Here is a 72,089-nt window from a genome sequence, read left to right as displayed (position 1 = left end):
GTTTATTTACCCCACAGAACAAAACAATGTGCTAATTCCCAATCCAGCCACAAGTTTAACTGCCATTTAAACAGGGCATTAATATTTAAATGAAATTAATATTTAAAATATTAATTTCATTATTTTCTAGCATCTTATAATTGGGACTCCAACATATTACTCAGCATATATTTGCATGTGTAAAGAATCCATCACTGTTATTTTTCATGGCACAAATGGCTGTTGGTTTGACTTCTGAACTGAGCTGTCTTCTAGCTACTGGGAAAGATATGACATGGTTTCTGCACTGGAGCCTCCCAATGCAGGAAAAAAAATGGAAGGGTAGCCAGGCAGGAGGAGTGCTACATTCCTCACCTGGGAGGCATGCTCTGCCTCAGAGTGGTTCAGTGATGCTTGCCCTTTCTGCTGCCAAGCCAACCAAAAGACTGAAAGTCACTTCAGAACTCCTCAAAGTCCCCCATCATGGGGGCGGGGTCTGGAGGTCACTATCCAGCTGCAAAGTGCTCAGACTTCAATGTCTATATTAGTTCTCCAGAGGTCTTGATATACACTTTTATCAATAAGTACTCACACACACATCCATAAAATATTTACTTCAGTAGCTGTCAGTCCTACCTGCCGAACACTCTAGGTTACACCCTCACCAAAAATACCATAGGATTGTAACTCTAGAGCCCCTAAGCTTAATAAATCACATAATTGACCCTGAGCAGAAGTGGCCGGTGCTATAAGAAAGGGAGGCCCATGGTGGGCAGGCATACTCAGAATGACCAGTGTCACCTGCAGACCTTCCAGCATGGTCCAAGCCACTGAGGCTGCATGGCTGACCAGGAGCCCCTGCCTGGTGTTTGTGGCCTCCTCAGTCATGACTGCACCCTCTTCGTCAGCTTGTTATGTCCCCTCAGGGCGTTTTCCATTCCTCTTCTCTCTCTCTCTCTCTAGAACCTTTCCTTTCCCCTCTCTAGAACCTTTCTTTCCTCACTTACCCCATGGACTACATGCTCACTCCTTCTGGATCTTGCTTGGACATTAGCTTCTTGATATTCTGGAGGTTTCCCCCCCCCAACCCTGTCTCCACAAGGCATTCTCTGTACTCCCACATTTTGCCAATTTCCCTTTACTCCTCCTGACCCACACTGTATTTACTTTTGTCTCTCTCCCCCTTCAAAATTATAAGCTCCATTTACATTCTATCCCCAATGCCTGGAACAGAGATGTTCAATAAATGTTTGTTCAGACAAATCCTGAATCAACATCTACCACAGGAACTCAACACACACCACCCAAAGACACAGACCTTTCCTCCACCCAAACCTGTTTTTGGAGAGCTGGGATGTGAGACCATGTTTCCAACAGAAACCATGGTGCTTAAGTGGAAATCCCATCATGCCACCGAAAAAATCCTTTGTATACTCTCCTTCAACAGATGAAACAGGTCACATGTCCAAGTCTGAGGGCAACACAATAGAGGCTGGACTCTGCCCAATGGGAATGACCTGCTGTGCTCAATGAGGCAAATATCTTTCTCACAGATAAACCAATCAGCCTGAGCCAGATAAATGCACATTATGGGTAAAATACAAATATGAGATTGTGAAGAGCAGAGCAGTAACAAATTTAGTGTCAGGCAGTAAACTTCACTCTGTTGTTCACTCCAGTTTGAAGAAAAATGTAACATAATTTACAAGGTTGCATATTTTCTAAGAATGTTCTTAACCTGATATTCTGAAATAATGACTGTTATCTCTATTTCAAAACTTGCTGGGTAATTCATGTGAATTTCCATTTTTTCATGGTGAAAGAAATCCATCAGTTTTTTTTAATGCTAACAAGAGCCATCTATTTTACTTATTTGTAGTTTTTTGATCTGGTCTTTTTGGTGTCTCACATTTTCTCATGGTATAAGTTATTGCCCACAGGTAACTGGCTTGGAGGAGATGCCCAGTAGTGAGTCAAGGGGTTGTCAAGAGAAGGAATAATGGCACATCAGATGTCTTTGGAACAAACACAAAATTAGAATCACTGTAAAAAACGGAGGTGTTCCTCAAAGGTGCTGCCTGGATCCCCCAAATGGGTCATGGTTTGGGGAGAGATCACTTTGACTTTCAAGTTGCTATCCTTCATTTCTCCTTGGCCTCTGGAGGAAAGAGGCCCCTGCCAAGTTAGCATAGTTAGCATGATGTGCATCCTCTCCCTGGATGTAAGGAAGTTGGCTTTGCCCCCCAAATCTGCAGAAAGAGACATCATGTGAAAAGCTTTGTGAGACTGTCAAAAGTCACTCCACCATTTGATACATTCTACAATAAGTAGGCTTTCCTAAAACCAATGTGGGATAATGGTGGCAGAATGACATGGTGCAAGAAGAGTGGGCTGTATGACGTTCATGGGCTCAAATCCCAGCTGACTTGGTACATGGTCTCTGCTTTTTGTTTTAGTGTCCATGCCTCAATCTCCTCAAACTCAAAATGAGAAGAGGATCCAACTGCCAGGATGATGTGGTTGACAGTGACAGGGAAGATTTTCCATGACAATTTATTTTGTGTGTTTACATGTTCAAAGCTGAAAATGCCTACCTAGGGGTGGCAGTGAGACATGCCTCCTCCTGTGAAGTTGAGGGCAGTTTCGCCACATGGAGTTGGTCCAACACTCTGCAGCATCAGGGCCCTGGGTCTCAAGCATGTGGTCAGCCAGAATGGCAATGATGGTGGGTGGATTTAACCTTACTGCTTAACGACCTAAGCACTTGATGGCAAAGCACTAGCTCACCACCCGACTGCCTGGACCCACATTGTTCTGCTCTTAGCAGCAGCTGTGAAGTCTGATTTGCTCTCTCCAGAAACAGGTCAGCCCCTCCTCCCACATGCAGCACCATTTAAGGACCAAATCCAGAATGACAGTCAAGCTTTTTATCTATCTTATCTTCTTATCCAGAATCTATGGATCCTCAAAGACACCTCCCTCACCTTTTCCAGGAGGATTCAGGCAAGAGTGCCAGGCTTGTGACCTTCCTTACAGGTCTTTGCCCACAGAGTTCTCAAACATAGCCTTCTTCCAATACAGGTGAACTGTGTCCAAGGCTGCATTCTCATGAAAAACCAACAGCTTTGTTTCCTCTGACTCTGGGCAGACAGTGGCAACCTCACAAGTACGCAAGATCCCATGCCAAGAGGGCCACCCAAGTGTTCTGCTGTGTTGTGCTCACCATCTTGAAACCCTCAAGAATTTCATCCTTGAACCTGTGAATTTATGGTGTTTTATTCAAATAACTGCATCACCACCTTTCCAATTCTCATTTCCCATTTATGTTGTCTTTTTAAATATTATGAGCTCCAACACCTGCCCAAACCAAATGGCAGAGCAGAGCAGAGTGGACAGGCCCCCAGGATTGCCCATTAAGGAAGCTCCCATTTCTGCCCTTGGAACAGCCCCAAAACAGGAGAAGGAAGGGTGACACATATGAGGACTTTGATCTTTGGTGATTAGGGCATGCAGCAGTGGAATGTCACTAATGAGGAGGTGCACATATAAGGAAGATGCCCAGTTATTAAAGGCCAGAGGGAAAAAAGAGAGACAAATCCACCTGTGTTCTGCATGTCACATGCCTGTGGAAACAGAGAAGATGAGGTTCTCAGCCATGGCTGAGGAACTGTTGCAGAGCTGAGGCCAGGGTTTTGTCCTGGGTTACACCTGCCCCAGTGCCCAGCTACCATAATGCTACAGTAGTGCTGAGTGAAGCTGTCTTCTATGTGGTCTTATCAACCACTGTGATGGCCACAGAGATAGGTGCTTCAGGTGCGGGTGTCTCTGAGAGCACTAACTCCCTCCCTGCTGTCACTCTTTGTAGGACCCTGGGCAGCAGCTGGGTAGCTGACCTTGCTTTTGTTTCCCAGATGGGGAGCCCAGCTGGTGAAAACTGTGCAGCACAATTAGCCTGATGGACCAGCAGTCAGGTGAACTGATGGTCCTTCTTGGACTCAGCAGGACATGGCCCCCCCTTTGCCCTTGGGGCAGAAGCGCAAGACTGGAAGCTGTGGGGGTGAGGATACAGAAAATTCATCTGCTTCTTTCGTGCCATTCATGAAGTGCTTTACCTGGCCTGAGGGCAGGGGGTTTGCAAGTATGTAAATTTAAGAATCACAGAGACTCCTCTTAGTGACACCAGGGCCTCATGGTCTGAAAGATCTTATAATAACCACCAACACCCTCGGCTTCATGCCAGCAACAAGGCAAGAGGAGAAGCTCTGGGGCTGGAGCAGGAGTGGAGGTTCCAGCAGAATTGGAAGTTGGGGCTGGGTACAGCATGCACAGTCCTCCCCCAGCAGCACCAGCTCTGTGGGATCAGGCTAAATGTATCCTTGTGTGTGGAGGGGGATAAAATAATTTAATTCCAAGGCCACAGGGACTCTGAAGGTAAAAGAAGATCCACCCCCCTTTTCAGCTCCCAAAGGAGGAGAAGGCAATAAAAGAGGTCATGAACATCTAGAGCCATTGGCAGAAACAAATTTGAAAAATTTTTGATTCATCAGCTTTAATTTGCAATCTACTTTGCAATGGATGGTGGCTATTAGATACAGATACCAGACACAGTGGCCTAATGGTGGCCATAGTGCTCTAAAGTGGTTATTTTGGCTGGTTTAGCTTTCATGGATTAAAAGACTTTTAAAAATGTCTGCTGAGAAGTTTTTCTCTCCCAGAGCAATACAGGAACAAAAATCATTGTACAGCCATGATCTGAAGGCTGCTACAAAAAGATAATGCCCTCAGCTTTCTAAAGTTGAATGCAAGTGATAGATCACACCCCAAACAGCTGATGGTACAGTGTTGTTCGCTGAGCAGCAGAAGTCCTCATGTCCACCTTGATGCCAGGATCCGCAGATACATACTGGTGCCCACCAACTCACACAGGGGTAGGTTTACCTATGTGACACCCAGGAGTGTCTTCAGTGAGCACAGCCAGGGGACTGGACAGAAGGCAGCCAGGGCAGAGGAAGTGAGAGGGTTTTCCTGGTCCCAGTGGAAAGCAGAGGTGTCACGCTTCCAGGTAAAATGAGACCACGACTTCCATGGCACACAGTGCTGCTTAACCTAGGGATTCCCCAGAGCATGCAGACCCTAGTGGAGGAAGAATTTGCCTTCCAGGTGGCCACCTGTTGATCTCACCTTTTTCCTGGGTCCGGGGACTGCTTCATGCTCTCTCAGAACCTGAACCTGTGCTGGGAACCTTCCAGAAATTGTCTAGCCCTCTCTGCAGATGGGCCCTTCATCGTGGACATAGCATACAACCAGCTGTGCTCACCTCCCTCCCATGGTCCCTTCTCAGCCTCCCCAGCTGTGTTCATCCCTCTCTCCTGCACTCAGCAGCACATTCCCTGTCTCAGTTGTAGGTATTTAACTCTGAATCAATCAGAGGTCTGTTGGAAGTGTCCCTTAAAGGTGTTGCAGATGTGTGCCCAGGCCTGGGGTCTGTAATCATCAGTGCTTTCTCTTCCCCACCCCAGAATCAATCTGGTACATTTGAAGTGCACACAACCATCAAAGCCAGGAACCAGGCAGAGGCCTGGACTCACCTGGCCTGACACATGCACACATGCAAAGGCTAGGACTATACTGGCTCGAAACTCACACATGTGCAGAGGCCAGGACTCACCTGGCCTGGCACTCACACATGTATAGAGGCCAAAGCTTACGTGTCCCAACACTCGTGCACATGCATGAACATGCAGGCCACAGACTGAAACTGGGTGCAGAGGCTTTCACCCTGCATCTGACTTTGTTTGATATTCACATCAGAAACAATACAAACCACTGTGGCATGTAGTGAGAAGCTTCACCTGAAAGAGCCCCCACAGCTCTTCCTTAAGGTGGTCATATTCAGAACAAACTCAAGGATCCCCTTCTCTATCTAAATGGAGCCTATTTTAAGAAGGGGTGCTCATGGGTCCCCCATGGGAGAAGAGCCTGACATCATAGTAGAGAAATGGGGCAGTCTTTTATCCATCACACCCCTTCACAGGTGGGGACAGTGTGATGGCATAAGAAATGCCATGCCAAATTAGTGGCATGCCACATGGCAGAAAAGAAAAGTGCATCATGGGACTAATGTGAAGAGGCAGGGCCAGTGACTGAGAGGTGTCATTTGACTCAGATTTTGCTGAGCTTTCAGAGAGGAGCCATGATCCTGGGAAGCCTCAGCAATACTTGGGGCATCTGAATTTTCAACAGCTCCTGTCCCCACACTGATGACAGTTTTTTACTTCAAGACTGGAAGCAACATTTCATGTGTGGTATCATCTTCACTCAACCAGGAAAATGCCACCATAGCACAGATTTCCAGTGTGAGGCCTGATCTGAGCCACAGTATCAGGGGCAAAGGTAGATGTTCCAGGAAATCTCCATCCATCTGCTATGGAGAGGTGGACCTGTGGTGGTCTGGCCCTGACCACTGGAAGGAGGGATAAGAGGCACAGAGAAGGACACCTTCTGGCCCCACATCTGCCCAGGGCTTGGCTTATCACACCCAGCACAGCTCACTCCTGAAGCCAAGGAGACAAGCTTGCTCCCGTTGATAGACATAAAGCTTAGTTTAAGATATAGGACCACTTCTATTATTTTAAACAAAGACTTCTACCTCACATAAATTACCCATGGTCCTAAAACCAGATTAATCCATCAACAAAGCTGAGACTCAGCTGAAACAGTCCTCATCCTATCATGGGCAGGAGCTTGGGTGTTGCCTGTTCCCCAAGGTCCCTGTGTTGAAGGCTCAGCTCTCAAGATGTACCTGTGAAGCTATGACACTGAGGCATATCCTCAGGATGGCTTCACCCATGACAGAGGCCCAGGCTTGTCCTTAACTGAAACAGAACACAGCCTATACAAAGAATGTGTCCTGAATACAGAAAACACCTTTATAGAGAAAAAAGAAAACTATATAAAACCCCACTGGGCAAAATCATATGTCCAGCTCTAAGCACAGGCCAGAACCTTGATCCTTCTTTAGTGAATGGTTCTTTATACTTACAAGTTGACCGGCTCTCTAAGTGCCCCATTAAGCATCATTGGCAAGTTCCAAAGAGGCAGTCCATGTGCAGAAATGTCTTTTGACTGAAATAACCAGGACATGTGGCTTCTTGGAAGACAGAGAAGACAGAGGCTTGCTTGACCCAGGACAGTAATTTCCCTGTTACACACAGGGTCACAGGGAGGATTTGGAGGGTAATAAGCATAGATAAGGTAGGGGTCACTGTTCAACCCACAGCAGTTACTTGTCATCACTGTGTCCCCAGCACCCAGCACAAAACCAGGTGGTGTAGGCAGGTTCCCATCATGCTTGAGTGCCTCCTCATTAATTCATGTTCTGTGGACAAAGATAATGAAAGTCACCATCTCATAGAATTAGCAAGGGGATTTAAAAAGTGTTTGTGTTTGAAAAGCCCTTAGAAAGGTGCCTGTGACTGGTGAGTACTGGTGGCCTTTCACATTAGTAATTCACACCTGTCTCAGCCTCTCGGGCTTCCTCCCCAGGCCATGGTCTGCATCTGCATGCATGACGTTGGGGACACCACCCTTAAGATCTATTTAATGCACCCAGGTGTGCTCAGCACCAGCTTGGCACCAGTTCATGGAGAAGTTCAGTTAATACAAGTCAGATGAGTCAAGGGCAGCATGGCAAGTGGTGCATTTGCAAGATTGAAATGAAAAAATATCCACAGGAAATGAAAATAACTGCAGAATTTTTTCCTGAGCACAACTTTTAAAAAACTAAATTTTGCCTTGTTCTGTCAATTTTACTAGAGTACTGGCAACCATTTCTTGTTTGTTTTGCTTCTTTTTTATTACCTTGTTAGTAACTTGTAAAAAATGCCTACTGGGTAAATGCACACTAACAAAACAGGAATAGAGAGATGTCTCTCATTAGCACAAGATTCTTTCAATCTTTCACAAAATTTTAATTTTATTTTCCTGTTAAATGATCATCAATACATCCTATGAATTAAAGACTTCAGGCAAATAATGTGATTACATGAATTTCCACTTGAGATACTGCACAGGGTGAGGGCAGAGGACAACCTAAGCTGCTTTTCAGCCTGTTCTAATGGCAGGGGAAGCAAGTGATCTCTGGGCATGTCTAGGAAACACAGGGCTCAAGCCTATTTATCTTGACTATATGTATCCTCATGTCCACTCCTCGCTCATGCACAGAAGTCACTTTAGTCTGCCACATGGTCACTCTTCATGTCTTTATCTGCTAAAATTCCCATTTAGCCCAAGTGCTGCAATCATCGCTGCAGGCCATGGGCTCATCCTGCCTGCAGAGGGCCAATGCTATTTCTCTCTTAAGTGATGTGCAGAGAGACATCATGTGATCTGGAGGCTCAGCAAACATTCTCAAAATGCACCTCTAGGAAACCACCTGCACTTCATCTAATAAGTGAAGGATTTAAGAAGCTAGGGAACAACTTGCAAGTCAAGGAACACTGTTGGGCAGACAAAGTAGCTGCTGATTCACACAATGAGCTAAACAGCGAGAGGCAATCTGAAATGGCAAATTTTACATGGCCCCAATACGTAACATATGTACCTACTGAAATAGCTTGGAGGGGTACCAGATCGTAGTACCAGAAATCTGGGCCTGTGGAGAGGACCTGAGGCTCTAAGGGGTGACATGAAGGAACATGGGAAGGTCAAAACCTTGGTATGGCCTCCTTAGCAAGAGCCACAGGGAACAAACCAATGGGATTTTGAAGCTATATATGCAGTCACCACGTGCACATTCAACTGGTGACAGGGAATGAGCTGCTGGGATGACACCATTTTTGACCACCTGGTTGTGTTCTGCATGGTCATTCCAGATACCAGCTCTTGGAGATTGAGCCGAGTATGCACAGGACCCCTGTGTTTCTTTGCAACTTGCAAGGAATTGATGATTATTTAAAATCAAGTGTTTATGAAGAACTATCGATGGTGTGGCTGGCAATAAGGCCTGAAGGGCACTAACTTCAGTTACAGATTCCTGTGGCATCTCTGGAAAGCTCCCTTTGCCATGAGCCATTAACACACCTGCCTGAGTTCATCAAAAGCCACACAAAGTCTACAACCTCTGCAGCTTAACAGGAAAACAGGAGCACCTCTCTCTCTCTCTCTCTCTCTCTCTCTCTCTCTCTCTCTCTCTCTCTCTCTCTCTCTCTCCCTATTCCTCTTCCTCCCTTCTCCTCTCCCTCCTTCCTCACCTTCCAAGTGTGCCTGCCTCCAAGATGTGCAGGAGCTGTGGACTACACATACTTAACTCCATAAGTCGAGTCACTCTCCATCCTGAGTTTGCTCTTTTTCCCTGGAAACACTCAATATTCATGGGGGCCTGATTTGCAGTTATGCCTGGCAGAACCCCTAGCACCTCCATAAAAGTAGAATAAGCCATGCATAGAGCTTCCCCATATGCCTGAACACAGAGCCAACATCACAAGTTGGCATCAGGCTCTGTTGTGAATCTGGTACATGACCTGGCCACTGGTTCTGGGCAGATTTTATTCAGGACATATTTGTCTTCTGTGTGTTTCTCTCTCTAATTCTGTACACCATGGATCTTTAAAAATGAGAAACTTTAAATGCTTAACCTCATGAGGTTAAAACCCCTACAGAGATGTGAGAGGCAGCTTACTCAGTCTCATTCAAACACAAGTCTCTGAGGCAAAGTCAGTAAACTGAACAAGAAAAACCCAATCATGGGTTATACCAATCATGATCCATGCCCTAAATTGAAGGTTGGGCAAAATGCTGCTGCTTAATATCTGAGCAAAACTGGAGGTGGCCACTTGACATAGATCTGACATCAGCCACAAATTGTGCAGCACACCACCTGGTGACAGGAGAAACATTTTAGTTGACAGGTCAGATTATTTCAGTGTCATTTTACTGGGATTAAAATACCATTGTGTGGTACAGAGAGGAGTTTCCCTGAGCAGATCTCTTGGAGATTTTCTGGTAATTCAAGGGGAGTCTCAGCTCACTGTGAGGATCTTCAGCCCTTCTCCCACATAACGGTGTCCCTCACAATGGACCCAGTGGCATCAGGCTTTCCCAGTGTGATGCTTACTGGTGACAGTTATCTTCTGCTGATAGTAAATGATGACTGTTTTTGCATTCCTAGTGTCCACGTGGTTCCCCTTTTAAACCTCGATTTAAGCAGCATATTTTAAAGAAAAACATTCAGTAATCAACAAATGATGTGGCCTCAGAAGGGTATTGCACCAATTACTGTGAACTTGGAAGCTCAAGGAGAGACTGTTGAGAGAGGTTTGGGACTTTTTAAAGCCTCCAGAACAACCCAGATCCTAGTAGTGAACTCTGAGAATGGTGACACCATTGTAAGGCACAATCACAGAAACTTCAGAGTGAGCCATCCTGTTTCCCAAGCAACATCCTCAGCTTATTTCATATTTGGGAAACCAGGCCCATTTTCATCTGCAGCCTTTCTGCCCCCCAGACAATTCACATGCCTTCCAGCCATTGTGCACTGACTGTGGACAGTGAGTGATATGATAACCCCCACATCTGCCCATGCTCCAATGCCATGTTGGCATCTTACATTGATTGCTGCCACCATCCCTGCTGGTTCTGAAAGCCAGCTGAAGTATGCAAGGTCATGATTCAAGACACATTGATTTTTTTTCTTGAAATATCCAATTATAAAGACAGAGAAAGGTATAAACTAATACATTTATGTCTGTGATGTGTGATTCATCTTGAGATGTTTGTTAAGGAAAAGCAGTAAGTTGTGTGAGTTGAAGACAAATGCTAAATTGTAAAAGTCAGTGTAAGATGCCATGTATTTAGAATGCTATGGGGCCTGGATGATTGGTACAAGGGCTCAGTTCTGGTGCATGTCAGGTCTTGCTACAGGGCCATGCACCTGTCTGCACATCTCCAGGGCCAAGGAGACCTGTGTGAGTGGCATTCTGTGTTTCTCCTGCCAGCTATCCTGTCTCCACACAGAAACCCACCACAGCTACCCACTACAGAGAAGAACCTCCTTGTCCTTTGGAGGCCACGTAGGTCTGAATGTAAAAATTAAGATTTTTGAAATCTTCATTCCTCAGATGGTGGTATCAGGAAGAGGAACACTGGGAGGTGACCTAAATCATGAGGGTGAAGCCCTCATGAATGGGAGTAGTGCCATTATGATAGAGGCCCCAGAGAACTTGTCCAGTCTCCCACTGAGTGAAGATACAAAGACAGAGCACCATACATGAGCTGTCCTGGCTTTCACTTGAAACCAAATCTGCCATGGCCTCAACATTGGACTTCCAGTCTCCAAAGCTCTGAGAAACACATTTCTGTTGCTTCTGAACCACCCAGAGCATGCAGTTCTTTTATAGCAGCCTGAAGGATGGAGACAGAGGCCTCAGGCATGACTGTGGGTAGCTAGGCAGAAATGGACTCACAAAGTGCATCAGTAGCTGAGCCTCAGACCAGCAATAGCACAGGACAGGCAACAGCACAAGTCTACCTCTCAGGCTAGGCACATCTCCTGATTCTCTCCATTTCAGATCTATGGCTCAGAGTCAAAGAAGGAGGATAGAGTTTTCCAGAATAGTCTTCTGGTCTCAAGAGAGCAGAATGAGACAGGCACTCACTGACAACAGAACCTCTAATTTCCTTTTCTGGTGACTATTTCTTTCTGACCACCTTCTACGCCCTAAAGGGTGAGGACCTTGAGTCAGGGGTTGTTAAACAGACTGAGGTATTAGAGGTGGAGAAGATCGATACAGAGCACTGCTTGCAGACTCACACAGAGGCCATCTAAGCATGTGACAAATAACAAGTCTTGGATGTGAACTCACACACTCTCTCTCTCTCTGTGGGGCCAAGACACTGTTCCCCCTGAAGGGCTGGCAGCTGCCTGCCTACTGATCCCATTTATGATGTTTACTTGGACACTCCTTCTTGGGTCACCAAGTGTGTTCTTAATCAACTTTGTCTTGCCCTGTGTCCACTGTAATGGCTTTCAAAGTCAGGACAATTAAACTAATGGGGTTTGTGGAATTCTGTGTTTACAGGAGATTGTGTGAAATAATGTCCCATATTGTGTGTGCTGAGAGATGTTAAGCAGGCAGGCTGCCATGACCATGCTGTGCTGGTACATTCTGGACACTGGCCCATGTCACCACAAGCTGAGGTGGCACCACCAGGCCCCTCCATGATGGTGTCCACCCCAGTCAGAAGATATCAGATGTGTCCCTCACACCCCAGCCATGTACAAACCTCCCAGCCTTCTCTCTCCAGAGCAGACTTGCTGGGGGTACTGGAATCCCTGTTAAGCATGAGCAAGGCCCACCAAGAACAGAGGTAGAGGATGCTTTTCCTTTCCCCTGTGCCAAGCTTCTTCACAGGGACTCAGAAGTGAGTTCCACTGACTCATGATGGTGACTCGACTGCACTTTTGTGTTGACTGCAGAGGCCTTAGACTTTATCTTTGTGTCCCCTTTGACCCTCTCTGGAAAATCCATGAAAAGCCAGTTGGCTCACCCTCCACAGGGGGAAACCCAAGCCTGCAGACTTGTGTTGCTGGGGAACTTGTCCCCAGGCCCTCCTCTACCTCGGAGGGCTCTGCCATGCCTTGCCTTGTTCTAACCACCTGGAACTGCTTACTTGGCTTTTACAGGGGAGTCTCCTGTAACCAACTTTTTTGTGAATCTTCTTAGTGTCTGCAGTGTCATCAGCCCTGAAACTCTGCCTATTAGTTGGGAGGAGTCCATCATAAAGGCCAAATAAAATCAGATCCAGCCCCCCATGTGGCTTTGGAAAAATAGCTAAAGTTCCCCCAGCTCAGTGCCCTCATCTATGTGTTAGGGATACTGGCAGATGCAGGTGGTCACTGTCAAAGTAGCTGCTCTTCCCATCTTCCCCAATAAAAACACCTGAGTTTTGCTCAAGATGGAGTGGCACAAATGCCTCCCAGCCTTCCTTGCAGTTAAGGATAGACATGTTCTAATGTCCCTGAGAATGAGAAGTAGACAGAGGCCACTGGGCATTGTGTCTAAGCAGGGTAATAGAAACAGAATCATTTGGCATCTTTTTTTCACCTTTGCCCTCTGCCTCATTCCTTCTCTTCTCTAAAATAAAGCAAGGCAATAAGAGTCACAGGCCAATCATGACACAATAGAAGGACAAAGGTATTGTCCAGCTGCATCATACTGAAATTCTTATTTCTGAATTTTATGTTATCCAAGAAAATAAATGCGTAACTAACTAAATCACACAAAAACATACAAACCTGAGTTTATTCTTCTGGCCTTCAAATGAGCATGGGTGATCATATGATGCTAGGAGCTCTAGCAACCATCATGTGATCTTGAGGGGCCCAGACTAAGAACCAACCAATATGCTAAGGAGGAAGCTGCACTAAGTAAGGGCCAGCTGTGGATGCAAGTAATAGTTTTCTAGGTCAGAAAAATCTGTCCTTCTGCAGACCTAAGATGATGTCGGGCACGTGGGGACATGTGCACAAGGTTCCCCTTCCCCTGCCCTGAGGCTGGCACCTCCTGAGGCCACCATTGCCTACACAGAAGAACTCCTGAGACAGCCCTAAAACTGGAATATCTGATATTAACACCTCTTATTTCAAGTCTTAATTGAATATTCTGTTACTTGGCACTAATACAAGGTAGCATTTGGGGTTTTACCCACATTGACACCTTAATGTGACATTGCAAGACCTGTGGTAACTATGAAAAATATTCAAGATCATCAGACATGTTTGTCTCCAAATCCCTAAGCTTAGAAATCACAGAGCAATATTCTGAAGCATGAGTTCCCTGTGCCACAGCCCTGCCTTCCCAGCACAACTTCCACATGGTGTTTCCTGCCCGGAGCATCCCTGGGAGCATTGTGCACAACCCAAGACCCAGACTCACAGAAAGAGATCCAGGCTTCAGAGGCCATCCTCACAGTTTTGAGCTCTGGATTGGATATGTGGGGTGGGCAGCTTCAATTAAGCAAGCCTGATGAATATGACCAATGAGGTGGGCACGTGCAATTTTATTAAAGAGTGCAGGAATGAGCTGACCCCTTCTATCCCCATGGCAGCTGCCACAGCTCTTAGCCACCAACTTCACAAGCTCATGGAGAAAACTTGCTGATCCTGGTGGACTGACCAGCTGACCAGTGGACCAGAAGCCCTAGGCCCCACAGCCAGCTGTGAATGCAAGTAACAGTTTTCTAGGTCAGAAAAATATGTCCTTCTGCAGATCCAAAATGATGCTGGGCATGTGGGGACATGTGCACAGGGCTCCCCTACCCCTGTCCTGAGCCCAGCACCTCCTGACACCACCATCTTGATTTCCCTGCCTGGTGAGGGTGAAGTGACATTAAAGCACCCTGCTATGACAGACTTAGGGCAAGTCCTTGGGGAGGTTAAACAGACCAGGCGTCAGCCACTCTGTGTTCTAGCAGTGAGTCATTATGGAAGAGAAGAGCTGAAGGTGACCCAGTCATTCTTTATCCAAATTGTTGAAAGCCACCCCAGTGTTCCAGTTACAGTGTCCCCTCCAATAACAGGAGATAAAAATAACATTCTTGCTGCTTCCTCCCCTCATGGGCCCCATTACCACCAGGCATCCTGCAGGAAGAGCCATGTCCTTATGACAGAGCAGCTTGAGGATACATAGCAAGTGCTTGTTATTCAAGTGGAGTAATAATTAGTTAAGAACTTGTCCCCAAACTTTCCAAGATGGTTCATGATAATGTGCACTGGGCCTCTTCTTTTTCCAGCTTGTGGCATCCTGCTAAGGTGACTGTCTAATGGCACTGCTGGGGGAGATCTGTGCATGTTGGACCCAGCCCTGGCCTCTGAGTCTGTTAGAACCCCCATTCCTGCTCAAGCCCCAGAGCTTCTCCTCTTCCCCCATTGCTGGGCATAAAGCTGAGGGTGCTGGTGGCTTTTACAAGAGCTTTTATACCAAGAGGCCCTAGTGTCACACAGAGGAGCCTCTGGGATTCTTAAATTTACAGACTTGCAAACTCCCAGCCCTCAGACCAGCTAAAGCACTTCATAAATGATGCAGAAGGAGCAGATGAATACCCCCATTCTTACCCCACAGCATCCTGCACCAAAGGGAAAAGGGGGAGGGGCTATGTCCTCCTGAGTCCAAGAAGGACCAACAGTGCCCCTGGATGCTGGTCCACCAGGCTAATTTTACTGAACAGTGGTCACCTGCTGGGCTTGCCACCTGGAAAACAAAAGCAAGGGCAGCTACCCACCTGCTGCCCAGGGTCCTACAAAGAGCAACAGCAGGGAGGGAATTAGTGCTCTCAGAGACACCTGCACCTGAAGCACCTATCCCCCTGGCCATCACAGTGGTTGGCAGAGCCACAGAGAAGACAGCCCCACTCAGCACTGCTGCAGCATCATCGGTTTTGGGCACTGGAGCAGGTGCAGCCCAGGACAAAACCCTGGCTTCAGCACTGTGACTGGGCCTCAGCAATGGCTGAGAACCTCATCTTCTCTGTTTACACAGGCATGTGACATGCAGAACACAGATGGCCTTGTCTCTCTTGTCCTTCTGGCCTTTAATAACTGGGCATCTCCCTTATATGTGCACCCTCCTCACCTCCTCATCAGTGACAATCCACTGCTGGGTGTCCTGGTCACCCAAGATCAAAGTCCCCACACCTGTCACCCTTCTTTCTCCTGTTTTGGGGCTGTTCCAAGGGCAGAAATGGGAGCTTCCTTAATGGGCAATCCTTGTGGTCTGTCCATTCTTCTTTGCTCTGGCATTTGGTTTGTAGTGGTGGCAGAGGTCAAAGAATTTAAAAAGACAACATAAATGGGAAATGAGAATTGGATAGGTGGTGATTCAGGTATTTGAACAAAACTCAATATAATATTTACAACTTAGGAAAAGGTAAAATATCCTCCATTCAACTCAACATCTACATGCAATAATGCAAAAATTCTGACAAAACCAACTACATACAATTTGAGGATAATTAAAATTACCTCAGAAACTAAGAGAATAAGTAATGCAAACTAAGAAAGACACAACTTTCATCAGAGAAGAGGGTTTATCTCAGCAAAAAGAATTTCTAAAAGAAGAAAAGAAAGACACCATAGTCCATGTGGGAAAATGGGCAAGAGTTATTTTATGCACAAGAACCTTACCAAAAAGTAAATGGCTGCTGGGTGTTTCCTCACTGTAGCACTTCAGCTGAAACTCCACTCAAGGTGCTTCCCTTGCTGATTAGGTTTGTCAGATCCAAAGCCTAGCAGAGTGCTCCAGGGGCCAGGCTGTGGGGAAACAGAGGTTCCCTGGTGTGCCCAATGGGAGTAAGTGGCCCAAGGAGGAGCTGAGAAAGGGGGGGAGGCTCTTGAGATGCATTCAGAGAAACTGCATGTTGTGAGTACAGGTACATATTAGCAGTTAATTGTTTTTTTGACAATATTTAGAAAATTTCCGAGGCCTACTTAAGTATTTAAAAACAAAGCCATACAATGTCTGTAATTTGCTTGACAAAATCGAGCAGAAGGTGGTCAGAGAGTAGAAAGTGTTGAAAGAAAACTGCCTTTGGGTTCATGGTTGCAGGATCTGGGCTGTGTGACATGGGCTTCACTTGACTAGTCTTTTTGTTTCTTTTCGATTTGAAATAGCCCTAAAGAAGAAAGGGGAAATGGAGAATTCCAAAAGATATTAGCTCCTGAATCATGGTTCACCACTGGTTTGTACTAAGTGCTCCTTTCAATGGTTATAAAACCAAAGCTCAGAAAGTTCCCTGACCTGCCCAACATCACACAGCAAGGAGCTTCAGTGTTCACAAGGGGGTGGGGGCGGGGTCATTCTGCTTCCTACTTTCTGTGGAGGTGGAAGATTGTCATTAGAGAGCCTGAAGGAAGCACTCAGCACATCTTCACACTCATGGCTGGTCCTGGGATCCTAAATAAAATGCTCATTATTTTTATTCTGGATATTTATTGACAGACACTGCAGTCAAAACAAAACACTGGGTTTTCTACTGTGATCATCATTAAATGTCCCCTTAGAGGATGGTGTTCCCACAGAGTGCAGAGGTGAATGAAAGTCTACACAGCATTGGGCCACGTGAGCTGAAATCAGCACAGGCAGATCAGGGGTTTGTGCTTCTCACACCAAACCCAAAGTTTTCAAGAGAAGCTGGAGAGAAAAGAAATGTCCCCAGAGGCAAACACTAATGAAGACTTTCGCCTCCTAGATGTGCTGGCTGAGCAATCTTCTGCTGGACCCAGCTAAGCAGCTGATGTGTGGTGAGGCAGCTGTCACTTAATCAACTGTCCCTGCCATAGCCATGGGCTTTCTGGGCTCACTCCATGCTACGGGTACCAAAAGCCCTGGGTTTCTGTCTTCTGATTAGAGCACTGCTCTTTGCTTGCCCATCTGCAGTGCCAGCTTCCCCTGGCTTGCAGACTCAGCCTTTTGGCTCACTAAGGGGTGTGGGGAAATGGAAGCAGGAGATGATGTCTTCCAAAGGTACTACAGAGCTTCATGGGCCCTATGGGGACTGCTCTGAGCAGATAAGTAGAGCAGCTTGTGGCAGTAATTCTGGAGGTAGATTTTTGGTTTGTTTTGTTTTGTTCTGTTTTTAATTTGGGGATTGTTGACTTTGCTATGAGAAAAGAGGCAACAACTCAGCAAGAACTGCCACCAGCACTGTTACTGGGAATTAGAAGACCTGAGTTTCTCTTCAGAACTTCAGTGTAAACTGATAACACTCCATCCAACATGGATTACATCCTGTGCCTATTGATTGCTGAGTGTTCACCTTGACCTTCTGACCACCTTCCTTCTGCTCGAACATCAGCCTACAGACCTGGTACCTCAATTTTTGCTCATGGTGATTCCTGCCATTTACTACTGAAGAAGGCATCATTCCAGTGGACACTGTGACCCAAGAGGCATTTATCTATCATGATGTGGCCTTTACCTCCACTCCTTTCCTGTTGTACCCAGAGTCAGCACAGCCCTTTTTAGTGTAGTCAAGAGTCCTGAAGCTAAGGGCTGAAGGTATTTTATCACAAAGGCCCAATTTTTTTCCATGAGTGTATATTTCATTTCATTAGTTAAAGCCTTCAGCAAGACACAATAAAGTTGAACCAGGGGATTTGTAATTGTCAACCATGCTCCCCAACCCCTGGTCTCAGACGATTGAAGTTCATGAACTAACTACCTTGAGAAAATCCCATCAAGGTCACTGGACCCTGTTCTTTTTCTACATCAAATCTGTAGTAGCCAACTGAATGAGAAAGTAGATACTCTGACCCATTGGGATCAAAAAAAGGCACAGTCAATTCCTTATAGCATCTTCTTTGGGATTATTCATGAACCAGAACTCTTCAAAAAACATAAGAAATTCTACCCAGGAATCCCTCTACCTAATGGCATCTCACAAGACTACAATGAGACTTAAGAAAAGGCATCTTGATACATCAAGATAGCACCTATATGCATTTTGTGAAAAGCTTATTCTTAGATCATTGGTTTTCCAAAGACTTGTGGCCATGAAGTCTTTGAATGGAAATATGGAAGCCCAGAGTAAAAGTGAAGCTGCTCTAAATGAAGTAGTGAAGCAGAATTGGGGGTCTTCAACCTGCCATAACCAACATCCTTTACCACAATGGTGACATCAAAAGAGACTTCCTTGCAACATGTAGAATTCTTCAGAGCAATGTTTGAAAACTACTTCCCCAGATGACATGTTTGAGCTGAGTGGCATTCTAATCTTCTGTGTACTTTCTCTCAATATGGTCCATATTCAGTTGATGCTGAACATTCTTATGAATATTTACTGCAGACTTAGGAATGCAAGAAATGACAAAGTGCAAGAAATGCCTTTGCCTCCCAGAATGGTCATGTGGGCTGAAAATAGTGTAGTGTCAGATGAACCTTTATTAATAACCCTCCTTCCCATTAACTTAAAATCACTCCTGGAATTGAATAGACCCATAGAGCAACTAATATGCATCCTACACTGACAAACTCCACTTCTAACCTTCATAATCATTAGATGTACTACTGGTACTGAAGTACATGAATGATATCTTACACCTTCCTTGGATACAAGAAAAACCGACAGGTTGATACTGAAACTGAATCCTCATTGAGACCATCTTCAATCAACTCGTGCATTTTACCTCTTATCATTTACCATGGTACTCTACTTCATATGCAAGGGATAATTAACTATGAAAGTAGAATCCAAATACTGGCAGCATTTCCCAACGGGGCTCAGTACCTGGTTATCATTCATCTTTTCAAATTACAAATCACTATATGACTCAATAAGTGGTAGTTAACACTGCTCCTTAGTTTATATTCAGTTAACTGTTTTTTTTTTCCAGGACAAGTGAGCCTTTTAAAAAGTTTTCTTTTTAATTTTAATTTTCTCTGTCACTGGCTTATGTGCTTGTTCTACAAAATTAGTATGAATACTAGTCTCTAACTACATGTAACAGCTGATCTTCAAGACAAACTTTGTACATCCCTTCTAATGTGATTTTAAATGTAGCCATTTGGCAAATTTATCTTCTAGCCAGTGAGAAATGTTCTTGTAATGTGAACCTTTTGTGCCTGGTACCACTAACTGTATATGCTAGCAATAGTTAAACATAGGCCCTTTGATCAGACCATGGTAGCCAACTTTCTGGGCATATCAAGTGATATATATTGTCTACTTTTTTGTCAGACTGATACGGAAAAAAAATAAAAATATAGCAGCAAAGGATTTTAATACTTAAAACTTTTGTCCTTGTGGATATCTTAAATCACATCTGTCTCAATACTGCTTTTTAATACCAATTAAGAGTGGTTGACTTTATTCCTTTGTATGAGATACTTTTAGGCATTAGGACAACATATTTCTGTAAGAAAGATTCAATTCTTGAATTCCCAAGTCATATCAAATGAAGAGACTTCAATTTGTGTCCTAAGAAAAATCTCATTCTTTACTGCACAATTTAAGGGTGGGCCATCTCCAGCCCCTTTAACAAATGTACAGATTCAATGCTGGACATGTTTTTTTAATATATATATATATATATATATATATATATATATATATATATATATCCTTGTTTCTTACCCTTTAGACTAATCATGATTATGTGATTCATTCTACAAATCATCAGACAAGATTTAGTCCTATTGCTGTAGACTCCTCAGCACATTAAAATCTGGATGAATATTCTGCTTATATATACAATTTTTATATCTATAAGCTCACTTTTTCTGCTGTCTTCAGATTGTCAAGTTGTCTTTTTTTTTCTCCCTGTGCCTTTCCTGTACCTTATGGAAAACTACATTTATCTACACTGCTAGTCATTTCCTCTGATTCTGTTTTACTCAGTCAAAATTAAGGGTTTAATATGAGGGTGAGCATCTGCGCAAGAGTCAAATGTATTCTGTGCTTAAGAATTGGTAATTAAGAAAGTAAAAAGCCCCAAACTTAAACCCGGGAGTTTGCCTACTATCTCCACACCTCAAATCTTCTCTAAATCTTTCAAGAGTGTCATCCAACAAGTCTGAGGCCTTTACTTGCTTTTAAGATGACTCTCAGAGATGAACCGTTACAGAAGATGAAGACTTGATTACAAAAGAAAGTAGGGCCAATTTTGACAAACCTGGCTCTACTGACCCTTCTGCTCCAAGATGTAGTGTAAACTGATAAACAGACCCTTAGGTCTTGATTGGATCTGGCCTTTGAGCTGGATGTTCTTGAGCAAATAAACAGGAAAATGAGAGCTGCTGTACCCAGACTAGCCCTTTAAGATCAGAAAATAGTATTCAGAGTAAACCCTGTAGAATAATTCTCGAGTACCCAGGGCAAAAACTAATTTAGAGAATATTTATTAATCTGCCACATTATATCCTGTCTTTTGGTGTGGCTGGTCTTGTTGAAGTTGCCCTGCTTGTCAATTTATATGTCTTAGCTCTTATCTGCCTTTTTAAACATGTTTCTGCAATCAGACTGAGAAGACAATTGCCAATTTCACCATATCTTGTGCTCAATTCCATCAAGGATTTATGAATGGAAGCAGCCCATACTTCACCCCCAAAAGGACTTAATGTTCAAAATAGGAAAGGTGATGAGTAAGCTACACTTGACCATTTTTGGCACCTGGGACCTCTTCTTCCAGATCTGGAAGGGAAAGTGCAGCAGATGGAAAGCAAATCCATTTCTCTCTTCCCCAGCAACAGAAATGAGTCTGGTTCACCAGTACTCATAGGAATGACCCATTTCAACTTGGCAAATAACTTAAAGGAACACAAGGAAAGTTTTCCACTGAATTTACTAATTTACCACTGACTCATAAAGTGATGCAGAACTCTTTACCAGTAGTAACCTAGTGGTCCTGCTTCATTTCCCCAAAATAGTGGGACTCTCAGACTCAGCTGAGTTTTCTTGTATTGAAACTCTGGTATCAAACAAAGCACCCTATTGGACATAACAACTATTCCATTCAAATGGATTATAGGCTTCCTGAGGACAGGAAAAACATCCCTCATGGTTATTTTTAAAACAATTTTATTACCAGTGAAGAAACAAATTCAAATTCATAAGCAGAGATCAAGTTCTTTCAATATCTGATTGTATCCTGAACATCATTTGTTTTTGATTGACCAGCATCCATTCCATCTCATTGTAACAATTTCATGATATTTCTTGGAATCTTATCTTCCTAATTGCAGTCCATGTGATTTGGATAGTGTGACCCAGCCTTGGGAGTCAGGAGTATACATGTAATTCAGAACTCATCAATCAACGATATCCATGTCCTTGATCATAGCTATTGGTTCAGGGATGGTTGTATAGTTCAATTTGGTCCATTGTTAACCCTAGGAATTTTACTGAATTGTGAAGAAGTTTTCTTTATGGAGGTGCTTTAGCTTTGGTAGAATGAAAAACTCAAACCAATAAGGCCTATCATGTTGTTGCATGAGCCACTCTGAGAATGAAGCCAGTGCAGAGGAAAACAGAGCCAGAGATGGAGAGACTAGAGTCCTGATGACAGCATTTGTGCTCTTGGATCCAACTATGCCTGAAGCTAGTATATCTCCTGGACTTTGAAGTTATGTGAACCAATAAATACTCCTTTTTGCTTAAAAAAAAAAGATAACAATGAATTTTGTGAGTACAGCATTATCCTGATACTAGTATTACACAATTGTATTAAAACAAGATAAAATTACAGGTTAATATCCCTGATTAAAATTCATGTGAATTTCTCAAAGAATAACAACAGAAAGTTATATAATAGTACATTGAAAGATTATACAAATGCTCAAATCAACATATATACCACATTTAAATAAACACGTGATCAAAAAACAATCTAAATAGTTGTAGAGAAAAAATTTACAAAATTTAGCATATTTTTATGGACAAAAATTCTCATAATAAACTTAGTAAGTAGGACTTGAACTCAATATAATCAAAACAATATATTAAAAGTCCACAGTTAATGTTATAATAAACAATGAAAAATATAAAGCTTTTCTTCTAATATCAGGAGCAAGACAAGGAGGCCCACTTTTATCACCTTTATTACATGAAATATGGGTAGTATTATTCAGAGAAATAGTGGAATATAAGGAATAAAAACATCTTCATTGTAAAGAAGTGAAAATATCTCGGTTTTCATGAGACATAATCTTACATGTAGATTCATCCTAAACAGTCTGTGAATAATTTCATCAAAATAAATAAATCCAGTAAATTTATAAGATATAAAATCAACAAATAAAATTCAGTTAATTTCATATGCTAACAATAAACTCTAAAAGCAAAAAATATTAAATCTCATTTACAATAGCAACAAAAACAGTAAGATATTTCAGAATCGACTTAATCAAAAGGTGAAAATTGTACACTAAAAACTATAAAAGAAATTAAAGCATGCACAAATAAATAAACATCCTGTGATTATGTGTAAAGAATTGATATTGTTAAAATATTTCTAACACCCAAAGTAATTTTTAAGTTCATTGTATCTTCCACACAATGCCAATGCTCTTTGCTACAGAGATAGGAAATGAATATTTATTTTTATATTACTTCCGATGAAACCACAAAAGCCACAAGGAGCCAAATTAATTTTGACAATGAATAATGTTGAAGGAGGCATCACAGTTCTTGATTTCAAAATATACTATATAGTTTATTAAAATCTTATTTTCATTGCATAATTACAGACTTATGGAACACTGAAACAGAGAACTTAGAAATAAAACAAACATATATGCCAAGTGAACTTCAGCAAAGTTTTCAAAAAGACACAAAGGGGAAAGGAAAGGACATGTTTGTAATAAATGCTAATAAGAAAATTGAATATACACTAGTAAAATAATAAAATTAAAATTTTATCTTACATCATACAAAAAAAATCACAACAATAGACATTAAAGACTTAAATATAATACCTGCACTGTAGGACACTAAAAATTATCCACTGTAGAAATTAGGGGCTTTTTTCAGTAACTTTTCTTGGATATGATTTCTTGGTTATAAAACCAAAACCACAGACAAGAAAAACTAAAATGGAGAAGTGGAACTAATAAGCTTCTACATAGCAGAGGAAACAATCAAAATAGTGAAAATGCAATTATAAAATTAAAAAAAAATAACTTCAAACCACATACCCAATAAAGGATTAATATCTAAAATGTATTTTAAATCTTCTACAATAAGAATAACAGCCACTCAATAAAAACATGGGCCAAGCTCCCTTTTCTCCAACACATGTTTTTGGCCCAGCATGCAAGCTTAGAATTCCTGATACCAGGCTTTCCTGCCTAATGACTTCAACATTGCTTTAGTTCATGCCCAGGGCTCAGTTCACATTGGCTCATGGATGGCTTCCAGCACTCACGTAATTTTTGAATGTCCAAGGATGATTGAATGCTTTATAAACTTCTAGTTAAATATTATTATTTATATTCTACAAGTGTTCAAGTAAGAAATGTTGCACATCTCTCACTTTACTTTTTTTTTTATCCCAGAAAATTTAATATGGTAGTGAGCTTCTTATAGCTATAAGAAGATGTTATAAGGTGTAATATTATAGATTTTATTATTTAAAATAGAAAGTTCACTGGGCAATTCAGAAGCATTTTAAAAACATGTTTATGGTGATTGGGGAGTTCTATGTTAGGCTGTTTACAAGTATAAGAACAAGGGAGGTTGAGAGTGTGGCCCAATCCAAATCCTCAAGTCTAAAAATCAGGGAACTTTATGGTGCAAATATGGATCTGAGGTTGAGAACCCAGGGTGTGCTCCACTAGCGCCAGTACTAGGAGTTACAATGTCCAAAGGCAAGGGAAGAAGGGGTGCCCAAGTCCAGAAGAAAGTGTGAATTCACCGTTTTTATGCTTCTTTGTACTATGCTTAGCTGATGGTATGGTGCTCATTTATATAACTCACATTCAAATTCAAAATTGTGATACAAGTAGTTAGTACTATATAAGAAATATACATCATGACTGTCAAGAGTAAATTATGTTAGTAATAATATACAATTTAAAATATTATGACTATTTAAACATAAACTTAAAATTTATAATTTTTACATCAACTTGTTTGTGTTTAACAATATGCTATTGACAATATCTTATAACTGTCATAGTCCCTAAATATTACAATTATTATAATTATTATGTGCCAATGAGAAGTATAAGTAAGTATTAAACACTAATAGTTAAGTATATACTCAAGATAATTTTCACTATATGGAGCATGATAGGGTGAGGAGATTTTCAACTCATCCTTAGGACAAACCTGTACCATGTAGTTAGTTAAAATAATTTCTGATTTTACCAGTATTTAGCCTAACTGTATCCTCATCTAGAAAAATCAGGAGTTGGAAGATACTAGAGTTGTATATGCATCTATATCTCAATTTTAAGTGTCCAGAAAAACTTCTTGAATATTTTTCTCTGGTCATTTCTGTAAATAATGCACTTTTATTTTTTTCCTATCCAATTAGTAAGATGTAAGAGAAATTGATTTTTGTAGCAACAATTTACATTAAAAACAGGGCAGCTTTCAGTAATAGAGATAATGAATCACTATACTCACCAGCTGATGGTTCAAATAATAAGAAGTATCATAGAGTGGGATATTAGTAGTGATGGCTGAAAATAACACTTTTCTAGATTCACATTGAATATACTGACACTGTAGTAAAAGAGTGAAAATTTTTATGAAAAATATATACAATACTATCTTATAGTTTTAAATAAATAATTTATGAGATTCATTTAAAGAAAAACATATTACTTATACCATACTATTTTATTAAAGTATATATAAATCATAAGACAAAGTTATTATATATATTTTATATACTTTCCCAGAAATATCTCATATTGAGCACTCCTTTTAACTCATTGGGCTCCAGAGCTAGATCACATATTACAATATTCAAGAGTAATTATAAAACAAACATGTAAAGAAATTACAAAAACATCATGAATATAAGCATGGTTTCTAACATGATTTAAGTGGATTTATGTTGTTTCATAGATTATTTTTTAAAAAGTTCTCATTCTTGAAGTGTTTATAAATATATCTTGTAGAAGTAATTAGTCTAATTAATAGGATTTATAGCATTCATTTAATGATCCTAAAATCTCTTGTTTTCTTGCATCTATAGAAAAAATAATTTTTTATATAATACCTCATGAGAGAAACAAACTCTTGTCTCTCACCCTGCACAAAATTCAACTTTAAATGAATAAAGCACCTAGGCATTAGATCAGAGACCCTACACTTACTAGAAGAAAAAGTAGACCCAACATACCAACATGTCAGCTTAGAAACCAACTTCCTCAACAAGACTCCTAAAGAACAAGAAGTAAAATTAAGAATCAATGAATGGGGTGGTAGAAAACTGAAAAGCATCTTCATAGCAAAGAAAACAATAATGTTAATATAGAACCTATGGAGTGGGAGAAAATCTTCACCACTAGTACCTAAGATAAAGCATTAAATAACAACAACAAAATAACCTAACAACCCAAAATTAAATAAACCAGTCAATAAATGGGCAAAGGAACTGAACAGATACTTCACAGAAAATGAAATATGAACAGTAAAAAACAAACAAACAAACAAACAATACCTGCTAATTGAAAGTACTCTAAGATTCCATCTCATTCTAGTCAGAATGACAATTATGAAGAATACATATAACAATTAATGTTGGCAAGGATGTGGGGAGAAAGGCACTCTCATACATTGTCAGTGGTACTGCAAATTGATGCAACCACTATGGAAATCAGTATGAAGATTCAGTGACACAACCACATCAATGTTTATAGCAGTCAACTCAAATATCAAAGCTATAGGAACATTCTAGGTGTCCTTCAATGGATGAATGGATAAAGAAGATGTGTATGTATACACAGTGGAATATTACTCAACCATAAAGATAAATGAAATTATGGCATTTCCATATAAATGGATGAAACTGGAGAATATCATGCTAAGTAAAATAAGTCAATCCCCCAAAACCAAAAGTTGAATGTTTTCTCTAATTTGTGGGCCCTAACCCCAAACAGAGAGTTTGAAGTGAAGAATAATAGAAATCCATTGGATTAGACAAAGGGAAAGTACCTGGGAGGGAAATAGGAAATATTGTAGAATGAATCAGACATAAGACTCTTAGACTTGTATTTGAATACACGACCAGGGTAACTTTGTATTATGCACAACAAGAAGAGTGGGATCCTGAATTGAATAAGATATACTCTATGTATGTGTAATTTGCCAAAATTTACTCTACTTTAATGTATAACTAAAAGAACAAATAGAAATGGAATATAAAAGCAAAAAATATATATATTTGATCTCTATATTCTTTTTTTTGAAAAATGTATGAACCAAACTTGCTGCGAATTATACTTACACTAAGAAAACTTAACATTGCCTTTTGAGTACAGATCCTCTCTGTCACTGGAAGATGGAATGACTATTTGGATACCCAAGCTTCACAGCCACTGATAAATATCTCTATCCTTTCATGCTCATTAGGTTTTATTTTTTTAAACAATTTTATTATTTGTTAATGAAATTTTTTATTTTATTTTTTTTGAATGTGGTGCTGAGAATTGATTCCAGTGCCTCACACAAGCTAGGCAAGTGCTCTGCCACTGAGCCACAATCCCAGACTCCCCCATTATGTTTTAGATATGGAACGCATCAAAAAATATTCCACACAATGCTCATGTGTTGAAAAGCATCAAGGTTCAGCCTGGTCTTTAGAAAATAATTGAATTCTGAGGGATATAATTTCATCATAGGATTAATCAATTTGATGGATTAATACTTTTTTAAAAAACTATGTGGTAACTGTAGGCAAGTGGGGCATTTCTGGAGAAAATATGTCACTGAGGCCATGATTGAGAGTACTATATAATCGCTTGCCTCTCTCCCTCTGTTTCCTGGCTGCCATGACCTGAACAGCTTTTTTGATGATTCCTTTCTACCATGATGTTTCTTCTCTGGAATAAGCCAACCATGGGCTAAATCCTAAATCTCAGAGTCAAATAAATATTTTCTCTTCTAAGTTGTTCTTATCATGTACTTTGATCATGGTCATACAAAGCTGAATAACAATGCTATTTTCAAAAGTTTGATTATTGAGTTTAACCAGTGCTGTCTTCGGGGGAGGAGACGCTGCCTTTCGCCTGGTGTGTGAGAAAGGGCCTAGGCCCAGCCTGCTGTGGTGGGGTTTGCTGAGCATGGAGCTCCTCTCCTTGTCTCCTCAGCACCAGTTTTGCCTGCTTCCATCCACAGCAGTCTGGGCTTGGGGAAGAACTGCCGGAGCCATGGAGCATGAGGTGGTTTCTATTGCTAAGAAGATGGACAAGATGGTGCACAAGAAGAACATGGCTGGAGCATTGTATTTGCTGAAAGAGCTTAAGAATATTCCCATGACCCTGGAATTATTTCAGTCCACTGGTATTGTAATGTCAGTTAATGCTATTCTCATGTAGAATACAGATGAAGAAGTTACATCTTTAGCAAAATCTCTCATCAAAGCCTGGAAAAAGTTATTAGATTGACCATCCACTGATAAAGACTCTGAAAAAAAAAAGAACTTGGGATTACATCACAGAATAGCCCGGAAGCAAGAGAAGTAGTTCTAGTGGCAATGTAAGCAGCAGGAAGGATGAGACAAATACTTACATTTCATCTTTTCCTCAGGCACCAAGTACTTCTGGTTCTGTGCCATTAAAATGTAGGGAGGTGCTTGCTGCAGCTCTCCAAACAGGAGATGTCTACGTTGTTATTGGATCTGATGAGGAAGAACTAGGATCTCAGATTGAGGAAGACATATATCAAATAATAAGGAATATGGACATGATATACAAAAACAGAGCATGAAGTATGATATCAAATCTTAAAAGATGCAAAGATATTCAAATTTAAGGAAAAATGTACTCTGTGGAAATATTCCTCCTGACTTATTTGCCAGGATGACAGCAGAGGAAATGGCTAGTGATGAGCTCAAAGAGATGTGGAAATACTTGACCAAAGAAGCCATCAGAGAGCATCAGATGGCCAAGACCGGTAGCACTCAAAATGACTTGTTCACATGTGGTAAATCTAAAATGAAGAATTGCATTTACACACAGTAATGATGTGTGTAAGTAAGATGAACCAATGACAACATTTGTTCTTTGTAATGAATGTGGAAATCAAAGGAAGTTCTGTTGAGTTGGAAGAATTGGATTTGGGCCATTAAGAAAATGAATTTTGTAACTAGCTTTAAAACTAGGTCAAATAACTAGGTTTCTTAAAAGTCAGATTTTTAAATTAGCATACATCCTGTGGGGTTACTGTTTGTTTTTGACCTAACATCCCTTCCTTCAATGCCTTCTGCAATTTCAGATCAGTAGGGAGATCATCTATTAATTGTATGATATCTGTTTCAATTCTTACCCCACACCCATTTTTACAAGTTAGTTGATATTAAACTTTTATCAAACTTTTAGCAAATTATTTTTATTTTTTCTTCTTAAAAAATGTTCCTTATTTTTTTTAAAGTCTGAAGCATACACAGTAGAAATTCTGTTATTCTGTAATACATACATAAAAATGGTATTTTTTTCATATTGGCATGTACCTACAAATATTAAAGAGAAAAGGTAACATAAGTTTAGGTTTACAAAATATGGTTTGTTTTCACATAATACTTGAGCATCTTGTCTAAATGTACATAATATTTGAACTAACATATGAATTTGATTTTAATCATATTTACTTGCTTCAGCTAATTAAATATTATTTTGCATCTGTAACTAATCATTATTATCATTTCTTATATCTTCTTGTACATGTATATTAATTGTTCTTAATGGATTTTAATTTTGGAAACATGACTTTGTTAAAATCAGTTTGGTTTGTTGTTTATTTACTTATTAGACTTGGTAATGTATTTTAGTTTTCAAAAGAATATTGTTATAGTTTCATAGGGCTTTTCATAAACCCCCTTACAGGCAAAGAGCAAAAGCTTCAGACAGTTTTTTTCTCCTCATAGGAAGATGTACTGGGAAAAAAAAGTTAGCATCTTAATGTAGAGTAGTTATTATAAACAGTTCATGACTTGATCTTATTTGAAAATCTATATTGACCAAGGATTAAGCATAAGGATTGTAGCAATCGCTAAAGCTGTGGTCTTTCTGTATGGAGGGTGATAGGTGATATTTTTGTTCTGAGCCTTATTTGCAGACTTGTTCTGTTATATGATGAATGAGATTGTTGATCCAACTGAAAACATGAGTTAGACTGAGTCATTTCACAGTATGTTTTCTTAACATTATGTTTTATTTTGTGTTTATGTGTTTACCATTTGTTATGTTTGGAATAAGAAAAAAATGTTTTTCACCTTGGTTACTTAGTTAAAATTGATCTAGCACATCTTAAAAGGCCATTATTGCAAAGAGTACAGTTTATCATGCTAAAAATTAATTCTGTCAGTTACTATGTAAGACTTTCATACATGTGTTGCACTCTCCTTTGCTCTTACTGTTTCTTACTGCAAATTGATGTTCATGTTAAGGATTGGACCATGGGCACTAACCCTCCTTTATTTGTTAGTTTATATGAACCTTTTGTCATATCATTTCAGAAATAAAGTGCATTTTTGAAAGAATGAGTTTAAAAATAATAAGGTTAAAGTAGTCCCACTTTTAAATTAATTGATCCATTTTAAAATTTGTAACTCAATAAAGTTTTTTTGTTGTTGTTAAAAAGGTTGATTTTTTTATAGATTCTTCAAAGGAAAAAATATGTTCTTTATTTTGCAAAAATGAAATCTGAAATATTTTATTTTTTAATCAATGATCTCAATATTTTATTTGTTAAGGCATTACAGTAACAAAGTATTATTCTAAGAGTAACTAGTTTACATATTAAAAATTTTAAATGATATGAACTAATATATTTTCTTGTCTTTTAAATATTAAATATTAAGTTCTTAAAATTTATACCTAATTTTGGTTAAAAATCAGTATGTAATATTAAACTATATAACACAAAGTTCAATTCATTTACATCTGTATAATATTGTATATACTCATATGACATAAAATTTTCCTTGAAAACAAACATAACAGTAATAATTTTATATGGATTTACATGGATATTAAAACAGTAAATTTCCCCCTTTAAATACTATAGCTTATAGATATAAGAACTGCATTTCTTATTTGGATCATCTATGTCTTTCCTATCAACTAACCCAGGACTGCACAGAGCAATGCCTCAGACAATATTTTAGTTGTATATATTTGAAAGGCTCAAAATTATCATCACATATTTCTAGAGAGCAAATTTTTTGGTGTTTTTGTAAGGCCTACCTAGGGCTAATAAAAATAAATTCCTGATTTAAAAAAATTGTATATTAAATGATGTCAAAGTTTTGTTCCATTAATTAAACAGGGTCAATTTTTCTTCATGATATCTGCCATTATTTTAAACTATTTCAATTTTTTTTGCATTTCATTGATATTTAAAGAGAATCATTATGCTAAATTCTCAAATCACTCATATATAGCATGGCATCCACTTTTGTTTAACTTTTCTATCTGTTGACATGTACATGTTTTCAATAGATAGGAACTAAATAAGTACACTGTGATTAAATATGTGGTACTGCCTTATCAGGGAACAAAACAGACAAAAGATATACCTATTTTTTGAAAATGAAAGTTAGTATGGAGGAGGTAAGTAATTTTTAAAACACAGAAGAAAAATTATACTTAAACATTTTTTTATTTAAAGTGTTAAAATGTGATAAATGCAATATAAAAGGAGAGCAGATTAGAAAACGGTAGAGGATTGTTACCTTTAAATCCATGAGAAAGCAAAATAATTAAATTGTGAAAAATCTGAGTATAGTCAATATGACAGGTCAGAAATTGCCAAACAGACACTGGTACAAAAGTATATAACATGTCTCCCTACCCATGAGTGACTTTCTGTTAACTAATTTTTTTTTTACTTGTTGAAAATTTTACTTCTAATTAATATATTAACCTTACATTTTAATGAAGGTAAATGTGATATTTCAAAACATGAAAATAGTAAGCACTGATTAAATCCATTCTTCCTATATTCGGTCTCTCCTTCCCACTACCTAGTCTTCCATACTCATTACATTCAGGACAATAAAAACAGAAGAAATATCCACATATATATTTAAATATATACAATTGATATACTCAAATGTGTACAACTAATATATTTTCTGAGACCTTGCTCTGTGCCAGTCCTTTGTTATGTGATAGGAAAGAGAAAGATGATCAAATAAGAAATGCAATTCTCATATTTATAATTTATAGTTCTTAAGGGCAAAAAAAGTGATATTAGTGTTTGTGAAATGCCATTACTGCAGGTTAGCTTCTAATGGCCTTTGTTCCTCAACAAGAATAAATAGCTGAAACAGAGTGGCAACCAGCACACAGCTCTGCAGCACTCTCAACCTCTTGTCCCTTAGAAAGACTGTGAACTGCTTTTAACATGGACAAAGAGGTTATTTCACTTTCCAACCATAAATGAGCAAAACAATTTCTCTTTGGGAAACTACTCCTACAATACCTTAGATCTGGTTTGTATAGGCTATGACTTTCAAGGAATTTTTTTAAATTAAGGACAGATTTTACACAGCTGATGCACCTCTCCACCTGCAAACTCTCTAGTCCTCTTGATTTCTTGACCACCAGGTGAAAATAACTGATAACAAACACAGCAATATCTAAAAGTCTAGTGTGAAGGTTATTACAGGTCTTTTTACAAGGGTTCAATTTTCAGCTTTAACATCTTCCTCATTGATACAACCTTTCTGTGACCTAAAGTCAATGACATTTTTCCCCAAATCCCCAGTTCTATTTTGCATTATTTAGATAGAGGGATTCACTGAGTTGCTAGTTGCCTCACTTTTGCTGAGGCTGGCTTTGAACTCTTGATTTTCCTGCCTCAGCCTCCTAAGCCACTGGCATTTCAGGCATGCACCACCACACCTGGTCAAGTCAATCACTTTTATTATGAGGAAAATTAGAAGGTACAAAAAAAGAGATACCTTTATTTGCATTTACCCTACATCATTTGAATGTTCTAATTATAATATGCAGAATGTATTAGGTCATAGATAAGCCATACTAAAAAGATGTAGACATACCCTAAAATCCAAAATTAGCATGGTAGTAAAAATAGTGTCTATGTAATTACAAATTCTACTTCTTCTGACTCTGATGCAAACAAATTTTTTAATATACTTTGATGCTTACCATCATTTAGCTTTTTTTTTTCAAAAACTAGTTCTTTCACATATAAATTAAATCAAAAATTACCAGTTTTGCTTCATTTTGAGCAATACACACACACACACACACACACACACACACACATACAAACAATACCAGAAAACACACACAAAATCCTCGGTACTCATCAGATAGGTATTCTATGTACTAATGGTTTATATAAAGTCTGTACAACAATAGCTTATATTCCTCTCATGTGAACTTATGCTATTTGTTTACATTTCACTGGATCTTTTGTTTTCACATATGCAGGAATTCTATCTGGGAACACTATGTGACATACTTTTTAATGCAATGTCCCCACAACATTGTTCTGACACCTCTCTCCTCCATATTTTTACAACAGCTTTATTGACATTTGATTATGTTATAGTTCCTGCTTCTTCCTGAGGTTTCATAAACTGACTTCCAGACCACTCACTAATAATCGAATTAAGCCTTTATTGAAGCACACTAATGGTGGCTGACCAGAACATAAAGCTGTTCCCCAGATCAGCCCTGAACAATTGTAAGGGCGCTCCTTATAAGCCTGATAACCAAAAAAGGGAAGTTTGGGGGTCTAGCCAATGAAAGCAAGCCAGGTTACAAAAGTGGGACAGTGCAGTCAAGCAGCGGGAAGCCTTACCATTCACAGTTAGCCCAATCTCCCCAGTTACAGAAACAGAGCCCTGTTACCCTAGAAACAGAAACAATGCCCCAATAGGTTGTTGTATTCTTAAAGGTTTCTATAGCAAAAGGAAAAGAACACCTTGCCCCAGTCATGACCCTTCTACTTGGCATGGTTGTTTTACAGAATGGAGTCAAAAAAGAAAATGGAGTCACAAAACAAAATGGAGTCTCATTTGCTTTTACTATCACAATTGATATACAAAAGAATTTCACATGGTCAGTTAAAATGATTTGGTGAGCTCAAACATATGCACGTAAGAGTAACAAGTGAAACAGCATCACATTTGGGGTAAAGAATATCCATCACCCCTTGAAAGTTTCTTTGTGCCCTTTTGTGCTGATCATTCTACCTGTACCACCCCCTGGTGCAAAGAAAACTTACTATGACATTAACTATTTAACAAACCTTTGGTGATGCTTTGTACTCTTAAAAACAATTCATTTGTCTCTTCCTCAACTGCTGACAGCTTCCATTCTACCCTTCATTTCTTATGAATTTAACTATTGTAAAAATATAGTGTAAGGGGAATCAATTTGTAGTTATCATTTTGCATCTGGCTTCTTTCATTTAGCAAAACATCTTCCAAGTTCATTTGTATTATTGTAAATGACAGGAGACCTCAGCAGTCTTGTGCAGCCAAGCAATTAAATCACCACTACCAGATCCCTGGATTGCCACTGGCAGGTTTCCAATTTTGGTCAGAGTTATTTAGTGCTGAGCACCGCACTGGCCAAAACTCCAATCCTCCCACGAGTTGAATCCAGGAACGCTGTGAGAACTCTTTTGGTTCCAAACAGCAAAAGTTGTGCATCAACCCCAACCCCAAGCGCTACTGCAGGGGAGGGGGGGACTACACAACATTCCAATGCTGCCTCCCACACTCTGGCCCAGACAAGAAACCGCCATTCTGCGCCTCCTCCTGCAACACAAGCCATCTTCCCCATTCTCCAGGGAACCCTGCTTCCTGCTCATTCTCCCTTCCCAGCACATGGCCTCACCCCAATATTGTTGGGCACAGCCCCACTTCAACTCAGTGCACGCATGACGCATACACGTGCACGCACACATGCACAGATGCACAGCAAACTACTTCTGTGCAGTGGGTTTCCTGCGGCTTAGAAGTTTCAGGCAGATGGTGGAGAAGCACATGTCTTCAAGTAGGTGAGCACCTACCCTCAGAAGGCTGCCTGGCCTGCTCTGCTTCTGTCCAAGAAGCTCTGTTGCCCTCTGGGATGATGTCCCTTCTGTCTTTTCCACTTTGTGGTTCCTGGTGAGGATGTGGGGCCTCCCACAAAGGCAGCCTGATGCTCACCACTGTGCTCCTGTTGGACATTGGGGATCCCAGTGGAGAGGCTAAGGTAGGGAGGGCACCAGTGTGTCCAGAAGTTTGTGGGGTGCATCACTGGCTGGAGTAGCATCCTGGGACCAGAGCTGGGTAAATAATGCATGGGGAGGAGGCACAGTGTGTCTCTCCCTCTAAGGCGGTTCATGGATGGGTGGACCCAGCTGAGTCCTGTTCGGGATGGGACCCTTGCTGGAGAGTTCTGAGGGAACCAGGAGTAGGGTAGGGTAAGAGGTGGGTGGGGTAGGAGGTGAGTGAGGTAGGAGCTCCGTGGGGTAGGAGCTGGGTGAGATAGTGCAGGGGAGGGGATGCTCTGTTTTTGTCCCTGGGAGGCATTGACTGAAGGGGTGAGTATGCTGAGCCTTGTGGTGGAAGGGTCCTGGCTGGAGATCTTAGGAGACCTGAGCTGGGTGGGGTAGTTCCTGGAAAGGAGGCACACTGTGCCTGTTGCTGCTAGGCATTACAAAGTAACATTCCTGGGCAAAGGCCCACCCTCAACACACAGGCGCATGCATGAGGCACACAAGCTTGGGCGGGCATACTGCAAACTGCTTCTGTGCCCTGAGTTTCCAGGCATCCAGAAGTGGCCAGTTGACAGTGGAGAAGCATGTTGCTCAAGTACCTGAGATCCTTCCTGCTGAACCCAGGAGCAGAGCCTAGGTAGGAAGACCTCCAGTGTCCTCAGCAATGTGTGGCATATGGCCCTGGATGGATAGTTGTTGGGGGACCAGATTGGATGGGGTAGGTGCTAGATGTGGTAGTGTGTGAGGAGGAGGCACACTGTGCCAGTTTCTGTAAGTGGTGCCTGGAGAGGATGCTCATGCTGAGGCCTTTGGGGGCACCACCCTGGCTGAAGAGGCTTCAGGGGAATGGAGCTGGGTGGGGTAGTTGGTGGAGAGGGGGCACACTGTGTTTGTACCTGTAAGAGATGCCTGAAGGGGGCGCTCTTGCTGAGGCCTGTGGGTGCAAGGCCCTCACTGGAGAGGTGTCACGGCACTAGGGGTGGGATGGGGTAGTACATGGGGAGGGTACTCGCTGTGCCTGTCACTGCAAGAAAATGCCTAATGTGGGTGCTTGTGCTGAGGCCTGTGGGTTGCAGTCCTGGCTGGAGAGGCATTGGGAGACCAGAGCTGAATGGGGTGGAGCTTGGTGGGGTAGGAGCATGTGGGGAGAGGTGCACTGTGCCTGTTCTTGCTAGGGGGTGCCTGGAGGGGGCGGTCGTCCTTAAGCTTGTAGGGCACAACCCTGGCTGGAGAGGTCTTAGGGGACAAGAGCTGGGTAGTACCTCGGGAGGGGTGCACTGTTTCTATATCTGTGATGTAGGGCCTGGGAACATCCCTGCACACAGCCTCGCCCTCAACACACATGTGCATGAAGTTTGCACACATTCACTGATACATGCAGGGACTTATCCCAAACTGTGTCTGTACAGTGGATTTCTGGGCAGCCTAAAAGTGTCCTGCAGATTGTTCCACAATCTAGGGCCTTCAAATCACAGAGATCCTTTCTACTGATGGCTGCTTGAGCTTCTCCGGTCTTGCCCCCAGATTATGTCACCCTCTGGGAAGGTGTCCTTGCCGTCCTTTCTCCCTCATGATTCCTGGTGAGGATGTTGGTCTTCCCACAGGGGGAGCAAGGCCCTCACTATCACCTCCTATTGGTCATTGTGGACTTGTGAGGACAGTCTCAGGTAGGGAGGACCCCAGTGTACCCAGGCATGTGTGGCATATGGCCCAGGGTGGAGAGGTTTTAGGGGACCAGAGCTGGGTGGTGACGGAGTTCGATGGGGTAATGTGTGGTGATGGGCACACTGTGCCTGTCTCTGAGAGGCAGTTACTTGAGGGGGGTGCTCATGCCGAGGCCTGTGTGGGGTGTGCAGCTCTGGCTGGAGAGGCATTGGGGACTAGAGATGGATGGGTTAGGAGCTGGGTGGGGTAGTGTTTATGAAGGGGGCATGCTGTGCCTACCCCTCTTAGGTGGTTCCTTGAGAGGGGCCACTTTCTGAGGCCTGTGGGGGTTGGACCCTTATGGGAGAAGTGTTCTGGGACCAGAGGCTATGTGGGGTAGTGTGTGGGGAGGGGACAGTCAATGCCTGTGGCTGCAAGGTGATAACTGGAGCAGAAACAGGTAGTGAGGCCTCTGGGGGTGCAACCCTGGCTGGAGAGGTGTAGAAAGACTGGCAGGTAGGTGGGGTAGTGGGTGCCTGCTGTGAGGGAGTGCCTGGAGGGGACAGTAGTGCTAATGCCTGTTGGGGTGGGGAATTGGGCATTGGAGTTAGTGTGCTGTTTCTGGGTGCTCTTGGCAGGAGCTGAGTGGGTGTGGCAGGGATTCTAGGGCAGCGGGGCAGAGGCATGACATTAAGCACCTTGCAGCAGAAGAACAAGCTGTAGGTAAATTCTTCTACATGACATTATCACCTGTATCTTTAGTAGAACTGCATAACCATCTCAATAAAATACAGAATGAATGCACATTTAATTAAGGCTGATAGTAATTTTTATGTAGTTTTTCATGTGCCATCATTAGAAATGCAATTAATATATAATTTTCCAACAATAAATATAACATTAGAATTTCAACTATTTTGCAGAAATATTATTCCTGTCTCACCACAGTGAAAACTTTAATAAACTTTGTATAATTTTAAAAACATTTGTATTAATATTATGCTAATTCAATATTAATAAGAGATCAGTCTAATTTATATTTTTTCCTAAAATGGCATTTTAAAACAAAATTACATATTTATATCTACTTCTATTTTATTTTCAGATGTGTATCTATAAGAAAAAGTGGATTTTTGTGAAAAAAAATAAAAAATACTTTTTGCTTAGCTACAATGAATAATATGAAATTTTCAAAGATCACTGTGAAGTATGTACACATTAAATACATTTAATCATATATGTTAATATTTTAATATATATATACATATACACACACACACAAACATGTACGCAACATAAAGCAATGTTTGGATGTTCTAGAACAGAAGTATCTAGGGAGTTCTTTCAGATTTCCTTACACTAAATTCTAAACTGGCAAGATAAAATGGATGTATTTCTCTCAATACACCATAAACCAATAGAAATAAAGAAAACTATGATTTCTAAATTAATTTAACAACTACCTGTTTGGTTAAAAAATGGCAAGGTTGGGGCTGGGATTGTGGCTCAGTGGTAGAGCACTTGCCTAGCATGAGCGGGACCTGAGTTCGATCCTCAGCACCACATAAGAATAAAGGCATTGTGTTGTGTCCATCTACACCTAAAAAAATAAATATTTTTTAAAAATAGCAAGGTACCAAAATTAGAATTCAAATTCATATCTCTATGTATTTTCAAATATTTGACCTCTTTTCATTTTTGCACATGAGTCCAAAATAACAATGAAAATACCTAAATCCACACCCTATGAGACCAAATTTTCACAATAACTAATTACATACTTATTCTATCCATATTACATGGTAACTCCTGGCAATAACTAAAAGTGTTTCTAGTAGTAGTGGTAATAGTAGGTAAATTTTTTTTTTAACCACCAAAAATATTTTTTCAATTTGTAATCTCTTTATGGTTTATTTATTATTTCTGCCCACGTGTGGTCAAGAGTTATGTGACAGAGCAGCCCTGAATGGGGCTATGTAAGTTTCCTGGAAGTTACATAACAAAATACCTCAAACTGTGTGGCTAACAACAGACATTTATTCTCTCAAAATTCTAGCAGTCAGAATCTGAAATCAAGGTGTGAGCAAGGCTGTGCTCCTTCTGAGACTCTGGATAAAATCCATCCTTACCTCTTCCTAGCTTTGGTGATAACCATTAATCCTCTTCAATTTTTGTCAGCTTGCAGCTGCCTCACTGCAAATCTGCTTCTGTTCTCATAGGTCCCTCCCTTCCCATTATCTAATATATAAGTCCTTCAAGCATATTGGTTAAGGGGCAACATTAATTCCCTCATGTTTACTGCAAGTAATAAAAACATAATGGATTTTACCATCTTAGCCATTTTATTATATACTGACAGATTAATTTTATTCAAATTATAATTTAAAATAAACAACTTACAAGAGTGACAAGCTTATTGCATATTTTTATTTTATTGTCCCAAGCTCTATTAAGTATCCCATTTTGTAATGCCATTTGAACATTCTTAAGTTAGGTATATAAAGAGTTGTTTTGTATTAAAATATGCTGGCATTTTAAATCTATAATTTTCAGTTAGGAATAAATTTTCTTAAATGATACTTAAGAAAAATCAAATAGTAATTCCTTTAAAATAACATCTTAGCCATTTTAAGTGTGTAATAGAGTAATATTAACAATTCACATTGTTGGAACAACCTAGGTACCCTTCAACAGATGAATCAATGAAGAAAGTATGGTCTATATATACACAACTAAATATTACTCAGCCTCAAGGAGAATGAACATATGGCATTTGCTAGTTAATTGATGGGACTGAAGCTGTCATGCTAAGTGACATTAACCAGTCTCAAAAAAAAACCAAAGGCCAAATGTTCTCTCTGAGATGTGGATGCTAACCCATAACAAGGGAGGGGAAGTATAGGAGTTCACTGAATTGGACAAAAGGGAATGAAGGGAGGGGTGGGAATAACAAAGACAGCAGAATGAATTGCACATGATTTTTCAATGTGCATATGAACACATGACCAGTATACCTGCACAAGAATGGGATAAAAATTGGAATGGTTTGCACTCCAAATACGCATAATATGTTAAAATACATCCTAGGGTAATGTTTATGTAAAAAAACAAATTTTAAAAAAAGAGAAATAATTGTATATGGGTTTTATATTAAAATTAACATATTTTATGCTCTCAGTGATGAGAAATAAAATAATGTTTTATGATAAATAAAAAGAATCACGTTTTGCATATTTTCCTTTCACAGAATGTTTATATGGTCATTTGCTTTTTTGTTATAGCATTCTTTTGTTTCCACTTGAAAGACTCCCTGTAGCAATTCCCCAAAAGGTAGTCTGGTGGTAATTAACTCACTCAGTTTTTTTTTTTTTTTTTTGGCCAAAAACGTTGTTATTTTTTCTTAATTTTTAAAGGAAACTATTGCTGGTGCTCTCTTCTCAGCTGTCAAATTGTTTTTAGTTTGTGTGTGTGCATCCTTTTTCTTTGAAAAATTAATATATCATATCTGACCTAAAGGTTTCTTCCAAAAAATCTGCTGATGTTTTTCTGAAAGCTCTATGTTAGGAGATAAACCACTCTTCACTTCTTGTGTTCAAAATTCTTTATTTTAATTTTATTTACTTATTTATTTATTTATTTTCTAGTTGCTGATAGACTTTATTTATTTATGTATTTATGGTGCTGAGAATTGAACAGACTTTTATTTATTTATTCATATGAGGTGCTGGGAATCAAACCCATTGCCTCACACTTGCTACTGCTGAGCCACAGCCCTAACCCATCAAAAAATCTTTATTTTAAAATTTTGATAGTTACAATTTGCCTCACTTTGGGTCCTTTGTGGATTCATCTTAATTATTTTTCTTTGAGCTTCTTGAATTTGGGTATCCATTTTCTTTCTCAGAATTGAAAAAAAAATGTCTTTTATTTTTTCAATTGAGTTCTACTCCCCCTTCTCTTTCTCTTCTTTAGAGATACATGCAAAACACATATTTGCCCTGGTGATGTTGTGTTATAAGTACCTTAGAGTTTCTTCAGATTTAAAATTTTATATTTTTAATTTTCTTTTTGTTTCAATCAATAATTTCAAAAGCCTGTATTTGAGTTCAATGAGTCACTCTTGTGCTTGATCAAGTCTATTACTGAGCACTTCTAGTGAATATTTTATTTCAATTATCGTTTTATTTAGCTTTTTATACTGTCGTGTTGGCATTTTTACATTTTATATGCATTTTCTTAATTTTGTGTCATTTTTAATATTTATTTTTTAGTTGTAATTGGAAACAGTACCTTTATTTTATTTTATTTATATTTATGTGGTGTTGAGGATTGAACCCAGGGCTTCGTGTGTGCTAGGTGAGTGTTCTACCAATGAGCCACAATCCAAGCCCTTTTGTGTAGTTTTCTGCTGTTCTCTCATAACATATGTAGGTACTTTCACTAGGACTATTTTTCATTTCGTGAAATTATTCATAGATTTCAAAGTCTGAGGACTGGTCTTTGTAGAGTTATCTCATTTATTTTATTTATTTGTGTTTCTGTGTTTCTTCATGTGTTTTGTTATTTCTGTTATAATTTTTTGTTTTGTTTTTGCATTTGAAAAACCAGCTACCTCTTCCAGACTTTGTGAATTAGTTTTGCATGGGGGACAAGTTTCACAAATTAGTCAGAAATTTTGGAAGCCCCTTGGATCTTTTATGGGAGTGGTTCTTTTCTGGACTTGAAAAATGATTTCTGAATTAGACAGGTTTGCTGGTTTTTTTTTTTTTAGGAAAGTCTTGTACTCTCTTCATCCCCCTGGTGTCTCATTGCTATACTGTAGAGTCTGATGCTTAGACAATCCTTTTGAGCTCTCTCTGGTTCTCCGCCCAACTCAGGTATTGAAAGTAAGAAATTTTCTCATATGAGCCTTGAGACAAGTGAGACAAATCATTTTCTCAGACACCTGTCTCTCCCTAAACAACATCTAGAATATTGGAAGCATATCCACACTTGCTCCTAAGAAAGTAGTCATGAATTATGTTTGTCTTGCTGGGTTGGGCATGGTGTTGATAGCAGGTGAATGGAAATGGCTCTTTTACCTCTTTAAATAAAACTGTGTATTCCTGGAATACCCCAGTTTCATAACTGGCTTCTGCAATATTCTTACTGGATCATTGCACCATAATCATTGTGTGTGAATATTTGTGAGGAAGTGAGGTCTGGGGCTTTATATTCTGAAAAATTTCAGACATCACTCAAGTAAAACATTTTATTTTAATAAAAAGTCAATCTAGGCTATTCATATTATAATGTGACTTTCATTCAAGTATGATTTCTTAAATGTGAGCTACATTGTAGCATAACATTCATTTTACAGGAAAGCTTAAATACACTTTGGCCGCTTTTATCTTATGACTCATTGAGTAACTATAAATAATAACATTTATGATATTTGTGGTATTGATCAAATATCCTAAACCTTTTGGGTTTTCAAGTTGCAATATTCTTGTAAAATATGTATTATTTAAATAATTTTTCAATGCTGAATAGCTGAATGTATCCAATTAAAGTCATGCAATCTCCAAATTTATAATTCAATTTTCTCAAAAAAGTTTAGTCAAATAATATTTTTTCTGAGCCCTGAAATAAAGGAATCTGATGAGCACACTTAAGATTTTTATATTTTAAGGTGTTAGATTATAAACCAAATCTGAAATCAAAAGAATTTTCCATTTAATTTATAATGTTTGATAATTTTTCTCTTATTGTTTCATTGGAAATATTTTGCATTATTTTAATTTATTCTTTTAATACTCTCCCATATTTCATGAAATTCTGCTCCTATTCTCTTAACATCTTTTCTCCATGATCAAATTTCTTTGCCAATATTATGTATATTGTCCTTGTTTTGTCAATATCTATTTTTCAAATGATGTAGTCTGTTGGTAATACTTTCCATTAAAATTTTAATTTGGTTAATTGATTCTTTAATTTCAAGAGTTTCCAAATTGTTCTTCTTCAAAATCTATAACTCCTTCTTGACATGACCTTTCTCTTCTAATATTTCCTCTCTGATTCTAATCCTTACCTCATTTTTTACCTCTTATGTCTACTTATCTTTGAACTTTCTAAATTTACTCCTTGACATTTCCTGCACTGCGGTATCAGTAAAGTCTACTATTGAATCATTCTGTTTTGTTTTGAATGTTTCCTTCTCTTGTTTTTTTTTCATATTGTTTATGTATCAATCCATGTATTCAAATGGATCTGAAGCAGTGGGGTTTCTACTCTACCAGCTTTTAGTAATCCTGTTGGTTTCTAGTGCCTCAGAGATTAAGGGAAGTCAAATAACTGCAAAAACCTATGCATATAACATATAGGATTAAATTAAGTACTTAGTTCCTATTATGACATCTACAATGTTGATTGACACAATAAACAGAAATTGTAGGGTCAGCAATTTCTATCAGTAAAAATAGTAGTTAATCATGAATTATGTCCATCATAAACTCAAACAATTGCTATTATCTATGACTTCCAGTGTTTTAACTGCTTCTATTGCATTAGTGGTGGGGTCTGACATTATACAAACTAGCCAGTGGTAAGAGAAGTTAAAAATAGAGGTAATTAAGAGTAAAGAAGAATATATCAGGGAGACAAATATTTGCAATTTCAAAATAGGACTGATCTATAGACAACAGAGTATGCATTATTTATGAGGTGGAAGAGAAGAAATAAAAGTAAAAGAAAAATTAGAGGAAGAGTGAAAGAGAGAACAATGAGTCTGGCTTCTGTTGGTTTATCATCTATTTATTTATAGATTTTTAAATTACTGCATTATAGACATACACAACATTGAAATTCATCATGCTTTATTCATAGATGTACAGAGAGAGTTTAGTTTGTTTCATTCTACTGTTCATCCCTCTGTTCATCCTCCATGCCTTCCCTATAATCCCTTCCACAGATATCTCTGGTAGTTTTGATGGATGCCCTCTTTTCCATTATGTGGTCGAGTATTCACGTATTAGGGGAAACATTCGACCCTTGGCTTTCTGAGTATGGCTTATTTCACTTTGAATTGTGATCTCATTTCATCAATTTTCCACCTAGTGCCATTATTTAATTTTTCTTAATGACTAAGTAAAACTTCATTGTCTATGTATGCCATGTATTCTTTATCCATTAGTCTGTTGATGAGTTTGATTGCTGGTTCTGTAATTAGGTTATTATGAATTGTGTTACTATAATCACTGATGTGCCTGTGTTTCTATATGCTGATTTAAGATACTTGGGTATATACCAAGGATTGAGAGAACTGAGTCAGATTGTAGTTCTATTCCAAGATTTGAAAGGGCTATTCATCCTGTTTTCAAGAATGGCTGTACTAATTTGAAGTCCTACCAACACTGCATTACTGTACATTTCCCCATGAATTATTCTTTTTTTTTAATTATTTTCAGGTGTATGTTCAGTAAAGTGTATTTTGGCATATTATATATACATGTACTATAACTTTCCATTCTTGTGCTGTACATACTGTGGAGTTACACAGGTTGTGTAATTCATATAAGTACATAGGAAAGTTATGTCTGTTTCATTCTACTATTTTTCCTATTCCCATCCCCACCTTTTTCTTCATCCTTGTATGTCTAATCCATTAAACTTTATTCTTCCTTTCCCCCCAAATGTTCTGTCTGATATGTGGATCCCTGCACATTATTCTTGATAATTGATATTTTGAGTGGAGTGAGATAAAATCTCCATGTAGTTCTTTTTGAATCTAATAGTTTTATTGAAGTATAGCGAAAGAGCAAGAACATTATAACAGACTTTCTCTTCCTTGTAGTTTTGATTGTCATTTCCCTGATTCCTAAAGTGTTGTGTGTATATATATATTTACACACACACAAACACACACACACACACACACACACACACACACACACACATACCACTTGTTTTTTTTTTTTCTTTTAAGCAATGTCTTTTTTAGATTTTTTGCCCGTTTAAATTAGTAATTGGGGTTTAATATTTTTTAGGTTTTTTTAGTATTCTGTATATTAATTTCCTGAGGATCAGATGAAAAATATTTTCTCACATTGATAAGATGTTTGGTCACATTCTTGTTTCCTTTGTTGTGCAGAAGTGCTGAAATTTGATTTCATCTCATTTATTGACTGTTAGTTTTATTTCTTGTGCTTTAGAAGTCTTGTTAAGTTGATGATTTTGTCAGTATCTTGGAGTGTTGGGCCACATTTTCTTTAAGCAACTGGAGAGTTTCTGGTTTAATTCCTAGGTCTTTATTCCACTTGGAGTTGGCTTTTATGCAGGGTGATAGGGATCAAGTTTTATGTTTTTCACATATGAATATCCAGTATTCATAGCACCACTTGTTAAAGTGTCTCTGTTTTCTTCAACATATTTTTGGCCCCTTTGTCGCATATCAGGTCACTTTATCTATGTGGGTTTGTCTGTGTTTTCTATTCCACTCATCTTCAGGTCTGTTTTGGTGCCAATATAATGCTGTTTTTTAGTAAAGCTCTGTGATATAATTGGATATCTGGTACTGTGAAGCTCTCAGCATCACTCTTTTGGTTCAGAATATATTTGGATGTTCTGTGTCAAAATGAATTTGAGAAATGTGTTTTTTCTGTGTGTTATGAAGAATGTCTGTGTTGTGAAAGATGTCATTGATATTTCAACTGGGATTGTACTGAGTCTGTTCACTGGTTAAGGTAGTATGATCATTTAGATAATATTAATTTTGCTTTTTCAAGAATATTAGAAATATTTTCACTTCTTAAGGTTGTCTGTGATTTGTTTTTTTTTTTTTTTTGCCATTTTATAATTTTCATTGTTGAGGTTTTTCATCTCCTAGATTAGATATTTTCCCAAGTATTTTCTTTAGGGTTTTTTGAATGAGACATTTTTCTCAATTGTTTTGAAGAGGGTTTGCTATTGCATTGTAGGAATGCAATTTATTTATGTATTGTTTTCTTGTATCATCTATTTTAGTAGATTTTTTATCATCACTATAAATTTTCTGATGTAAAATATTCATGTCATCAGTAAACAGAGGCAACAGGACTTCTTGATTCCTATGTGTATGAAATTAGTTTATTCTCTTGCCCTTTTTCTTTGTGTGAGATGCAGCCATGGGAAGTGGACTTCTACTGTCTGTTCTGTTGATACACAGATTAATAGTGTCAAAAATCCTCGTTTATAGGAATGGTGATTACATGGTGTTGACAAGGCAAAGTATAAAAAAAAACATTGCTAGGTGAATATGTGTGTATGTGTTATTTTTGTAAATAACATGTTTCTAAATAGCATGTTTGTAGTTTTTTTTTAGATACCCAAAGAGCACCCTAATCACCATATATTAAGAATCACTGCCCACACTAAAAATAATCTCTATCATGTGAACTCCCTTGTAAAAGCCCAAATGTTTACTAGCTTTGATTATATGAGTCAATTATAATTTTTCAGAATTTAGAATTGTTTAGAAGCAATGATCTTTAATAATATAATTAATTTTTAAAAACTGATGAATTTTGAAGAGACACTTTTTTGAAATGGTTCTTTCTTTCTTTCTTTCTTTCTTTCTTTCTTTCTTTCATTTTCTTTGCATTACTAAATCTCTGTTTTGTGTTTCTTTTTGGGATAATGATGAAGTACAGTGTTCAATAAATCTTTGATCCACAAGGGAGCTTATTTTAATAAATTTTACATGTTTGAATTATACAAACATATATACAGTGACAAAATCTAAAGAAAATGAAAGTCATAGAAAATTCTCAATAAAGATTTAGCTTAAAATTATATTTTAAGGAATGACTTAAGGTAAGAACACATCAACTCAACTGTCTATAATTTGGAATACTTGGTCTATAAACAGATTTTTTGGAAAATCAGCAAATGTTAAATTTCCAAAAGTAACCAATATTTGTTACTATTTATTGGGAGGAATGGTAGAATAAAGATTGAAACTTGAACCTCAAATCTAAAGCACTGTGAAGGTGTTTTGTGCAAGATCAGCCAGCTCAAGACAGAATTGGATTTGAGGGCTTCTAAGTTTCAACCAAGTGTCTTTTATTTTTAAACCCCCTCAGACATACCTGCAATCCAGATTTATATTAGTTAGTTTCTATTAGGTAATAAACCACCTCAAAAGTTAGTGGCTCATGGAAAAAAAAAAAAAAATATATATATATATATATATATATATATATATATATATATATATATATATAGAGAGAGAGAGAGAGAGAGAGAGAGAGAGAGAGAGAGAGGACAGTTGTGCTACCTGGCCCCAACTCACTCCTGCACCCATGGTTAACTGCTTCTTGACTAGGTACCTAACTGAATCTTGGGTGAGCTCTACTAAACATCTGACTCTGCAGCTGAGAAAATATGGACAATTCTTCTTCACAAGATTTATCACCCTCTATCTGGCCCACTGTTGTTTGGGAGAGACAGCTACCACAAGAGAAGATCAGAAGGAAAACAGGGAAAGCTAACAAGAACAAAAGATAGTGAGCAAGAGGAGGGTAACACAAATATAGAATAAAAGGGGTATCTGATGTGAGATGTTGAGATTTAAGCAGAAATGGAGAAAGAACAGGAGAAAGAATGTAGAGAGAGCAAGGAGTCTCCTCTTTGGCTATAAGCTCTTATATCCTTCTTTTTCACAGATGTTGCAACAGTGCCATCTAGAGGAGTCGACTCCTTCTGCATATATTAAATCAAGCTGTACCATGTCAGAGATGGCAATGTTTGGCTTAACATAAGGCATGAAAACCAGTTCTATTACTTGTCAATATTATACATTCCAGGCCTTGAAGCCTTTCTTCAAGGTACCAGACCTCATGATTGTACATTATATGGATGACATTATTTTAGCCCACCCCTCTGCAGAAGACCTAGATTCCATCTTCCAACAAGTTCAATTAACACTCACCAGAATACTGGCTACACGCCAGGTCTGCTGCTCCCGGGAGCCCTATTTTCTTGAACGACTGGGCACACTCTCCCTGTTTGCCATTCCCTCAGACCCTAAGTTTGTTGTTTGCCATTCCCTCAGACCCTAAGTTTGTGGAGCTTGGTGCTGAGAACCCTCAGCGTATTTTGCATGCCCTCCAGTAGCCACGCCCCTGGTAGATGGTGCAAGAGACCTCAGTTGTCAGCACTGGTGGGAGCGGTAGCCGGGGGTTCCCTGCCACAGGTCCCACGCCACTCCTGATTCCCTCGGTCTGACTATCATGCTCATGGGAGAGCTGGGAGGGGCCCTTATGGGAGAGCTGGGAGGGGCCTTTAATGTTTCCCCGCTGTCTGGAGAGGGAAGGCTGGGGGTTACACACCTGTCACTACCGGTTTCAAAGAAGTTATCTTCTCCGCCGCATTCTGGTGACATCAGTTCTCTGCCATGGTGGTATCCCATGCAAATGGCGACAGTTCCTTGCCTTTGCCAGGTGACCAATGCAACGGGTGTGTCCTGACTGGTGATCCCAAGCCCTGTCTCAATCCTGTGGCCACTGCTTATGAAGGGTCCATTGGTATTAACCTCTGCAGGTTCAGAAGTGCTGACCAGTTGTTTCAGCAGGATTCTTTAGTGCTGAGTCACAGCGGTCTGTCTGACAGATGCAGGCAAACCAGAGCTTGAATTCAGCTGATCTGGGCTCGATGTGTGTTCTGAGAGGCCCAGACTGTTCGCCCCAGATCCACGTCATCTCAGCATTGCCTAGTGATCCTGAGCAACCAGCATTTAGACAGTTTAAGACTCCCGATGCCCGTGCAGCTGAAGACATCAGAGACTTGATCTTTCCGTGCCCACCGCCATGTTGGATCTCCCCCTGTTCTAATTTTTGGAGAATGATCCATACCCCTTGTCTTTAAGAAGATTAATTCCTGAAGCTTACAAATTCTTCTTAAAGGTTAATACTCAGCTTGCTGATTTGCATTTTAGCCAATAGAATCCTGATAAGGGCATTATTACTATAGTTTAGACTCCTCAACTATTCCCACTGGTCTTCTTTTCCAGGAATAAAGTAGCCTTCTAGAATCAGTGCATCTTTCTGCTGTTTTTTCTTCTAAAATAACCCCCAAATTAGTATGTTTTGTGTAATGGTATTACAACTACATACTAGAACTCTTCAATTATTTGGGCATAAAACCTGATAAATTTGTTTGCTATTAATTAAACAGGAAGTAAACCTCCATTTGAATAATAATATCCTATTTCAGGATTCAATTATGACTTTTCTATTGGTTAATCATTTACCTCATTGCAAATCTATCCAAGATTTAATTGATAAAACAGTTTACTTTTTAAAGATAATTCCTGATGAACAAATTCCTGGAGCTAACCTTATCTTTACTGATGCCAGTTATTCTGCTGGCCTATTAATTCTTATTTATAATCTTACCAGGGATGAATACAAAACCCGAACTTACAAGGAGCTACCTGCCTCATGCCAATTATTAGAGTTACAATCAACCACTTGGGCCACTGAAGCTAAGTCACAAGCTACATGTATCTTTACTGATAATGTTTATTGTGCCCAACTTATAGCCAGGTTTCCCTGTTCCTTTATTAAAGGAAAAGCAAAATCAGCTTTGAATATACTCCTTCATTTTTCTCAAAAAGTGCTCCAAAAATATACTAACTCTCTGTTCATCACTCATATCAGAGCTCATATGTTGAACCCAGAATGCAAAGCAAAGACCACTGACTTTAATTTTAAACCAAATTAAAGCAAGCTTATATTGTTTTCACAAGAGAGCTGATCAGTGACTGCCTCACCCAAGAGTAGGGCCAGAGTACAGTGCCTGGTCTAAGAGCAGGGAAGTTCTTATAACATAAAAAGTTACAAAGGTAAATGTCTTGGCAGCTTACAGCTGATAGTGTCCTGGGAGGCATAATACAAAGGCAGATAGCAAGTTAATGATCTCAAGGTAGGGAGTAAACTCAGATTCCACCATCAGAATCAATGAGGAGCAGCTGAGATTTTTAGGAAGGGTTATTATATGGTCAGAGAGAGCCAGGCATAAGTAAGTTCAAAGCTTGGGCAGGAATTCCAGGCAAGTTTAAAACATCAAAGTGTGATCAGGCCAAATAGAAATATTAGTACTTTAAATTAAAACACAAATGAACTTTTCATGACCTTGTGACAGATTGTTCCCAATCTTAAGATGGAATTAGGCTGGATTCATCACATACTTTTTTACCTGGATTTCTTTCAAAGTTTAATAATTTAACAGATCAAGCCATGTGAAATGCATATGGCACTGATTGGGAATCAGCAAGAGTTACATGCTCAATTCCATCATTCACTCCACTCCCTCAAACAGTTGTTTTCTACACTCAGTATCCTACAAACTAAACAGATGGTGAAAACTTTTAAAAGTCATGCTTCTTTGTTTTGGGGGGTGGGGGAGAACCTTACAACCTCAAGGAGTCATTTCATAGGGTTTAGAGGCATTGTCTTTATGGCAGATTTTTGTCACATGCTTACATTGTTTGGTAAATTGACCTATTTATAAGTCACAATTGTCACATCTTCTGGATTACTTACAGCTACTCCTATGGCTGGGGGAAAAATTACCATGTCATTCAACATATGCTCAAATGCATTGTAACAAAATGTTTTCCACATAATGTCACAACACACCATGGTTCAGCTTATACTTTCAAAATGTTTGCTGTATTCTGTGCACAATGGAACATTAACTATTTTCCTGGAATTCCTTATAACCCCCAAGGACAAGCCATTGCTGAGATAGCCCATCAAAATTTTATGGCTCAAATCACAAAAATTAGAGATGGAATCCCTTGCTAACTGATGCAATTCCTCATATGTTAACCAATATGGCTTTATTTACCTTATATTCTTTGAAATTTAATGATGTTAACCATAACCCGATGCAGAAATATTAGCCATTAAAAAGCCCCTCAATTTTCCTTAAGTGGTCTGGAAATATCCTCAGAAACAACAATGGTAACCATCAGCCCCTTTATTAGCCCTAGTGAAAGCTTTTTTTGTGTTTTTCCAGAATATGTAGACCAATCTGGATCCCAGCAAGACTTGTTCAACACTTGATGGCTGATTCTCTGGATGCAGCAACTGACTCTCAAGATGAGAAAGCATCATCAATGACAATGAACCATAACATCCAAAAACCTGTGGTCATGTCAAAGGGTTGATCAAACAATCTGAACACATTGGAGAAACTCACATCAAAATGTCTCCCAGCCTTCTATATTCTTAATTTGTTCTTTAACTACTTTAATCATTAATAGTACACAGACTATTTCTTTGTGAACCTTCATGGCTCATGCTCCTTTCTTTATAGGTGTAGAAAGGGATGGACTATTTTCTCAAATTTTTAGCAATAATTCTCAACTGTTTGAAGATATTGCTCCTCCAATTGGTTTCTCCAAAGTATCCTGAAACTTCTCCATTCCCTTTCCAGACAGAGCTCTTATTGTAATTGTTGTTGTTGTTGTTGTTTTTGTTTTTTTAAATTGATTTAAAATAAAAGATGACAGCAGAATGCATTACAATTCTTATAACATATATATACCACAATTTTTCATATCTCTGTTCTTACATATAGTATGATGAAAAACAATTTGTGCCTTCATACATGTATTTTGGATAATGATGTCTATCACATTCCATTATCCTTGCTAATTCCCTGTCCCCTCCTCTTCCCTCTCACTCATCTGCCCTATTTTGAATTAATCTGTTTCTCTCATGCTCCCCCTCCCTACCCCACTATGAGTCAGCCTCGTTATATCAGAGAAAACATTCACCATTTGTTTATTGGGGATTGGCTAACTTCACTTAGCATTATCTTCTCCAAGGCTATCCATTTACCTGCCAATGCCATAATTTTATTGACTTTTATTGCTGAGTAAAATTCCATTGTGTATATATGACACGTTTTTTATCCCTTCTTCCACTGTTGGGCGTCTAGGTTGGCTCCACAGTTTAGCTATTTTGAATTGTGCTGGTATAAACATTGATGTGTCTGTGTCCCTGTAGTATGCTATTTTTAAGTCCTTTGGGTATAGACTGAGGAGAGGGAGAGTTAGGTCAAATGGTGGATTCATTCCCATCTTCCCAAGGAATCTCCATACTATTTGCCATATTGGCTGCACCAATTTGCAGTCCTACTAAGAATGGATGAGTGTACCTTTCCCCCCCACATCCTCATCAACACTTATTGTTGTTTTTCTTCATAATAGTTGCCATCTGACTAAAGTGAAATGATATCTTAGAGTAGCCTTGAGTTGAATTTCTCGAATTGCTAGAGATAATGAGCATTTTTTATACATTTGTTGATTGATTGTATATCATTTTCTTATATGTACCTGTTCCAGTACTTAGCCCATGTGTTGATTGGTTTATTTCATTTTTGGTGCTCAGCATTTTTGATTTCTTTATATACTCTAGAGATTGATGTGTGAGGGGTAAAAAGGTATAGGCTTTCTGTTCACTTTACAGATTATTTCTTTTGACCAAAAGAGACTTTTTAGTTTGACTCCATCCCATTTATTGATTCTTGGTTTAAATTCTTGGGCTATAAGAAAATTGTGGCCTAATCCCACATGAAGAAGATCAGAATCTAATTACTCTTTTATTAGACACAGAGTCTCTGGTTTAATTCCTAGGTCCTTGTTTCATTTTGAGTTATGTTTGGTTTATGGTGAGAGATAGCTCTTTATTTTTATTTACTTTGTGCTCATAACAACATAACACAACAAATAAGCACTGCTTTTGAGATTCAAAAAGAATCAATAAAACATTACATGCTCCCATCTTGGTTCTCCTGCAACAAAATAACCTTCAAGAAGAACAAATCAACACTGGCCTGTTGGTCCCAGGCTCACAGCAGTCCCATTCCACCCTACCCTAGTGGGGCAGATACCCACCAGAGCCTAGCCTCTGGTTCATGACCACCCCTTCTGACCAGCAGAGTACTTTGGGAGCCAAATTTCAGCCCAGACCACCCGCAGCCACCTGACTGCCAAGAGAGATCAAGCCCAGTGGCTTGATCAGTGTCATGTTTCTCCTGATAAAAATACCAAGGGAAACTCCAGGGCAACTGGGCTGCATGAAATAACCACACAAGGGACAGAGATATCTTTTTTTTGGTGGTGGTGGGGGGGTCCTGTGATGCCTCCTCTGACCTTAAGTGTCTGCAGAGAGAGAGAGAGTGGGTACATACTGAACATTTTTTTTGAAGAGAAGCCATTCAAATGAGGCAAGGGATCTGGTTTCAGGGATTGAGTCTATCTTTCTGAAGTCTGCTGTCCACAGGTTGGCTGACATCTAAGAAGGCCATGCCCAAAACCAGAGCAAGAGAAATGGACACACAAAGGGCGTTTACATGGAACATTCTATCCCAAACAGAGCAAAGAGGTAATATCACAAAAAACAGGTGAGCATAGCTCAATCCATGAGGTGACATGTCCTCATCTGAAGATGCATCCTCAACCTCCAGGACTGGGGAAATGTCCAGGTCACTTCATAATGGACAGAGAGAGCCTCTCTGCTCCAGGGAGGAGATTGTGAAACATTCAGACTGGCTGCCCACATTTACCCACACCACCTTATACAGGACCCAGATTTAGTATGCAGAAGCATTCATTGAGAGGCACGAGTAGAGTCTGGAAGCCCAACATGGAGTCAAGGTACAGACAATTTGCACAAGTACAACAAGAATATAGGAAAAAAAGGTAATAGCTCAGATCCACACTGCAATAAAGGAAGACACAAACACAACTTGAAAAAATAATGGAGGAAAGTGCCCCAAACAAACAAGGACACTAGAATAACAGAACACATGGACAGTGAAGTTGATGAAATGTCAGAGAAGGAGTTCAAATTTCATAATTAAAATGATCTGTGAATTTATAAATTACCTAAAGGAGCAAATACAGGCTGAAACTGATCACTTCAACAATAAGATAAGAGAGAAAATACAGGTAGCACAAGATTACTTTAAAAGAGAGATAGAGACTCTGAAAAAAACAGTCAGAAATCTTTGAAATGAAGGATATAATAAAACAAATAAAAATTTCAACAGAGAGCATAACCAATAGACAATATCACTTGGAAGAAAGAATGTCAGATAATGAAGACAAAGTATACAATCTAGAGAATAAATCTGATCACACAGTGAAGATAGTTAGACATCATGAACAGAACATTGAAGAATTATGGGACAGCATCAAAAGACCAAATTTAAGAGTTATTGGAATAGAGGAAGGCACAGAGTTTTAAACCAAAGGAATGCACAATCTCTTCAAAGAGATAATATCAGATAAGTTTTCAAACATGAATAATGAATTGGAAAACCAAATACCAGAGGCTTCCAGGACACCAAATGTACAAAATTACTACAGATCTACACCAAGGTAAAATATAATGAAAATGCCCATCATACCTAATAAAAATATAATTTATAAAGTCACAATAGAGAGAAATCAGATCACATATAGGGGGAGATCAATTCATATCTCAGCATATTTTTCAACCCAAGCCCTCAAAAACAGGAGACTGTGGATCAACATATACCAAGCTCTGAAAGAAATTGAATGTCAATGAAGAATCTTATATCCAGCAAAACTAAGCTTTAGATTTGATGATGAATTAAAAACCTTCCATGATAAACAAAAGTTAAAAGAATTTACAGTTAGAAAGCATGGACTACGGAACATCCTCAGCAAAATATTTCAAGAAGAGGAAATGAAAAACAATGATGAAAATCAGCAGAGGGAGGTATTACACCAAAGGAAAATCTAATAAGAGGAGAAACCAAGTCACATTAAATATTAAAAAAAAATGGCTGAGAACACAAATCATGTCTCAATAGTAATCCTGAATGTTAATGGCCTAAACTCACCAATCAAAAGACATAGACTAGCAGATTGGATTAAGAAAAAAATACCAACAATCTGCTGCCTCCAAGAGTCTCATTTCAGAGAAAAAGATATCCACAGACTGAAGGTGAAGAGTGGGGGGAAATCGTACCACTCACATGGACTGTGGAAACAAGCATAATTTTCCATCTTCATATCAAATAAAGTAGACTTCAAACTAAAGTCAAACAAAAAGAATAAAGAAAGACACTACCTTCTACTCAAGGGAACCATACACCAATAAGACTTAACAATTATAAATATATATACCCCAAACTATGAAGCATCTACATTCATCAAACAAACTCTTCTCAAGTTCAAGAGTCAAATAGACCACAACACAAAAATTTTGGGTGACTTTGACACACCTCTTTCCTCACTAGACAGACATTCCAAACAGAAGCTGAGCAAAGAAACTATAGAACTCAATAATATTATAAATAACTTAGACTTAACTGACACATATAGAATAATTTATCCTTCAATGAGAGAATATACTTTCTTCTCAGCAGCACATGGATCCTTCTCTAAAATAGACCATACACTATGCCACAAAGCAACCCTTAGCAAATATAAAAAAGTAGAGATACTACCCTGCTTTATATCAAATCATAATGGAATGAAATTAGAAATCAATGATAAAATTTAAAAATCCATTCCAACACCTTGAGAGTAAATAATATTCTGATGAATGGACAATGGGTTGCCAAAGACATCAAGGAGAAATTTAAAAAAAAATTAGAGGTAAATAAGAATACAGACACAATATATCTAAATTTCTGAGGTACTATGAAAGCAATTCTAAGAGGCAAGTTCATTGCATGGAGTTTATTCCTTAAAAAAATGTCAACAATTAAATGATTTAACATTACATATCAAAGCCCTAGAAAAACAAGAGCAAATCAACACCAAAATCAGCAGAAGGCAGAAAATAATTAACATCAAAGCTGAAATAAATGAAATTGAAACAAAAGAAATAATTGAAAAAATTGACAAAACAAAAAGTTCTTTGAAAAAAATAAATAAAATTGGCAGACCCTTAGTCATGGTAATGAAGAGAAGAAGAGAGAATACCAAAATCACTAAAATATGTGATGAAATTGAAATATCACAACAGACACTATGGAAATACAGAAGGTAATTAAAAACTATTTTGAAAACTTGTACTCCAATAAAATAGAAAATATTGAAGGGATCAAAAATTTCTAGAGTCATATAATTTGTCCAAATTTAATCAGGATGATATAAACAATTTAAACAGATCAGTTTTGATTGAAAAATAGAAGATGCCATCAAGAGTTTACCAACCAAGAAAAGCCCAGGACCAAATGGATACACAGCCAAGTTTTAAAAGACCTTTAAAGAAAAACTAGTACCAATACTCTTCAATTTATTTCAGGAAATAGAAAAAGAGGCAGAACTTTCAAACTCATTCTATGAGGTCAATATCATCCTTATTTCAAAACTAGGCCAAGGCACATTAAAAAAAAAAAGAAAAAAACTTCAGACCAATATCTCTAATGAACATAGATGCAAAAATTCTCAATAAAATTCTGGCAAATCAAATAAAAACATATCAAAAAGATTGTGCACCATAATCAAGTGGGATTTATCGCAGATATGCAAAGTTGGATCAACAGATACAAATCAATAAATGTAATTCATTACATCAATAGGCTTAAAGATAAAAATCATATAAACATCTCAATAGATGCAGAAAGGGCATTTGACAAATTACAATACCCCTTTACATTCAAAACATTAGAACAACTAGGGATAACAGAAATATATCTCAAGATCATAAAGACTATCTATGCTAAGCCCCAGGCCAATATCATTCTAAATGGAAAAAAAATAAAGGCATTCCCTCTAAAAACTGGAACAAGACAGGGGTTCCCTTTTTCACCATTTCTATTTAACATAGTTCTTAAAGCACTGGCCAGAGCAATGATTCAGACGAAAGAAAGGAAAAAAATAAATCCAATTGGCACTATTTGCTGATGATATGATTCTATACATAGAATACTCTAAAAGTTTCACCAGAAAATTTCTAGAACTAGCAAATAAATTCAGCAAAGTAGCATGATATAAAATCAACACCCATATATCAAAGGCATTTCTGTATACCAGTGATAAATCCTCAGGAATCTGAAATGAGGAAAACTACCCCATTTACAATAGGCTCATAAAACACAAAATACTTGGGAATAAACTTAAAAGAAGGTGAGAGATCTATGTAATAAAATTACAGAACCCTAATCTATGTAATGAACATTACAGAAGGAAGTCAAAGAAGACTTTAGAAAATTGAAAGTTCTATCTTGCTCTTGGATGGACAGAATAAATATTATTAAAATGACCATACTTCCAAAAGCAATACACATATTTAATGAAATTGCAGTCAAAATTCCAATGGTATTCTTCATAGAAATATTAAAAAATAATCATTAAACTCATCTGGAAAAATAAAAGAGCCAGAATAACTAAATCAATCCCCAGCAGAAAAAGTGAAGCAGGTGGCATCACTATACCAGACCTTCAACTATACTACAGAGCAATAGTAACAAAAGCAGCATGGTATTGGCACCAAAACAGACTCGTAGACCAATGGTACAGAATAGAGGACACAGAGTCTAACCCACAAAATTACAATTATCTTATATTAGACAAAGGTGCCAAAAACATGCATTGGAGAAAGGATAGCCTTTTCTGGAAAAGGGAAAACTGGAAATCCATATGGAACAAAATAAAATTAAACCCCTGTCTCTCACCATGCACAAAACTCAACTCAAAACTGATCAAGAACTCAGAAATAAAACCAGAGATCCTGCAACTAATAGAAGAAAAAGTAGGCCCTAATCTTCATATGTGGGATTAGGCCTCAATTTCCTTAATAAGACGCCTGTGGCACAAGAATTAAAATCAAGAACCAATAAATGGGATGAACTCAAATTAAAAAAAAATTATTCTTAACAAAAGAAACAATCTGTGAGGTGAATAGAGAGTCCACATCTTGGGAGAAAGTCTTTACCCCTCTCATATCAGATATAGCACTCTCCTCTAGGGTAAATAAAGAACAAAAAATCTAAACACCAAAAAAATCAAATAACACAATCAATAAATTGGTGAAGGACCAGGAGAGACACTTCTCAGAATATTATGTACAATCAATCAATCAATACATTAAAAGAAAGTTCATCATCACTAGCAATTAGAGAAATGCAAGTCAAAACCATTCTAAGATTTCATCTCACTTCAGTGAAAATGGCAGCTATTATAAAGACAAACCACAATAAGTGTGACATGAAACTGGGGGAAAAGTTGCACTCATATACTGCTGGTGGGACTTAAAATTGGAGTAGCCAATCTGGAAGTCAGTATGGAAAGCAGTATGGAGATTTCTTGAAAAACTGGGAAGGGATCCACCATTTGACCCAGCTATATTCTCCTCGATATATACCCAAAGGATTTTAGCACAGCCTACTACAGGGACACAGCCACATCAATGTTTATAGCAGCACAATTCACAATAGCTAAATTGTGGAACCAACCCATATGCCCTTCAATAGATGAATGGATCAGAAATGGCATATATACACAGTGGAATTTTACTCAACAATAAAAGAGAATAAAATCAGCATTTTCAGGTAAATTGATGGAGTGAAAGAAGATAATGCTAAGTGAAGTTAGCCAATCCGAAATAACCAAATGCTGAAGGTTTTCTCTGATATAAGGAGGCTGATTCATAGTGGATTAGGGAGAGGGAGCAGGAGAGGAATAGTTGGACTCTAGATAGGGCAGAGGGGTTGGAGGATAATGGAGGGGGCATGGGACTATAAATGATGGTGGAATGTGATGATAATTAATATCCAAAGCACAAATATGAAGACAAAAATTGGTGTTATTATACTTTGTATACAACCAGAGATATGAAAAATTGTGCTATATATGTGTAGTAAGAATTATAATGCTTTCTACTGCTATATATAAATAAAAAAATCATAGCTCTACATCAAACTTAAAGACTTCTTTGTGATGTGTGTTTTATGCACATTTATTGGATTCAATTTTTCCAAAATGATTCTCTATAAAATTATACTATTTTGTCAAATTATATTCATGTACCTTGGAACAATCAATTCTAACAAAATCTCTTTAATCTGACTGACCAAATTGTAAAAACTAATTCTATTCAAATTAAGATGCCTATGGTTTTCACTTTCTTTTAAGGGTGGGCTACACCCTTACTTTACCAATGACAAAAGTTAATTTCATGGTTTAATCCCTACAGTCTGTTAACATATGGCATATTAAGTATACTACTCTTGTTAACCTTGTTTGTTATCAAAAGTCTTATTAACTGTATGCAAAAGTTGAACAAAAAATTGTTTTAATAACTCAGGTTGTTCAAGACTTAGAATGGGATCTGTTTCAGGCCCTGATCTTGGACCTACCTGGGGGTCTTTCTCATTGTGCAGCAGGGAAATCCTAACATAGAATGCTATGTTTTGGGACAAATGCAGTCACAATATTGGCAAGTTCAATTTCGTTGCCTCTTTGACAAGGTGTATTTCCTCTGTAGGTGCAAGTTCAGCCTACATGTCTATTTCTAGACTCTTGGTGTCTGGATTCCCATAAGATGGTATGTTATATATCAACTCTGGTCTATCATGACTGTTATATGTAAATTGGCACATATCCACTATAAAAACTATTTTTACTGTAAAATAAAACAGATGTTGTTCTCTGAAACCATCTTTGAAGAGGTTTCTCATGCCCTCAAGCTTCCACAGTAGATGCTGGAGAATGGCAGGTCCCTCAGCAATTTTTTTTTTTTGATTTTTTAAAAAAATTTTATGTTTGTTTTTACTATGTCAGACTCTCTGTTTTCAAAGACTGCCTAATCTTTAGGGAGACTACCAAGAGTTTAGCAAGATAGCTTCAAGTAGAAGTAGCTCTTTTTATTTTGATGACAGACCAAGAAGCAAGTTTTATCCTAGCCATGTATTAGTATGTGATTTTGAAAACAATGTTTAACTCTCTTTGTTATGTATGGCCTCATCCAACAAGGAGGTCTACAGAACAAGGTCGAGGAGAGTGTGGCTTCAGAGTCACTAATCAAGACCTCCAGAGACCAAAGAGAAAACAGGTCTGATTTTATTGCACAGTTACCATGTATTTAAACTCAGGCAGTAGCTAAGCAGATTACTGGCAGCCACCAATGCAATGTCTGCTAACTTCCTTGCAGCAATCCATCAATAAGTGGGCCATGGAGCAAGCACACGAACTGTAACTTATGGCCTGGGGTTGTGCCTCACACAAGCCAAGCCTAGCATGAGGGGAGTGGCCTGTCACTCACACACCTAGCATGAGGAAAGTGGCCTACCACTCAGACACTGTTAAGATATGCCACGTATGCAGTAATCCATGCACTTTTTCCCACATCTCCCCACTCTGACTCTGCTGCAAAGATTTCAGCCAGCATTGCTGTTTTTCATTGGGTGGTCTTCACATGGTTACATAACCATCTCACAACAAAAGTAAATATTATCACTATTATGAATGGTAGAGCCAGGGTAATAGCTTTATAAGGATTAGTTAATTCAGCTATCAGGTTTTTCCAATGTTCAGTCAATTCATGGAAGGAAAAAAAAAGGTTTCCAAGATAGACACCTTTGTCTCATTGATTTTGACAATTGCCTTGGTAAGGTTATGCATAGTCATAAAATAGTTAGCATCTCAAGCAGCCTTAATATAAAAAGAAAAATTGGAGAAGTATAAGGTTACATTTTCAGATACAGCATATTGGATGACAAATACTCTAAAATTTAGGGTCACAAGTGAGCCTTTGCAACATAAACAGAATATCTAGTTTTTACTGGTAGAGGTCTACTTCTTGCTGAATGACTAAGATAGCAGCTTGAGACAGGATATTCAGTCATTTTGAATGGCATAGGCTTCTGCCATGGTAGTAGACAAATTGTTTACCGTCTGAGCAGTCTATATGCTCTGAGTGAGTGAAGCAGCAGTAGTGGTTGTGGCGGCAATGGTGGCTGCCAGGGCAATAATCCCAGTGATGATAAGGCTAATTGCATACCATGTCCAGTGTATTATCTCACTCAGAAGATTCTTCATCTCCATGGCCCATGAACTCCTCCACTCTCCAGAATGTTCACTGGAAGCCAGAATGATGGGGACACTCTGAGAACAAATATACATTTAGCTTTCATAACATGGGTTAGACAATTTGTTAGCCAGCAGGATATATTGACTGCATAAGGAATCTCTGTCTTAGTGATATTTATGCCATCAGTGTCATTCATTATTAGAATGGCAAAGGGTGGTGTAACACAAGCTTGTGCATAGTGGGTATAAGCATAATTTGGCACAAAGACAAATCCATGTATATATAATATATAGTATATTAAGGGTGTTTGGGATGCTAACTATTTTATGACTGCATAAGCTTACCAAGGCAATTTTCAAAATCCATGGTCAGGTTATGGGCTCAATATAGACTCATTTATTCAGCCAGCTGCTGCCCATTTAATGGGTCTAGCAGCTAGCAATATTGATGTGATATCCTTCTTGCCATACTGATTTCCTGAATACCTGTTGGTAACGGCTTGTTCTGTACAGCAGTTACTGCATTAGCCCATGTGGTTTTGGGGCACAATTCCAGGGGGCTGCACCTGCCCAGGCACATAGATGTTGTTCTTCCCCAGAGAAGGTATGGCAGTAACACAATGATTCCATGGGATGTTATCATTATCAGAGGGGGACATTCCAAAAAGCATTGTTGGGTACATTGGTAGCAAGGGTTTTTTGCATTTCCCATGGGGCAGTCTCTGGTTATAGGTAGAATTAACTATAACTCTAAGGTCAGTGAGAGATAACCCAGCATATGACTTATTATAGTTATCTACAAGAGTTTCATTAACAAAAGCAAAACAGAGAGGACTGCCTGGATTATTGTAGGAACAGATGAAGCAAGGCCCTGAAGCTATCAGGAAGCAGTTTTATTTGGCTGCAGCCAGGTTCAGAGGGCATAGCTTTTCTGTAATCAATCAATCCCCTGAACCCTGAGTTCAGGTAGTTTCAAAGTTTTATACCCAGCATGTAAAGGGAGAGGCTTAGAAGTTCGAAGTCTACAGAAGTTCACATAAAAGCAGCTTTTTCTCTCAGTGTTTTGGGCAAGTTAACCCTTCAAGGACAGCTCCTGAAAAGTGGAGAGATTCTTCTTCTCCCCTTTCTTTCCTCCCCTGCCAGCTGTTACTATAGAGCCCAATTGGTACTTTCTCTTATCTTAAAAATGTAGACATCTCTGTGAATCCCAGCTCAAGGCCAGAGACTTTTTTTTGCACATTTCTACAAACTACTATATTGGATATGTTTGTGAAAAACTAGTAAGGAGGTGTCCAGCACTTGAAGTGCTGGTATCTACTTGGCCAGTGGACAAGTAAACAGGGTGACCCCAAAATAGAAAGTTTATCTACATTGAACTCTTTTGCTGGCAGTCCTAAAATCAGCCATGGTAAAGATTTCTGGTGAAGACCTGTTAAGGCTTTTCTGTGGAGAAAGAGGTTACAACATCATAATCAAGGTCATAAACTTTTGCTAGTGGGGATGCACCAACTTATCAGCAATGTGCCTTCATTGTTTGGCCTTTATATTAAAAAGAAATATGGAAATATCCCTGAGTGCTTCTTAGGGGCTATTGCCACCTTTGAATGAAGATGACCAATATTCCCAGTGCCTTGCATCTTTCAACTGATGGATTCCAAAATTTTGCTTCTTGGGCCTGAACCCTGCCTTCAGTCTGACACTGCAGAAAGGCCCAGTGCTGACTATGCATGAGGAACCTTTGAACATTGAAAGATTAGACTTAGCTCTTGTACTCAGGAAACTTCTAAGTCCTTAAAAGGAAAGTCTGTAAAAGATATCCCTCTGTTAAATGGTGTGGGTAACAGTAACCTTGAAACTGGAGTGCTTAAACCTAGTAGACACTAAGCCTTCTGCTTACCAACTGATCAACAAAGGATGGCAAGTATAACCTCTGATGTTGGGAAGAAGTGTGTACCTGGGCTTTACTCATCCTTTACTCACATTTATTTCTTCTTAGTGTTCTTTGTGTGGTGCCAGTTCACTTTTCCTTAGGTGTCAAGTCTGTCTTTGAGTTTCATAATTTCATAAATTCCTCCCTTTCTCTAGAGTCAAGAGGTTTTTCTGGCCTTACCTGTAGCATCTGTGCTAATTGCAGGTTTCCTCACCTGGATCAGCTCATGTCTCCTCTTGCCTACAGATTACATTAAGGTGGAAGTCATGGACCCATGAGATCCCAACCACAGCCCATTTTCTGTAGATTCCCCACCTCCTGTGCTGCTCAAGCTTCCATAAATGCCAAGTAGGAGTTCCCCAAAACTGGATAGTGGAAGCAATGTAAGTATCTATTGATGGATGAATGGATAAACATGTTGTCCATCCACACAATGGAATATAATTCATCCCACATTAAATTAAGTGTAGTCACACAATCACAAAAGGACACTTACCATGTAATTCTGCTTAGAGGATGTATATAGAGACATCAAACCCACAGAAACAGAAAGCAGGGGACTGGATGGTGGGCAATGGGGTAGCAATATTTCATGGGTGCAGAGTTTCTGTTATGAAGATGAAGTCTAGCAAGGGGTGGTGGTGATAGTGAATGTACTGAGCACTTCTGAATTCTATGTGCACTTAAAAATGATTAATGTGGGCTGGGATTATGGCTTAGTAATGCAGCCAATGTTTATAGAAGCTCAATTTACAATGGCTAAGCTGTGGAAACATTGTAGATGCCCTTCAATAGATGAGTTGATAATGAAACTGTAGTATATATACATACTGGAATATTACTCAGCCTTAAAAGAGAATAAAATTATTGCATTTGTAGGTAAATGGTTGGAGATGGAGAATATTATGCTAAGTGAAGTAAGCCAATTCCAAACAACAACAAAACCAAAGGCTGAGTGTTCTCTCTGATAACTGAATGCTGATCCATAATGGGGGGGGTGTGGGAAAATGGAGCAACATTGATGGGGAAAAGGGGAGGGAGGGATGAAAAGGAGAATGCAGAGAGTAAAGATGGTGGAATGAGATGGACATCATTAACCTAGGTGTGTGTAATATATATATATATATATATATATATATATATATATATATATATATATATGAATACACATATAGTGCATTGTTACATTGAGTACAACCAGAGAAATGAAAAGTTGTGCTGAAATTGTATAGAAGGAACCAATATGCTTTCTCCTCTCTAGCCCAGGACTACAGGCTTCTGAGTCCATCTCTAGCCACAATTGACAGCTGATTTAAAGGAATTCCTGACTGCATCCATCACAACCCCACTGTCAAGATGGCCTAGAAGAAAACATGCAGGTGATTCCTATCACTACAGCCTCTCAGAACAAAGGTGTCTCTTTGCAGAATGCAGAGTGGCTTCACCCACTCCTACTGAACTAGTCTTTAAAGCCTTCTGGGTCATCTGGGCCTTGGGCAATGGGCTTTGTGAGAGAAAGCTGATTCTGATACCGGTGGGCAAAGAAAGTGAGAAAAGTGAGTGGCTGGCACCTAGATAGACTTCATCCTCCATCAAAGAGTAAGTACTACCTCAGGGAGGGAGATCCTGGGAACAAGTGAAAAATGTCTTTCTGGCAACAATTGCTAACACTCAACCCCATAAGTAATAGCCCAAATGTGGTCTACTGGGTAGCCCTAAGGGGACTGCCTTATGTAGGTTCAAGATCAAGACAGCCTGCTATGAAGGATGAATCTCCTCCATGGAGAAACTCCTTCCCAATTTCAGGTACTACAATCAAAGCCCTCAGTGAACTGGAGGCCATACAGGTGGAAGGAAGTGAAATCCTCCAAAACCTGGGCATGAGGTGCTTCAGAAAATAACCAAGGAATGTGGAGTGAGGTGAGGGCTAGGATAAGGTCTCAAATATTCAGATTTGGAGGCCATTCAACCTCTCTGCATCTTAGATACTGGAGGTACTGACAGAAAGTTGATTAGAATAGCCAAAGAAGAAGGGAATCACCCAAGAATTCAAGTTTTCTCCCCATTCAGACTTTTCTCCCCACTAGGAAATTGCCTACAAAGTGTTCAGCTGGCAGGCAGGAACTTAGAAGCACTTGTGATTGCAGGCAGAGAGCTGCTCACAGCTAACTTCACTTCAAGGTGTTTCTTTGTTTCAGAAATTGCTCTTTAGAAAAGACCTTAAACCAGTCAAAGATACACAGCTGCTCTTCTAAGTGACCTAGGGTAAACTTTTCTCACTATAACTCATTATAATGCTAAATTCTCTTCCCTAAATGAAGTGCATCTGCCATTTATTTGGTTTGCTTTGGTTTGGTACTGGGAATAAAAGTCAGGGATGCTTTATCACTGAGCTACATTTTATGGTAGAGATATCTCAGAAGAAAAGAAAAAGAACATGATGCCATCTCTATCATTGTGAGTCCTCCAGAAATCAATCTTGAACATTATTGCTACTTTGTAGTATAGAAATAGAATGTCCAATCAGGAATATGTATTACCTCATATGATAACAAAGACTAGTATTTAAAAGGAAACTAACTAGAATATTTAAGAGATCACTCTTCTACACTAAATGTTCAGTCTTCAGATAAGAATCCACTGAGGCTAGATGCACATACACACTGCTTCCTTTCGAATACCCTGGTGTCTCCTGTCTGTGTGAGAATTCCACACAACATTTTATTCTGTTTTGTTTGAAGCAGAATCTCACTTATCTTATCCTTCTCTTTGCCATATATTTATAATGACCAGCTTGCTTAGAAGTGTTTATATCCTATGAGAAGTGAAAAGAACATCTGAAAAAAGATTTCAAAGATTCTTAAATAAATATTTGTCTACAAAAACTGAAATGAAAACCAACTCAGCTTCTTTTTAGAATCATTACATATTGTATACTATTTAAAAATAACTTATCAAAACTGACTTATGCCCATATTTGCAACTCTTCTCAAATTATTTTTCAAATGTCTAACACAAGAATTTTTTTTTAAATAATTCAGATGACTTTTATAGAAAGTGTCAAAAGGGCTGAAGATGTAGCTCAGTGGTAGAGAGCTTGCCCAGTATGTACAAGGCCCTGAAGTTTAACCCTCAACACTGAAAGAAAAGAAAAGGGAGAAAGAAGAAAGAAAGAAAGGAAAAAGAGAGGGGATGGGAGGGGAGGGAAAGGAATGAGTCATTAAGACAAAATGGCAAGTGGTACTAATATAAATATATGGTGTACTAGCTCTTTAAAAAGTTTACAGAGCTGTAGAATTTTAGTTACATCAAACTGGGTGATATAATTACTATATAGAATGGCACATAATAAGTTCTGCCATAGCCTTGCCTAAACCAAATCAATAGGTGGGTGACCTGGAGAGGACTTCTCCCTGGATTTATTAGGACAGACTTGAACCTTCACTGGTTCAGAATTTATAGCATAGTGGCAGGACCAAGACTTTCCTGATAGGCAGTGTAAATGTGCTAGGCTCCTGAGATCCCATGACCAGGGCTGCACATGCACATGCCCACAGCCCCTCCCCACCACTCACTGGTTCAAAATGGTCTGCTCCATTGCATGGTGCAGGTTTTTTTCCTGACCAAAGGCCTGAGTGTTCACAGCCTGTTTTGGCATGACTGGGCATGGTATGGTTGTGGAGGGAATAGCCAAAGTAGCCTTAGCATGATGGAGGGGGAACAGCTGTCTCTCAGCCATACTTGGGGGTGGTCCTGGAAGAAGTAAGTAGGGTTGTGATCTATCTTGACTGAAGACATAGAAACACACCCTAGTCCTTATGGCTGTCCATGGGAGTTGGTGATATGTATAGCTATTGGATTTTTTGTTGTTCTCTTGTTTTTGTGGAGCAGTTATCAGTCTGTGAGAAGCAGGCATTACATGAGAAGAGAAAAAAAAACTTGCTCTAAAACTTTTTGGACTAATTCAAGAAAAATGTCAACTACTTGAAAATGTTAGCCATGTTCAAAAAGAGTATGAAGGCTTAGAGTGACCTTTAAAGGTTGTCATTTTGGTGAAGGAGTCAGTAAAAGCAGAAAACTTGGAGGCAATAGATGAAATCCTGGGGAATTCCATATCTAAACTTGAAAATGAAATACTCTTTCTAGAAAAAAGAGCTACAAAAGAGAAAACTAAACATTCTCAACAGGATGAATTGATGGTGGATATATCAAAAAGGACTAAGTCCCTAGAAGATGAATCAAAATCCCTTAAATCACAAATACCTGAAGCTAAAACAACCTTGAGAATATTTTAAATGAATAAAGAAAGAATTACAGTAGCAATAAAAGAGGCTTTGAATGACTTCAGGCAAGTCATAAACAGCTTTTACAAGAAGTTGAAGTATGGAAAGAAAAAGTGAATGACCTTACTAAACAGAAAATTACATTTGAACACTCTAAAGCACATGCAGAACATGTTCTAAGAGACAAAAAAAATCACATTAAATCTCTGACTGAACACTTGCTTCAGATAAAAGATTGGGCTCCTGTGCTTGAAAAAGTCCTAACAGATGATGGTTACTTGGAAATGTAATGGAAGAGTGAATCAGAAATTGGTGCTCACTTAGAAGATCAGCCAAAAGGGTCTTGGAAAAAACTGGTTTATGATGCTAAGTTAAAGGCCTCTTTTAAAACCTTAGAAAGAGAAAGAAATCAAATTTTTACATTATTATCTGAAGGAATTGAAACAAAGGAAGACCTGATAGAACATATTAAAAATCTTAAGACAGAACAAGCATCTTTGCAAGCAGAATATACACAGTTTGAAAGTGAGAATCAGAATCTTCAGCAGAAACTTAAAGTCATGATGGAATTATATCAAGAAAATGTAATGAATCTCCAAAGAAAATTAATAGGAGAGGAAAATTATCAAGTAGGGCGATAAGAGAAACTTTGAAAAGAGGAAGAAAAGATCAGCCATACAACTAAATGGCTGGAGACAAATAGAAACCGAACTAAAGATCTTGAAGAAGAATTGGAGAGAACCATTTGTTTTTATCAGGGGCACATTATTTACAATGAGAAAAAAGCTCATGGTAGTGAGTTGGCAGCTTGGAGTGCTGAAACATACCTCAATCATTTAAGGAAAAAAAATGCTCACAATAGACAAAAATTAACTGAAATAGAGTTACAATTTAAGCTTGTAGAAAAAATCCTTCTGTGCTTGGTGTTTCAAATACTGCCTTTGGCAAAGAGAATTCCCCAAATGGTCCCTCACCATTGGGTCAACCTTCATGTGAAATAAGACCTTCTCATTTGGAAAAGAAGGGTACACTCATACTCTCACCTTTGGTGCCAGTAGGAGGAGAAAGAGGCTCAAGGGGCCCAGAGAATCCTTTGGACCATCCAATAGAAATGAAAAAAGAGAATCAAACTGTGATAGGTCAACTTATCCTCAGAGAGCATCTTCTGACACTGGGCCCCTTGAACATCCATGGGAACAGGCTCATAGGATAATGATCCCTTCACCAGGCCAACTATATTCTGATCCACATCTTCATCTACAAAGGCAAGATGGATGTTATTCTAAATATGGTAGACCATCTGGATCAGCAAAACTCAGAAGTTCCACTATGCTGCGTTTGGATAAAATGGATGGGCCTACATATTCAGAAATGGAATCTAGTAGAAATGATACCAAAGTTGATCAAGGTAATTCCAACCTGATTCATATCTCCCTGCTGAAAACCAAGCAACTGGCTCTGGATTTTCTTTCTCATCTTACCCTCCAATCAAAGGTTCATTGTTTTCTGTGGATCCAAGGAGTCATTTCATGAGAAGAGGACCTTTTCTTCCTCCACCTCCTCCAGAAAACACTTATTGAGCATCTCATCAATATATACAGTACATAATTATATGTACTTTACCTAAATAATTGGGCTGTTATTATAAAAATCAAAATTCCCACAACTAAGAAGAATCCTCTTCTTGGTATTTGAGCTGTCATAATTAAAGAAATAGAGTATTCATATCAAGTAAAAAATTGTATTTTTTAAAAATAAGGGCTGGTTTTGCAACTCAGTGGTAGAGCACTCACTAGAACATGTGAGGTCTTGGGTTCAAGCCTAAGCACCACATATAAAAAATAAAGGTATTATGTCTATCTACAACTAAAAAATATTTTTAAAAATGGTTAACATGGCAAATTTCATGTCATGTATATTTTAACCACAATCAAACATTTAAAATGGAAAGTAACTCAGGGGTGCCAGTGAGGGAGCTGCGGGTCTAAAGGAAAACAGACAGGTGGGTTCTCAGTGAGGATGGCAGGTGGCCTAATTTCAATAGGTGTTTTAGAGGGTGCCACATCTCAGGATATCCAGCCTGGTGAGGTGTCCATTTGAGGATTCATTTGGGAGGTCTTGGTTGGTGATGGCATGCTGTTCATAAATCCTTTCCTGAAATTTTGATTGAATGAGTCATTATGATATTAGCTATATTAATATTGGGTCAGAGGAAAACATACAACTTTTTTTTAAACATACAACTTTATGAAGGTCAAAAATATGACAAATATGGCCTCCTATTATTAGAGTTTTATAGTGACAGATTCCTGGAAATAAGAAATGACAATTTCCTTTCAAACATGAAAACCTCTATTCAAAATATGAATATATTTTATGTACCCATAGGAAAATTTTGTGATACAAATTACATGATGCACTTTTTTCTGAGTCCCCTTTCTTTCATTAGCCCATGCCTTTAAGGAGAGCATCTTCTGAGGCTGTAGGGCGTGCTGCCTGAGAGTAGTGTGCTCTGCTCTGAGCAACCTTGAAAATGGCTCTCTGGTGAGGTCCAGAGGAAGGCAGGAATGGAGAAGACTGGGCAGGGTAATGGCATAGCATGACAAGGAATATTCTAGAAGATGCTGCCTTCTGTCTGGAGAACCTAGTAGAGAAACTGGTGTTGAAAGGAATTGTGGCATCAAAGAACACGGGAGAGGACCCATGCAAAGCATGCTGTGAAACCTCGCTTCTCCTAGGAAGTTTTTAGTAAGCATGTTTCTAACTGTGCCTGAAGAGGTGTGTGGCTGTCTGCATAGGGAACAAAGTGACAAGTGACCCTTCCTTCATCAAGGATAAAATCAGTGCCTTAAGCAACTTAGTTAGACCCGATATTTTTGTTACTGGCTTCTTTGAGTTAGCATAATATTTTCGACTTTCATTCATGTCATAGCATGTCATCAGTACTCCATTCCTTTCTATTGCAGAACAACATTCTATTATATGGATATGCCATATTTATTAATCTATTTTGTTAGTTGACTTAGTCACTTGTACTTTTTGGCTATTTGAATAATTCTCATATAACTTTGTTTCTCATATAACTCATATAACTTTGTTTCTCTTGGATGCACACCTAGGAGTGGTATTTCTGGGTCATTTAGTAAGTCTGTGTCTAACATGGAAGGAGTTGCCAGACTGTGCTTGAAAGCAGGGACATCTTTTACATTAATTCACCAGGTCACAGTGTATCCTTGTCCCTGAGAACATATGCTATTGTCCATGTTATTGATTGTAGCCATCCTTCTACCCATAAAGTGGTCTCTTGTTATGACTTTGATTTGCAATTTCTTAATGATAAATGATGATTGATTTTCAAGCATAATGATCTTTAGAGAAGTGCATTTTCAAGTCTTTAGATACTTTTTATTGGATTTTTCTTTGTTGTTTAGTTGTAACAGCTCTTTCTATATTTGAGGTCACAATCATTTCTGAGTTATAATCTATGATTTGCAAATATTTTCTTCCATTCTGTGAGTTGTCAATTAAATTTCTTAGTGCATTCTTTGATACTCAAAAGCTGTAATTTTTAATAAAGTTTAATTTACTTATTACTTCTTTTGTTGCTTAGCTGGTGCCTTAAATTAGTAACCACTTCTAAATGTAAGGCCACAATAATGTATTCCTATTTTTTTAGAAGTCTGTAATTTTAATTTTGTATTGAGTTCTGTGATATACTTTGAGTGTGTGTGTGTGTGTGTGTGTGTGTGTGTGTGTGTGTGTGTGTATGAAGTGATGTAGGGAGTCTGACTCCATTCTTTTCTGTTCTCACATGCCCATTCATTCTTGTTGATGCCTCAGCACATCATAATATTGACCATACACATAAGGGTTTTCTGCAAAAATTCATACATGATTTGCTCTTCAGGATAAGGAGCCATGAAAGTCTCTCAGTGACACGTTTGCTCTCTCCATCCTTCCTGGCTCACTGTACAGTGCCCACCTGAAGCTATAGGTACAGCCTGTGCTTCCAGAGTTTGGGCTGTCTCTGGGCCTCATGACCTGAGGACTCCACTTTCAGTGAGACTTCATGCCACATGAATAAATGGTGCTGGGAAAACTGGATTGCATATGTAGAAGAATGAAACTAGACCCCTGTCTCTCACCCTGCACAAATATCAAGTCTAAATGAACCAGAAATTGGGAATTAGAATAGAAACCTTGCAACTTCTAGAAAAAAAACAGAGGGTTAACACTCCATCATGAAGATGCAGGCACCAACTTCTTCTATTTTCATTGGTTGTATTGGTACCACTCCTTTGGGAGATGAGAGGCACATTCCATTTTCACCCAATGGAGGAGGAAGTCCAGCTTCTCATTGCAAGCTCATCACTGATAGACTTGGGTGGAGTTCAAGCTGTCCACTGCACTTCCACTAGAAACACCCTCAACTGAGGGGCAGAGGTACCTCATTATAGCTTCATCAGTCCCCAGTGGTGCTGTGCTGTGGGATGGTGTTGTCATTTCTGAGCAGGGGTATATTGCACCCGCCCCGCGAGCTGTGTCTGGCAGCAACTCACTGGGAAGAGAAAAGTGCCTTGTTACCTCCAGACAGGGAGAAAGTCCAGACACCCAGATGGTCACCATTGACACTGGGATTTCAGTGTCTTGTTACCACTAAATAGAATAAAAGCCCTAGTTTCCCTCCTAGTCTTCTCTGACTTTCCCATGGACAACAAAATTGGGCTACTTCACCATGGAATCCCTGCTCAGATTTTTCTGGTAGGGCCATAGTTTTCTCTATACTGACCAGAGTTGAAAAGTTTTGTCTTGTTAAGCCTCCTCTTCCTGTTCTTTGGTGGAATGGAGTGGGCTATGGGGAGTTTTCTTTCCATGCTGCCAGACTCTCCAGCACCCAATTCAACATACAGAAGGCAAAGAGAAAACCCAGAAACTCACTTTATGCTATTCCTTGGTCTTCCAATCCTTCGCTTGTCTCCTTTATCTTCTGTTTTCTTCTCTTTGTATTTTTCTACATTCACTTTTCTAACTTTCCAGGGTATTTTAGTAAGAGCAATAAGGAAGTATATCTACTCTATCATGCTCAAGTGGAAGTTATCTATCTCCTTTTAATGTATTCACTCTTTATAGTTGTAAGTGACTAAAATAATTTTAATTATAACTCAAACCTCTATTCATAAATTAGAGAAAGGAAGAAGTTGTAAATAATAGACATCAGCAAAAACAAAGGAAAGAAAGAAGGAAAGAAAAGAAGGAAGAAAGTGATTGCAAATGGAATCACAAAGGGGTCTTCCCATCAGGGGAT

The 72,089-nt window shown here is 38.7% G+C and overlaps 2 pseudogenes; both read left to right on the top strand.

The window, feature by feature from the left end:
- Positions 1–27,851: 27,851 nt before the first annotated feature.
- LOC143406227 (transcription elongation factor A protein 1-like) lies at positions 27,852–28,743 on the top strand (annotated as a pseudogene).
- A 2,501-nt stretch (positions 28,744–31,244) lies between these two features.
- Positions 31,245–68,364, top strand: LOC143405715 (melanoma inhibitory activity protein 2-like; annotated as a pseudogene).
- Positions 68,365–72,089: the final 3,725 nt, after the last annotated feature.

The sequence above is a fragment of the Callospermophilus lateralis genome, chromosome 8 (genome assembly GCF_048772815.1).
Source record: "Callospermophilus lateralis isolate mCalLat2 chromosome 8, mCalLat2.hap1, whole genome shotgun sequence".
NCBI lineage: Eukaryota > Metazoa > Chordata > Mammalia > Rodentia > Sciuridae > Callospermophilus > Callospermophilus lateralis.
This window is presented reverse-complemented; position numbering and strand designations above follow the sequence as displayed.